Source organism: Phaethon aethereus, assembly GCF_964289735.1.
Source record: "Phaethon aethereus genome assembly, chromosome: 10".
In the NCBI taxonomy this organism is placed as follows: Eukaryota; Metazoa; Chordata; class Aves; order Phaethontiformes; family Phaethontidae; genus Phaethon; species Phaethon aethereus.
The window spans coordinates 2,819,463-2,891,358 of record NC_138586.1 but is presented as its reverse complement, the minus strand read 5'-3'; the positions used below and the strand labels follow the sequence as shown (position 1 = coordinate 2,891,358).

At 40.9% G+C, this 71,896-nt stretch overlaps 3 protein-coding genes across 3 annotated transcripts in view; 1 reads left to right on the top strand and 2 right to left on the bottom strand.

The window, feature by feature from the left end:
• UPRT (uracil phosphoribosyltransferase homolog) overlaps positions 1-1,526 on the bottom strand; it is a gene marked incomplete at both ends in the record, with an annotated part of 16,400 nt that extends 14,874 nt beyond the window's left edge. The window contains one exon of the mRNA XM_082003968.1: positions 1,234-1,526. Coding sequence (XP_081860094.1) covers positions 1,234-1,526 — 293 coding nt within the window. The remainder of the gene's footprint in view (positions 1-1,233) is intronic.
• Positions 1,527-1,748: 222 nt separating this feature from the next.
• On the bottom strand, positions 1,749-10,103 carry LOC309408356 (palmitoyltransferase ZDHHC15-like; the record flags this gene model as incomplete). Its single annotated transcript, XM_082004167.1, has 7 exons — positions 1,749-2,057; positions 3,437-3,557; positions 4,146-4,178; positions 4,490-4,559; positions 5,404-5,524; positions 6,920-7,014; positions 10,055-10,103. The coding sequence occupies 7 exons, from the start codon at positions 10,101-10,103 to the stop codon at positions 1,749-1,751; spliced, it is 798 nt and encodes a 265-aa protein (XP_081860293.1).
• Positions 10,104-11,986: 1,883 nt separating this feature from the next.
• Positions 11,987-55,651, top strand: ABCB7 (ATP binding cassette subfamily B member 7; the record flags this gene model as incomplete). Its single annotated transcript, XM_082004323.1, has 16 exons — positions 11,987-12,154; positions 20,723-20,800; positions 22,435-22,521; positions 29,083-29,202; positions 36,712-36,844; positions 37,587-37,855; positions 39,082-39,170; positions 39,254-39,341; positions 40,334-40,508; positions 41,934-42,091; positions 42,627-42,790; positions 42,961-43,090; positions 43,618-43,789; positions 49,352-49,455; positions 51,086-51,193; positions 55,433-55,651. The coding sequence occupies 16 exons, from the start codon at positions 11,987-11,989 to the stop codon at positions 55,649-55,651; spliced, it is 2,262 nt and encodes a 753-aa protein (XP_081860449.1).
• Between the last annotated feature and the right edge of the window lie 16,245 nt (positions 55,652-71,896).

The window sequence follows — 71,896 nt, the reverse complement described above, 5'->3', positions numbered from 1 at the left end:
AGATTTGTAAAACTGGAATAAGACCTTCGTGTCTCACCGGGCATGGTATGGCAGCAGGGAGCCTTGGTGACAGAAAGTGACAACAATGGAAAATAATGCCTTCAAAAAAGGCAGTCTCCTTTGCAGGTAATGTGCCCTAAATTAAACAAACTGTTCTCTCCTTGTCTCTCTCCCATTCCTCCCAGCCCACCATGGTCTAGTCTCCATGTTATCCCCAACTTTTTGTTCCAAAACTATTCTTTTTGCCTAATTTGTTCCATCCCCTGCTACTCAAACACCTGATTCCAAGCTCACTTGCATTTCAGCTAGTCCCACTTTTCTCCAATCTTTTTCTTATTTCTAGTTCTCTCAGGCTGCCCTTGTCATCGGTTTTCTCCTGGCCACCTCGTCCCAAGACCCTTAACACACCCCCGCACTAATACAGACTGCAAAGACTTGGCCCTTACATTTTCCTTAGCACGGTAGTCCCAGTCTTCAGCAAACTCGTGCGGTTTCCCTGGGATTTACTCCCAACCCTTGCCAACCTTTAAATCCAGTCTGGGCTCCTACACCCGCCTTGACCCACCGCACCCCGCGTGCAGTTTACGCTACCCTACAGCGGTAACGGGACCCAGCCCCAGCCGGGGCACCGCAGTGTGACAACCTACAGCCTCCACTCTCAAGGGTTTTACACTCCTTTGTACGGCAATGGTGATGTGGCAAGTAAGCTCTGAGCCTTCCCCGTACGCAAAAACCTCACACCGGGGAGCGCAGAAATCCGGAAGAGGTTTGGAAAAGCCTACGAATTAATAATGTCTCTGTCACCGACGGCCCCGAGGCGGAGCGAGCAAGCAAGGCCCGCCGGCAGCGGTGCCGGCCGCTGAGGAGAGGAGAGGCGAGGCGGCGGCGAGGGGCGGGCGCGGCGGCGGCGCACCCCGCCCTCCCGCCCTCCCCTGCGGCACTCGTCACCAGAAATGGCGGCAGCTCCCCGAAGCGCGGCGTTACGCCCGGCACGGGAGCGCGCCCCGCCGGGAGCCTAGGGGCAGCCGCCGCCGCATCCCTCCGGAGGCTGCGCTGAGGGCGGGAGCCGCCGCCGGAGGCCGGCCCAGAGCGGGCGCGGCGGGACTGCGAGTCCCTGCGGGACCGGCGGGCGGCGATCGCCCCTCGGGCCGCCCCGCCCCGGCTCCTCCTCAGGCCACGCTTCCCGGCGCCGCGCGGCCTCCCCCGGCGCTGCCCGCCCCGTCGCGCGCTCACTTGTCCCTGATGATCGTCTGGAGCTCCCGCAGCTGGTCGTTCATGGGCAGCAGCTTCAGCTGCGGCCCGATCGGCGGCGCGCCGCCCTCCCCCGCCGGGACCGGCGGTGCCGCCACGACCCCGTTACTGCTGCTGCTGCTGCTGTCTGGGCTGGGGCAGCCGCTGTCGTCGCCGGGCTCCGCGAAGCGGATTAGCCGCGAGCTGCCGCCCGCTGTCGTCGTCGTCGCCGCCGCCGGCGGCTCCTCCTGCGGCCGCGGGCCGAGCCGCTGATTCTGGCAGGGCATCGCCTCCATGCGCCGGGGCGCGGCCCCGTTCCCCCGCGCCGGCCCCGCCTGCGCCGCCGCCGCCGAGGGGGCGGAGGGAGCGCGCGGGTCCGTCCGCGCTCTATTGGTTGCCGGCGCCGCCACTCAAGTCCGTGGCGGGAGCGCAGGCACGCGGGGCGGGGCCGGGCGTGCCTGTCGGCTCCTCCCGGTGCGGTGACGTCTCGTCTCCGGCGCTTTCGCGCGCTTCCCGCCTCACTCTGCTCGCCGCGGAGCTCCGGGGCCGGCGGGCGCTAACGGCCTGTCAGGGACCGGCTGGCCGCCGCTGCCTCGCCGCCCGCGGCTGTCCGGCAGGCTGTCCACGGAGAGCCCCGTCAGCTGAAGGTCGCCTGGCCGCGCCGCACGGCAGAAAGGCTCTGCTGCAGGGGTGGCGGCTGCCCTGGTGCGGCTGGGCTCCGCGGGCCTTTCAAGATGGGGCAAAATGCCATAGACATAGGAGTAGTGCAGTTGAGAGGAGGAGCGGTAGGATTCAAGGCAGTCCGAATATGTAATTGTGAATTTCTCCTGAACAAAGATGCCCAGTCGTCAGATTGCTGCCAATGTACAGAGACATTCTGGAACGTTCTGACCTGCAGCATGGGCTCTCAGCCGTATGATACGTGTCCACCAGTGGATAAAAGAACCCTGAATTGTGGTGTTTGACATAGCTCTAATGCCTCTCCAGGGGAGAGTCACAGAACCACTCGACAAACGAGTATTGTCAAACCGCACAATACCATTCTCGGACAACTCTATTACCACAGTCCTGTCTCCGTTAAATACGGAGAGAAGAGCAGGTTCCGTGTGCCTGTGCGCTGCGTCAGTGATGAAACCTCTTACATACTTCCAGTAAGACCCGAAAATGGAAGATGGAAAGCATGCATTTGATCGTTCCGCTCACACTCTCTTTGGTACAGGCTAGCACTCATCTTTTGTCTAATACAGTTTTACGGTTCTGAAGCAAGCACCAACTGCATAAGACAGACAGACATTCCTCTCATGAAGTAGGAAGAGGAATGTTTAGTGCTCTGGTGGAATATTGACAGTGACGTTCTGTCGTTCATCTAGCGCTGAACAACCACATCGGCAGGCTGGTGGAGAGGAGGCGAATAATTTTGGAAAACGGATTGAAAGTGCTAAATGCCAGCAGCTTTGCTCACAGATAACCAAGGGGTGACTACAGCCCATGCTGTAAACATTTTACTGGAAGTAATGGGATGACATTAAATACAGGAAGGCTGAAGAGAAGTATCTGGCAAATAACTGTCATAATCGAAATGTGAACGGTTAGCTGGTATCCCCTCATTTAGGATATGAAGAATTAAAATGGCTAAGACATGAGAAAACTACCTGCACTGAAAAATCTGCCATTATATATGTAATTACAGATTATATATATATACACACACAATATCAAATAGCTATGTGGTATTTGATGGGAAAATTTATAATTAATAATTTTAATATCTGATTGTCATGAACTGAGCCAGAAATTAGCTTTAGAATAATGCATATAATTTTATTTTTCTACATTTTAAGGCTAATAAGGTACTTAAAATATCTGACAATACTTTCCCTGCAAACTTTTCCAGTTAATTTTCCATACATGGTATGCTTTCTAGCAACTTAACGCTGATGCACTTGTAGGTGTGGGAACTGCAAACACTTCAGGGCCATAAATAGCAGAAAAGCTAACTCTACAATTTGAAATTCCTGAAGTCTATTTGCTTCTCACATTGTGCATTTCAGACATGTAATGGGAGCTGTACTCAAAAAAGGGCTCAGGAAAATGCCTTCCGGAAGAAATGCAGACCCTCCATTGACTGAAAGCAAAGAAGTAACAGAGGGACTAAACCCCACCAGACTCACAGGATATGAAAAAGTAACCAGATTTCACAACTTACTGTCCAATACTTAATGAAATACTTGAAGACTGTTGCAGCAATATACAAGCAATACAACAAAGAATAGGCTAAGAACAGTAGAAAGAATTTGTAGTTAGAAAATCCAATGCAGTTATTCACCCTAGAGAACAAAAGCAAAGCTGAAATCAGGATATGTACAGTACACAGTTGTAACACAATGAGTACTACCAGGTTTTTTTTGGTTTTATTAAACCTCTTGATTATACAACACAATTTCGTCAAGAAATTGCTCCCCTCAGTGGCGAAGTGAAATATAACTAAAGTCTCTTTGCTTTTCACTTGAAGACTTCTTGCTATGCCAAGTAAAAGGACAGTTCATACTTTTGGAATCTGTTTTAAGGTTGGTACCACCGGTAAATTTGTCAGAGTCTACTGACTCATGTCTGTTTGTTGTCTGCAAAGATAATCGGGTCTGGGATTTCTGTGTTGCTTTATTCATTTGCAAAACTCAGGAGCCAGATTCACCACTACTTGTTTGTTTACAGATAAAACAAATAAAACCAAATATGATTTTAATTCTCCATGCCCAGGACAACTCTGGAAAGGAACAAGGGAATGAAGAAAAAAATAGTAGGTATTTCTTTCAAAACTCAGGTTTGAAAGAGGCGTACAGACACTATTCTGTTGAAGAAATGTATTTACACAGTCTCTCTTCTCAGAAAACTACAAAACAGTATCCAGGACATACCATGGACAGTGATGATCCATTTTTAGCACGCATCTGCAAAGGGACAAAAAACAAAAATGGAAGATCACTTGACGGCTAATGCAGTAATTTTCACTAGATGGCATGTTATCTAGCAACTTAACGCTGACACGCTTGTAGGTGTGGGAAATGCAAACACTTCAGGGCCACAAACAGCAGAAATGCAAATGCTAATGCTGCCAGGCACGAACGTATGCTGCTGGCTGCAGCTGGAACAGGGGCACTTGGGTACCTTTATGTGTAAAAAGGCGCCTGAAGGACCAGCCCATTCACATGACTTCGTGGTGACTATATGCGCTTCAGTGAAAAACAATCCAGTCACTTACATAGCACAAACGGAGCAATGGTGGCAACGATCAGGTTTTATTAGCTGGCATCTGTCACAGAATCGAACACCTGAAATTAAAGACACATTAACACCAAGTAACAGAAAAGAGTTCTCTTCCCAGGTGTTAGTTAGCATTCTGCTCATTGCCTAACAAGCCATGTTCTTTCCTCTGTCACTTCAAAAGATGCGCGCATTTGCAGCTGATTTTTGCTGCCGGGTCATCATCAGATAAGAATGCTCATAATTCTTCTGGACACTTGCAGATGCGGGGAACAATCCTCACCGCAAAGCATACAACCAGCTTAAAAGCGATAAAACGGTACGCCTCCCTCTGGCTTCCACATTTGCTCCGACTTTACACACACTCCATTTTGATAATTGCCTATACAGCAGTTCCTTACTTCAGAATTCTTTGGCTTGTCTGACAGACACGAACAGGTCAGAGCCTCCAATATCAACGCGGATTTCTTTGAAGCTTTGAAGGGAGTGCAGTGTGCATGTAATCACAGAACAAGGTCCAGAAATCTGTGCAGCCAGTTATGTCCCGCACCTCTACGCTAGCCTCCATTTTAAGTCAAAATGACTATGCGTCTTGTCATTCCATTACTCTTACTAAATGCAGACAGCACAAGTAGGCTTTTGAACTGTAAATACAAAGGGTAACACACTGCTTCTCAAAGGCAGCAGCAGCTACTCCACGGAAGGTGAACGGAAGCATTCAAGGCTTTTTTGTTTTCCCTAACATAAAACCTAAGAGAGGAGGCATGAGAATTACTCGCACAAGAGCTACTCGGTGCGGGCAGTGGCATTAGGAACGCCTTGTTGGACGGCAGGATCATCTGCATTGCCAGCATATGCTACTTTAGCGAGCTTGATTAGATTTAGAGAAACAAAGCACTCTGCTTAGCTGACCTCCATTCCCCGTTCTTGTGTACACCGGCAACTTCCTTGCAATTTCGGCGAGAATTTGCCTCTGCACCTCCGGCCTTTCTTCATTTTCATAGCGTTCTTTGTCAGCATAGGACATATGGTACTGGAAGCAGAAGTCATGAGGGGAGCAGTTACCCATGGCTCGCAGAGATAATACTTCAAATACAGGCAAGTTTGGAAACATTTTTGTCTCCCACTCCTTCTAATGAGATTAACCCAACGTGAAAATGTGTTTGCTAAGATGACAAAGAGAGATAGTAGGTGCTGGGCAGCCACAATACTATGCGATACATCAATAAGAGACGCAAAAGTGAAATAAAGACCACAAAACAACGTACTCCAGTTGCTACTCCTGCTGCCTTAGATTGCTATTTTCCGTGAATAACGTTCCTAACCATGACAGGCACTTCCTAACCTTGTGGCACTTCCCTCGTGGGCAAGACCCTGTCCCCAGCCATAGTTTTCAATTTCTAAAACTGGGATTAACGCTGTATTTATAAATTTACATTCTTGTAATTAGCATCAGATTATGGCCCTGTATATTTGGAGTGCCACACAAACGTCATCCTCATTCTATTGCTCCAAACACAGTGTTTTATTAGTATTTCATAAAGAGGTAGAGCAAAATGCAAAAAAAAATCCAGTGATCCCAGCAACAGGAAAAAGTAAATACTTGGTAGAAAAGGAATTGAAACACATATCTGCCTCTGACTGCCCTGTGCTCACACCACCAAATCATACACGTCCTAAAATAAACCACCTACGTTAAAAAAACCAATACCAAACCCTTAACTAACAGAATATTCATGAAACAACCTCAGTTTGTTGCAGTGAACCCCACTTTCTCTTTACCACAGCGTATTGTGACATTTCTCTTTCATGATGACCAGGGAAGTGCAAGGACTGGAGCTACCAGAGCTGCATGTACATCCAGCACCAAATTAAAAGCCACGTGCTGTGGACGGAGCCACGGTCCTCACTGCCACAGACACGCAACATCAGAATCTCAGCACGTTTGGAAGGAAAAGGGTTCTTCCATCCCTCACCATCAGAAGAAAGAGTCTGAGAAATAGAGCAAACTTGACCACTACAAGGAGGCCTCCTCCGGCTGGCAAAGGGCTCCCAGCAGAGCAGGCAGTGTTGGACTTTGGTGAGACACGGAATGTTCACGTACGCAAAATAAAAAACACTACAAATAAAGAAGTTAGTAATCATCAATCCTATTATTCTCAACATGAAAAATCTTATCGGCTCCCGGAACACCTGAAAAGGCAGCTTTAAAAGTTAACACCATCTCTGATTTAAACCATGCTCTTGGGGAGTTAAAGGATTCTCAGAACGGTAAATTACTCCGGTTTTATGGACAACACAAGGTCACTTTCCATCTCTTTAGGAAATCCAATCAGTTGTCCAGAGCAACTAGATGGAAGGATTTTTGAGCTCTCTTCAGCATCCCTGCTTTTGTTCTGCAATGAATGAAAAGTGCTTGGACTCTTACCTTTTTGCCTGGCTGCACCAGGAGAGTAAAAATAGACTTCCAATATGTCCACACAAAGAGCACAAAAAGAATATGGAATATTATAAGATAGGCCACTAAAAAAAGAAACAAAACCAAAACTCAAACAAAAAAAAACAAACCCAGAAGCAGAACAATGACTTCTTAAGCAAAAGTTTCATTCATGATGGGCATAATTCCACTCTTTCACAACAATGACAAAAAAAATAGGAGAAAGGACTCACCCTATCTCCTCCTTCTGTCCTTCCTTGCTTCCTAGGTCCTGATGTGCGATTCAACACTGGCTGTATGCTGTGGGAAATGATGCTGAGCCTGCACACAGTCATTCATTCTTACTGAGGCTGAAGCAATTCCTGAAAAAGAAACAGAGCTGGAATCATGAACTGCCACATACTGAATCTCTCCTTTCCTCTCTCTCTGTCACAGCTGGCAAGCCTTAGAGCTTTGTCAAAAAAAGGTCGAAAGCCTACCCGAAACAATTGTTCATTATGAACCCCACTGGTTGCAGAAAGACTCCCTCAACTCGCGTCTTTCTGCATCCCCTTCCAGTGCCCTGTCTAGGAGGAGCTGGAGAAACAGGGCTGCTATTTCTCCATGTCCCCCCACCTTCCTCTCAACATTTCAACTTCAAATTGTAAATCTTTGATTAAATTGTGCACTTCTCTTAACATGTTTCCATGGCCAAACACCTCATTATTGGTGGCTTCTGAACAGGAGGAAATAAAAGCTTACGTTTGTGCCTTGGCCAAGATGAATGCTCTGCGGACAGAAGGCTCTGTGTTCTCTCATTTCCTTGGCAGGACTAACAATCTTGGCCACTTTAGGGGAGGCTACTGTATTAGCAGGGGGAAAAAAGAAAGAAAAAAAGAAAGTCAACCAGCAACAACAAACAAGGCTGAAGAATGGTCTGGTGTGTTTGCAGCGAGCCAGAGCACAGGTTAGAGCAGAACCTGGAGAAGGCGTATGTCTTCAGGATATGTCAAGTAGAAAGCTGAGACGAAGGAAAGAAGGATGGATATGCTGAATGACAGCTTCTGGGACACCACTGCTGTCTCAAATCAAAGAATAGTTTATGGAAAACAAGGGCAGAGGGAACACCACTCTTTGGCAGCTTTAAGATTATACGCCCAAAACTTTATACCCTCTGTCTTATATTTTTATGTTAAAGTATTGTGGCAAATTACCATGTTTTTCATTATTATTTGTGGCACTAAATACTGCCGCGCACAGTGCCAGATGGCTAATATTCAGAATAAAAATAATGCAAAGCCAATCTTAGAAAGACGCAATGCAAATGTGACAGCATGTATTCTACAACCAATACAACACTAGGCAAAAACGCAAAGCACCAGAACAGACCGAGATGAAATAACCAGAATACGTGACAGCTCATTTAAGAAAAAAGGATAGAAAAAAGCCACCAAAATCCCACCCAAACCAAAACCAAAAAACACAGGAAACAAACCCTGAACTTGAAGTAGAGCTTTCGGGAGACATGGCGGGGCGGCATTTAGCCCCTCGCCAAGAAGGCCCTGGGGGTTTCTGGGGAAAACACTGCAAACCCTGTCTGTATGACGGCTACTCGCATCTCTCTTTTGATGCCATGTGCCTCTACCACTGCCGTCCGAGGAAGCATTTTCTGGGATCCCAGTGCTGTGCCAGCCCGGCCTAACCACTGTTGGAAGGAAAAGAGGTGACCTGGCTCGGATGCAGGGGACTTTGTCTGTGGTGGTCTTGAGACCTTCTAACGGGTGTAATTTTTCAAAAGATGTATGCTTAGCACAGTGTTAAAATCCAGCTCTTTTAAAGCATTTGAAGAAATAAAAATGGAAACACTCCAATACATTAGTCACTGGTAATTAGGGTGGCTTGTGGCTGTAATGGGAGAGGTTAAACAGCTTTTTCAGTGGCTGGCATTCTGGGTAGGATTTTGGACAATTTTGTAGCTCTGTGTTATCTGTAATGGAACTAGCTGACAGGGTAAGTTTTACATAATTTGTAAAACAGCTAACAGTATGTTCATATAACATGTAACCTGTTTGCCATTAACAAAACACAGGACAAGTCTTGCTTAGTGTTAGGATGGACAAAAACATGTTTTTTAAAGAAGAAAATCAAGGTGCCATTTTTGTAACATAATCAAACATTTTGGAATACAGTTCATTTGTGCTAATTATTTGACTATGAAATATAATTCACACTGCACCTCAAATGCATGTGTAGCTGCTCTGTCTTAAATGTAAGGTCAGGTCTGAGGATTAATAGTTCATAGTTTTCTAGAAATAAGTACAACAGTACCTATCTCCAAATCAGTACTGTGCCTTTTGGCACATATTCTACTTGCCAAAACTAACTTGATATCTCTGAGGGATTCAATCCCTTATTTGCAGGGAAAATATTTTCAGATATATTAAGTACCTTATTAGCCTTGAAATGTAGAAAAATAAAATTATATGCATTAGCATGAAAAAGAGAAATTCTAAAGCTGATTTCTAGCTCAGTTCATGACAATGAAATATTAAAATTATTAATTATAAATTTTCCCATCAAATCCCACATAGCCATTTGATATTGTAAGTGTATAATTATGTATATAAATATGTAATTACATATATAATGGCAGATTTTTCAGTGCAGGTAGTTTTCTCATGTCTTAGCCATTTTAATTCTAAATATCCTAAATGAGGGGATACCAGCTAACCGTTCACATTTCCATTATGACAGTTATTTGCCAGATATTTCTCTTCAGCCTTCCTGTATTTAATGTCATCCCATTACTTCCAGTACTCCTTCCTTCTGTCATCATTAATGATTTCTCCTCCTTCTTAAATGTTTACAGCATGGGCTGTAGTCACCCCTTGGTTATCTGTGAGCAAAGCTGCTGGCATTTAGCACTTTCAATCCCTTTTCCAAAATTATTCGCCTCCTCTCCACCAGCCTGCCGATGTGGTTGTTCAGCGCTAGATGAACGACAGAACGTCACTGTCAATATTCCACCAGAGCACTAAACATTCCTCTTCCTACTTCATGAGAGGAATGTCTGTCTGTCTTATGCAGTTGGTGCTTGCTTCAGAACCGTAAAACTCTATTAGACAAAAGATGAGTGCTAGCCTGTACCAAAGAGAGTGTGAGCGGAACGATCAAATGCATGCTTTCCATCTTCCATTTTCGGGTCTTACTGGAAGTATGTAAGAGGTTTCATCACTGACGCAGCGCACAGGCACACGGAACCTGCTCTTCTCTCCGTATTTAACGGAGACAGGACTGTGGTAATAGAGTTGTCCGAGAATGGTATTGTGCGGTTTGACAATACTCGTTTGTCGAGTGGTTTTGTGACTCTCCACTGGAGAGGCATTAGAGCTATGTCAAACACCACAATTCAGGGTTCTTTTATCCACACACAGGATATTGCGTGTAGCACATGTCCAAAGCGCTTGATACGGTGGAAATACTGGACTTGTATCATATGGCTGAGAGCCCGTGCTGCCGGTCGGATCTATCCAGAATGCACTGTATCTGCATACGTAACTGCATGTATGAAGGCTATCTCAGCAATGCACGTGGAAACGTTGCAGAAACATGTGAAATCATTCAAACGATGCTGCAGTGTTGTCCAGCCTGTCTGTCCAGGCTATCCCAGACAAAGAATCACAATTACCATGGTTTGCCTGGTCAAACTTCCATGCTGAAAAGAGTATACTGAAGGAAGCAATGTATGGAAGCCATAAGCCTAGAATTTCTGTTTATTTTTCCGAATAATGCCACAGGGCGGCACTGTTCAGGCCAAGCTCCGCGGAAGGCAATTATGATGAAGAATTAGATTAGAGACAGAGAAATATCGCCTCTGTCGTTTAAAGTGAATCCTGGTCAGAAGCAAAGTTGCGTATCAAAGCGCAGGCTAGAGAGAGCCTGCCTCATTAAAAATCAGCTTTAAGCCATTTGTCCTCTTCCTCTCCGTCTGTCTGTCTGTCTTTCCCCTCTGTAAATGAGCTTACAACTCCCTTTCGAGGCAAGAGCGTCAGTAGTCAAGCTCTAGTAGCTTTGAAGAAATCTTTATGTGATTAAAAATACCACATAGAGTTACAGCTTCCTCATGGCTTTGTATGCCAATCAGATGAAAGTACACAGGCCATTGTTAACGTAATCCATGGCATATCTCTATCGTCCTAAATTAGCGTTTAATTAGGAACCACACTAATGCTGCGTTATTCTGGTCTCAAAGGAGCTATGGCTGAGCTGCGAGCTGCGTTGGCCGAAGGAGTTCTCCGAGGGAGAAGCTTCACTCGGGGAAGGGCTTGGAACACAGAACTAGGTCTGTGCGGAGACGTGCCGTGCCGCGTGCCGCCTGGATGACACCTTCCCCTCCGGCTGCGCTTCCCTCCGGGCTCTGCAGGCCGAGGCCTGCCTGCGCCCCGGCCGAGGAAGCTGATGGGGTCCCCGACGTCTGCTCAGAGGGACGCCTGCCAGCTCAGGCCCCTCTCCTCGTCTGATAGCAACGTCGGTGTCTGGCTGCACGTGGAGAAAGCGTGAGAGCACTAACGGGCAGTTTGGAAGACTCACCCTGCTGACTTGATGAAGTACTACTGTATTAATGGAGCTGCTGGCCAACAAGCGATGCTTGCAGTTGCGTGGTTTGGGCGTGAAGACACCCTTATGTCAACAGTCCAGTGTCACAAAAGGGATGCCTTTATCTGCACAGTCAGAACAAAAATCCAGTTGAGGAGGTGACAGCCCGGGAAGGGCTTGGCCACTCCCCAGCTCGGCAGGGAAGAGCCAGCCCCCTCGGGGAGCCACGGCAGGGCTGCGGGCAGCGCTCCCGCCTCACCGCTGCCCACGGGCCAAACACAAGGGCCCCGCCGGCTGGGCGCTCAAGCCGCCATGCGGCGACCATCGCCGCAGGGAGCGACGGGCGCGGAGCAGGGGACCACCATGGCGACGTGCCCCGCCTCCTCCTCCGGGCGGCCGGGCAGGGGGAGGGGCTCCGCCCCACCGCCCCTCCCCGTGAGTCCGCCGGCGTCCCACAATCCTCTCCTCTCCTGCCCTCGCAAGATGGCGCTGCTGGGGGCGCCGCGGAGCCTGGTGGCAGCCGCCTCTCGGAAGCGGCGGTTGCTCGCCCTCGTACTGCTGCGGCCTCCGGCGGCCGCCGCCGCCTGCGCGCACGGCTCGTTTGCGGGGAGCGGGCGGCAGCGGGCCCACGCGGCCCCGGCGAGCGGCCAGGTGCGTGGAGGGCGCCGGCCCCGGCCGAGGGCGGGCGGTGAGGGGCTGAGGAAGGGCGGCGGGCCCCGCGGTGCTGCCCCTGCGAGGACGGCCTGTTTCGTCCTTGCCTTGCCCTGTTGTCAGCGCTCGCCGCCCGGTGGGGGGGGGGGGCGGACCGGGAGGGGCATGCCGTGGCGTGGGGTGCCGTGGCGTGGGGTGCCGTGGCGTGGGGTGCCGTGGCGTGGGGTGCCGTGGCGTGGAGTGCCGTGGCGTGGGGTGCCGTAGCGCGGCGCTCCCTTGGCGGCGTGCGCGGAGGGTGGTTTGGCCCTGACTGATGAAGTCTTGGGCAAGTTTGGGCCCGGGCAACTTCAGGCTGGACCTCTCCGTTGTGGTCGTGTTCAGGTGACCGTTCTGTCTGTTAACGGTGCGCTCGAGGTTTGATAGCCTTTCTGTGGACAGGCATTAAAAAAAATGTCTTTGAACGGATGCTAAACATTTGTATAGAGAATAACGTATGCTGGCAGCTAATTTTGCCGTTATGTAGGGAAAAGAAATTGGAATTGGAATTCTTTCTGTCAGCAGTGGAAGGCTGTAACATGTTCCAGTGAATGATTTTTTTGTTACAAGTAAAGAATTGAGTACGAATCTTAAATTGAATGAGTCCAGCTTTCAATAATTCATATGCATTTTTCAAAGTGAGTGAAGGAAGTGTATTTCAAAGATGGAGTGAATGAACTTTCCGTAAGCTCTCAGGTAGCTATTATTTCTGTTTGATAATCACCTTTTCTTTTTTTTTTTCCTCCTCTCCCCCCGGAGTATCACTGTTTATGACTAGCTCCTCATTGTCACCTGCCTTGATTAGTTGCCCCTGACAGGCAGAATTCTGTCATGGACTACAGTCAAGTTCATATTACTTAGTAGATGAAATAGACAGGACTGAAATAGTAAATTTTGAGGGGTTCTAGTTTTGAAACTTGTGCAGACAAGAAGCTGAGAGTTGAAGTTGATGCAGACCAAATATTTTTCCCATGTATTTGGATACTTTAAAATATATCTGGGTACTCAGTATTGTCCAGTGTTCCTGGAAACTTATTTCAGACGTCAGTGAATTAACAACAATGTTATCATGGTGATGTATAGACGTATTATAATCCTGTCTTCCTTTTGAATGTTTTTATTTTCATGTGAGAAATGCCAGTCCTTGCTGTTAAGTTTTAATTGCTACATGTTGCTAAATGTTGATTTGCACTAGACTTTCTGAACCAGAAAGCTAAGATCATGTCTGTGGTTTATATATATGTATTCATCTCTTAGGACTTCTATGTCTAGATGTTTCTAGGAGTTTCTGTGTTAAAAAGTAGTCAGTTATGCATTTATTTTTTTACAGTCTAGTGTTTAATTTTTATTTCACTTCTGCATCAAGCTCTATTTGGATGAAAATGTGAATTCATTAAATGCATGAACAAGATCTTACATTTTGTTAAATAAAAACTTTGTACCACATTATGACAAATAGGCAACACATTTTATGTGTGTTGTTGAAAATTATTTGATTATTATCTAGCAGGAGGCTCAAACTTAGTGTTCTGGAGTTTTTGGTTATAATGTCCTTCAGTGTTTTGGGACTAGTTGATGTGAATTTGTTTAACATTTAATTAAATTTGCTGACAGAGGAAAATGCACTGTCTTCTGACTTCAGTTTCTTTTTTTTTTTTTTCCTTCCTCTCATTTTTCAGCTAGTTCAAGAAATATTGTGCCCTCATCAACAAAAATGAATGTCAGAAGTTGGTTAGGCACTTCAGCAGCTTGTATTTCAGAGTGATTAGCCATTGATTTTTATAAATTAGGTAATTCAGCATTTAAAAAAATCTTCTGAGAGCAAGTATGTGCATCCTGGTTTAGTTTCAGTTATTATTTTGCTATGTTTATACATTAATGAGGACTGTAAGTATTTTTAATGGGCTTATTCTGAAAGCTTTTCTATATATTGAAAAATTGAAGAAACACACCTGGTTTTGCCTTTAAAACAACTTAAACTGGTTTGCCATGGTCCTAAGCTGCATGCTTCACCATCACCTGGGAATAAGGTTTAATGAAAGTAGTGTTTTATAGCATATGTTCTCATGAAAGCCTCCAGGCTACTGTGTGATGACACATCTTAGTATATATACTTTAGTGTGTAGGAAAGCTCTTATATTACCTTTATTGCTATATTCTAGATATCAGATATGGGTTAGATTTTGCACTAGCTTGTTGAATATAACCAAGGACAGTAAATGGGAAATAAATGCCCGTGATGCAGCCTCCTAATTTCACATGGCCTGGGAAACTGGCAGGACCCAACCACTTGTGAAATCCAGGTAGTTGGCTTTAATGGCACGTCTTCCCCAAAGTGTTCCAAAATATAGTAATGGCCTTTTTGGGAGGGTGCGCCTAATGTGACGTGGTTATACCAGCAACACAGTGCCTCTCACTGCTGTAGTAAAATCACTTTTGTGAGTAAAATGAACTGTACAACCACAGTTCTGCTTTTATTGATACAACTGTACAATAGCAGAGGTTTTTTGACAGCATAGCCTTTTACAGCTCAGACTGGTAAGCAGTATAGCCATTGCTTAACTCGTGAGAAAAAATGTGATTAAGGAAGGAAAAAGCTCTGGTGAAATATGACCGTAAAAGCAAAGTTAATAACCATTTTTTTTAAAAAAGATGACTTCAAACACTTGCCTGTCATCCTTCTACTCTACTTTCCATCTGTGCAGTACTTGATCCCCCTCCGTCTTCATTGTTTCATGTCGGTTGTAAGCTTTATTTAAGCTTACAATTAATTGTGAGCTTAATTGTATTGTAACACAATATATGTCTTTTCTGTGGCGCTTAGTACAATGAGATTCAAATATAGTAGAGTTGTTTGGGTGCTGTTACATTACAGATCCATGTCCTTTCTTCCCTCACACATTTTTCAGTAGGTTAGATTAGAGTCTTGCTTTTCTGAGTAATAAGACATGTAACATTCATATCCTGCAGAGGAAAATAGCTAAATTTATGGAGGAGAAAAACAGATGTCATAAATATTGTGGAACTGTGATCAGACTCCATTTTTTGATATTGAGATCAGTTTGTATTTCTGTAAACATAGCTCCTTCGGTTCACCCTCCTGTGGTTGGACTGGACAGGGGTTCATCGTATCAAAACTCGTGTTTTGAATTTAGGATCTCTGCTGAGATCATAATAGAGGGAATGTTGGATGTGACCTGCTTGGTAAGCTTTGAAAAGTAACCAAAGACTGTATTTTTTTTTTTCTAGGAAGCTTAGGGTGTTTTGGGTTTTTTTTGTAGAACAGTTTGCCTGCATCCAAAATAAAAACAATGGCAAATTCTATTTGAGCTAAAACTTAAATGGAAGGAAGATAGCATTTGACTGAAAAGGTCCAACAGCCTTTAACTAAGGATAATTACTTTACTAGGAATCTGTATAAGTCAAGAAATACATGGAGGAGTTCCTTACAGAGAGGACTTTGGCAGTTGTAGAAAGTGGGGCTTTGTAACAGTAAAAAATAGAAGAGACTTTTTTTTTTTTCCCCCTTGCATTATCTTGCCTTTCCAGCTGCCACATGACATGTGATAAAGAGCGTGTTCTTCTGCATAATTTAATAATATCCCTTGCTCTGGAAGTGGTTGTAAGAGAAGTTTCAGGTATTTTTGTTACATTTATTTATATTTTGCTTTTTTTTTTTACCTGAAGCCTGGTCTGTTCTATAAAATTGTACTAATGTTTATTGTCCAGACATCATTTCACATGTCCTTGTGTATAGCTAGATTCTCTTCTCTAGACTTTGATGGCATAGTTGAACAGCTTCATCCATGGGAACTATTAATCAACAGTCTCCACTAGTCAACAGTCTTTACTGACAGATACATGCTTTGTAATGGAGTATTTGAAATTCCTTGAATTTTCAACATCCCTTTGTAGAGGGGATTTTGAGTAGATCAGCAATCTCATATGTCTGCCTATAAAAATGGACATCTAATAACACTGAAAGTTGTTGCAAGGAAGGATATATAATTAAGTAGAACATATGGAAATACAGGAACTTGATCTGAAAGTCACTTTGGGGATATGGGGGTGCATAGGGTAAGCAACACTCCCTGTAGTAGGGGGTACAGTGGTGTACATTGGGTTGCCTGCTGTGATGCTGTGTGGGTTTTCCGTTCTGCCATTGAGATGTGTTTTACCAAAACAAGCCAAATGTGAGGGTATATTAGGAAGATGTTACGGGGAAACTCCTTAAAGTATCTTTTTGTTAACCTTCTTGGTTTCATTTGCTCTGTGTATGTGTACAGAGCAATGGCATGTTGGCCATTGTTAAACATAACGCCAGTTAAGTCTATATTGTTCATATTGGTGACAATTTAATCTATATTTATACCAGAATATTTTCACCATTTCACCTCTGCTCTTGCCTATTCATCTTTTTCTTTTCTTGCTTTGCAAACTCAGCAAAATTAACGGTGGGACTTGAATATTGCACAGGTTACTGTTAGTTTAAAAAAAAAATCCCCGTTAGATTAGTGCAGGATGTCTGGAACAGTATGTAACATACTCCAGAAAGAAGCTTCTAAATGTGTGTTTGACCTTGTGCAAATGTGTTTAATCCCTGTTGTTTGTTTGCATTTATAGTATTTAAACTACTACCAACAGTCGTGACACTTTAGCAAATATGACTTTTATGTGCAATCAGTACTAGACATCTGTTTCATCCTTTAGAGTATGTAGAATCATATCCAAAAATACATTAGAAGAACATAATGGTGCAGAGTCACGCATTCAAAAGTTAGGAAATGCCAGAATTAAAGTTCCCTGCATAATTTCTTAAATTCAGAAATAAGCAATAACCTGCTACTTTGATCTGTTGCAGTAAGGTTCAAGTATGCCTTTCCTTTGTAGTCTTAAATCTATAGGGAAAGAGTTGTAGCGAGGGAAAGTGGAGTCCCAAGTCTGCCTGCAGGATGTGCAGAGAGTGACAGGTTTAAGCCTCAGTCCCACTCATTTGGCCAGTTTTGCCAATAATACTATGATGGCTGGGGGACTTATCAGTGAAGTAAATTGTTCACCTTGCTTAATTCTTTATTTCTTTGCTGAGACTTGGCTTCTAGCAGGAGCTTGGGAGAGGATTGAAACCTCCGGTCTTCCAGGCTCAAGACTGAAAATAAGAACTTAAGTTTTCCTGCGTACCTTGTGCAAATCGTTTAATCTCTTTGCTGTATTCATCTCTTAACCCCATGACAGTTTATAGCTTCAGACAAGTAAGGAGGCTACCTAGTGCAGTAATTGAGCCCAGATCTGCTGGTGTTTCAATAGAAGTTGTTTCTGTGATGTTGTTTGTCTCATACGTCAGTCAGAAGGGAACTTTGCGAACTTTGGGGTCAAAGGATATGAATTATTAGTAAAATATGTTTATGATGTCCCATGAGTACACTCTAGAAGAATAGTAATTGGCTTCTTTCCAATAGCTTGCTGGAGCATCATTTGTCTACTGTCATGTGCTAGGAATATACAACAACAAAAAAATTCAGAGTTAAATACCTGAATTTCAATTCTTACAGTACTCAAGATATTTTTTTTTTTTTCTGGCAAGGCCAAGCAGGAAAGAATGGTACTCAGAAGAGGTTCCAGCTGTGTTGTCTTAAGCCAAAGCATAGTTGTGAGCAGTGTTTCATCAGCCCCTAAACTTCTCTTTGGCATGGTGTCTTGGTAGTCTTTTATCAGCATCATATGCTTGAAGAAGTATAAATGCTGGCATAAAGATGCTGAGGGTTTCTTCATAAAGGTGTGCTGGCTGCAGTCTGGGCTGTAGGAGGCAGGAACTCAGTCTCATTGGTGTGAATGTAGGACTTGTTGGTATTAAGCCTCTCACTCTGGATCATGTCTCAGCTATAAAGTCTAAATTGTCAGTTTAATCCGTACTTCTGAACGGCCTCTGACTGGTGAAGCACGTGGAGTTGTACTGATGTAACTGCCTTTGAATTAGAGAACACTGCTGCCTTTTGTATTAGTTGTACAATTTAATTTGGTGTTGGATTCTAGGTACTCCCAGATGCTGCAGTAGTCGTTACCGCTAGGAGTGCTTACTCCTCCTCTTGCATGTTGGTGGGAACTTTTATCCAAAATAACCATGCCCTTGTAATGATTACATTAATTTACAGTAACTTGAGATGTGCTGAGGCATCTTGCGGTCCTTCTCTTTTTCCACTATATTTTCTGTTTATGAAACTGTCACTGTTTGTATGAAGAGCATATTAGTTTAGATGGAATCTTCTGTGCTGACATGAAACTGTAAAGTTAATGCGTGTACCCACAACGAAGTGCCTTATAAATGCAGCTCCTTCATTTAACCCAGGTCTTGGAAGCATCGGAGCAGTTCAGCCAGGCCAGTTAGCTCTGCTAAGTGCAAAATGTGTAATCATAATGTTTACTCTTTCTCTGTAGTGTCATATAATGGAAATAGTAGAAATAAGTCACCCATGTGGTGTCTTGCAGGAAAATGATCTTCATTTTCTTAAAAATGACTAAATTATAACTTATGGTATGTGTCTTAGGACAAGAGCAAAGGAGTGGTTAAGAAAAGGTATAAAATATATGACAGTGCTGCTGTTTGTCAAGGTTAAAAATACCCTTTTTTATGATCAAGTTTGTTGGTTTTTTTTTTCCTTTTTGACATCAGCCTTGGGCTGATGAGCAGTTCTTCTGCTATTTTGCTCTGTGGTAGTGATTTTTATATAGTGTGAGGTGTGTGGTTAATATTGCAACAGAGCAGTAAAAGATTTAATATTGAATGTGTCAAAGATGATGTGGCACCATCATTGCTAACCAAAAGCGAGGTCCCTGTTTTGCCACAGGGGAGGCACTGCCAGCTAGTCTATCTAAGGAAAATAAATGATCCTCTGAAACTCTTACAGAAGATTAATTGCTTTCAGTGTAACATGTAAAGCATGCTACAGTTGGTGCCTAGCAGTATATTTCTTAAAGATGCATTGACACATGGATGTGTGAATATTGGGTATCTTGTGTCCCACCTAACTAAAACTTGCAGTCAGCCGTGCTCTAATTTCCTATCGTCCTAGTGCTTCCCAGTCAAGAGCTGTAGCTGTGATTAGCCTCGTAGTCTATAAGACAAGCATGGAATGAGCTGAGCGAAAAGTGATAGGAAAAGCAGAGGAAATTTCTTTTAATAACTGAATGCACCAAAGAAAAAAGAAGTAGTTGTAAAATTATATATTGACTTAGTTTTCTGTCTGAGGCTTGCAAACTAAATCATCAGTTTTCAAACTGTTTCAGACAGAATTTGTTGATAGGCTATAGAGAAAAGATCTTCACAAGAGTGCTGTCCCTTTAATTTTTAGTCTCTAATACACTTTAAAAGGGTTCAGAAAATATTAATTACCCACCTAAATAATTGGCTGAAAAGTTACAATACATACCACAGGTAGAACTGAACATGGTATCAATACAGCCCTGCCAAAAAGGACTTGGGGGCACTAGGGGATGAAAAGCTGGCCATGACCCGGCCGTGTGCGCTCGTAGCCCAGGAAGCCAACCGTGTCCTGGGCTGCCCCCAAAGCCACATGGCCAGCAGGGCGAGGGAGGGGATTCTGCCCCTCTGCCCCGCTCTGGGGAGACCCCCCTGCAGGGCTGCGTCCAGCTCTGGAGCCCTCGGCACAGGAGAGACACGGACCTGCTGGAGCGGGGCCAGAGGAGGCCCCAGCAACGCTCCGAGGGCTGGAACAGCTCTGCTGGGAGCACAGGCTGGGAGAGCTGGGGGGTTCAGCCTGGAGCAGAGAAGGCTCCGGGGAGACCTTAGAGCAGCTGCCAGGGCTGAGAGGGAGCTTAGAAGAAAGATGAGGACAGACTTTTTAGCAGGGCCTGCTGCAACAGGACAAGCGGTAGCCGTTTTAAACTACAAGAGGGCAGATTTAGACTAGATAGAAGGAAGAAATATCTTACAATGAGGGTGGTGAAATCCTGGCCCAAGTTGCCCAGAGAGGTGGTAGATGCCCCATCTGTGGCAACATTCAAGGTCAGGTTGGAGGGGGCTCTGAGCAACCTACTCTTGTGGAAGATGTCCCTGCTTATGGCGGGGGGGTGGACTAAATGGCCTTTACAGGAACCCTCCAACCGAGCTATTCTGTGGCAGAACCTATAAACATAAGAATAACAATTCATAATAAAAAACAGAACAAAAGAATATTTGAAAGAAGTCAGAAGACAACCTGGGAGAAAATTAAATTGAGAGGAAAGGGAAAACTCTGGGCTTTCATGGTACAAAAGAAAGGAAGTCTGATGGGAGTGGGGATTCAGGGAAGGGAAAAAATTGATTATTACTTAGCATTTTTAATGGTTGAATGTAATTTATTTTACAGCTGCTCCCCACCAGTTTTCTTTTTCTGTGGTCAGTTGTTAAAAAACAAAGCCATCTGCCTTGTTTTCATGTTATGCTTGTTTACATAAACTAGATGAATATTCTCTGAATGTGAAGTGCATGTTCTGCATGACTCCATTTTCACTTCCCCCCCCGCTTCTATTCTGTAGATTCTACCCATCTGCAAGCAAAGATCATGGCACAGTCTGGGGGGAGATTATTCAAGGCAGTTATTAGAGGCTTCAGAGGTAGGTATAAATTATTCTTTTTCCTGCTTGCAGGTCAGAGGAAACTCAAGCCCTTGCAGCATCTTTCAGTACAGTTTTCTGTTTTGTTTTGTTTTTTTTTAATTTCACTGTTTACAATTTTGAAGTGCAGCAAGTTAAATGGCAAGTTAGTTTCTGCCTGTAGAAAATGAGATGACTTTGCTTAGAAGCTTCAGACTGTTGCACTTTCCTCAAGAAATCTTTTTGAATTGCTAGAAACTACTGATAATACAGTAACTTATGAAGAAGAGTTCTTAAAAATGTAGGTTTTGTGTGTTGATACTTAGTTTCATATTGTCAGGCATAGAAAATACCAATGCATGGATAGCTGTGAGTTTTCCTTGAGTATGTAGGGCTTTATTACTTCAAAATTCACCTTAGGTTGTGGAATATCAAGAAACCATGGAAATGTATTCTCATCGTTCTGAGTGCCAGGATGTCAGGCTGTTATTCCCATGAAGTCTACTTGCCTTAACACTATTATAAGCATAAGGGAGATGCAATTTCTACTGTTCATGGAACAATTATGACACATTTCTAAGTTACACACTTTGCTTGAATGAAGCTAGGAAATGTATTTGTCTTGTTTTTTGTTTCTTTTATTATAAAAAAACCCCACTCATAGAACTGACAAGCAGCTAAAAATCTTTTGAGGGTCATTGGGACTTCAAAGCATGAAATCTGCTTCGTTTGTTTTTTATGATGTTTTTCTTCAGAATGTGAAAATTGAAATTTTGAGTTGGGAAACCCCGAGGTCTGGTATCAAACCATACACATAAAATGAGATTCATAAGAGCTTTTACATAACTTGAACCTGGAAATTGTCAACATGGAGCAAATCTTTTAAACAAAATGCACATTCTTTTTGAAAAGCTTTAACATGTCCATTGTTTGTGGCAGGCACTTTGAAATTGAATTTGGAGAGACTCCTCATGATAGTTATTTTTAGTACATCTACGTGCATTAATAAATCCAGAAATTATCTCCATATTTGTTTAGCAGGGAATCTTGGCCACGTGCTAAGATAAGTGAGCCTTTCTTTTTAAAAAGCAGGTTCTTTTCCTAAGGGCACCTGTACATGCTGATATGGATTACAGCAGGGGCTCTGGGCTGGGTTAACTTGTACCTGTCATATGGCACTAGTAGGCTGTTCTCATCCTGATAGGAAAGAGAAGTGTGAAGTAGATTTATTTTACCCCCAAGTAAAGTTACTCTTTATGTGCATGGAAAGAGTATTATTGCTTCAGTATGTTCCACTTTTTTTATTAATGTACCTGAGTACGGTTGTCCTCCAACGCTTTAATTTCTTTTCTATGTTCTTTAGTCCACTTTTGAGCTTTTAGGTGTCCTTTTAGCTGAAATATTTAAGGCTTTCTTATCTTTACCTCCTAGCTGCTTGGAACATGCTCCTTACTGCTGGATTTATAGTCCTTTTCTTACTATTGTTTCCTTAAGCAAGGCAGGGTTTTTTAAAGCGAAGTAATATCTTTTATTAAAGCGAGCTGATTGAGTTGGAGGAGGAGAGAGGGAAAACAGGGCAGTAGTTCTTCTTTCTGTTGGCTTTTACATGCATGTTTCCTGAGGTTCTTGCAAATTGACTTTTCATTTTCACACAGATCCTCCCGAGGTGGCGACTGATAGAAAAGAGGATGTGTTGGCACGGTCATGCAGGTGGAGGGCTTCACACAGATCCAAAGGAAGGGGTAAAAAATGCTTAATTTGTATTGCTTTTTAAATAAAAAATATGGTGAACTTCCCCCTCCTCCAAAAAAGGGGGGGGGGAAAGCTGAAGGAAGACCCCAAGCAACAATTTGTGAAAAACTGTATTGATAAATCTGTGAATACTGTAGTGGAGTAGATACTGCTTAACTGTCAGTGTAGACTTACTAGCTCTTAAATCACCAAATTTTGGTAATAGCTGTGCTGAAGGGCTTCAATTGTTTTATTAAAAATACAGTCTTAGTGTCACACACTCCTTTGAAATTGGTCTGCGTTATGTTAAATTTTTTTCATGGAAAGTATGTAATTTATTGTGGTTTGTTATTCTTGTTTGTGACTGATATTTCCCTGTGACTTGACATTCAGGGTAGTGGAAATCAGCTTGTGGGTACAAGTTAGTGCATTGGTTGGTAAAATTGCGCTTGAAGGGGGGGCAGGGAGGAGAAGCAAAAATATATGCAGTTTAATTACTTGGACTTAATGTTAATGCATCTGATATATTTTGACTCTCTTTATATTCAGGAAGCACATGTTTAATTATGATAGATGTGTAAGGAGAAGCAGTATCTTTTATTAGACCAAATGATTACAGTTAGAAAATGAGGCAAGCTTTTGGTTAAAACAACATGATGTAAACTTTGCGTGATTAAAATTGCAAAATCAAAGGTCTTGAGTTTATGTAACTTTAATTTTCTTACTTCTTGTGCAAACTTATTTCTGATACTTTGTGTATTTGCAGAATGATTCAGTGTGATGATTATAACTTGTTCAAACTTTGGTGGGATCTTGCTGAAACTAGTGAAGACCGTGTTGATGACAAACTGAAATTTCAGTGCAGAATCCAGGTCTTTCAGGGCTGTCTCAGGGGTTAACTGTTCTGACGATGTATTTCCTACAGCCTCATTTGTAAAGAAACTTCAAAGAGTTAAACGTAGGATTTCCTCTTAAATTTTGATCTGAGAGTTACCACTTTGTTGAATCCAAACCTGTTTGTGCTACAGGCAGAAGTCAGGAGACATGGTACCAAAATTTATGCTTTGGTCGTAAGAGGGAATTTCATAATCTAAAGTATATTCAGCTTGTTTTAACAAACATCTGTGATCTACATAAGGCACAGGGGGAAACCCAATAATCAGACCTCCTCAGTCAGTAGTACTACTGGTTCTGCATGTAACACTAACTTTAGAGTAATTTTAAGACCTTCCTTGCAACAGATATAGGCTCTTTCAAAGATTTCCTAGGTAAAACAGACTTCAAAGCTAGCAGACTATCCTTCTCCATATTTACGCTAATTATATATGTTATGGAACATAATTATTATGGATTATATTTCTCCTATAAGTGGGAGGAGAGTATTATCTCCTGTGTTGTCACTCTGGTGGTCACGCATCTGTTGGGCTTAATTATTTGTTCTTGCAGATTTTTTCCTACTAGAATTTCTGTTTGCCTGGGTATGTTGATTGGCTGAACGTTTCCTGTTTGCTGTCATAACTTCATTTTTCACAGCTCCATGGAAGAGATTTTTTTGTATATACATAGAACAATGTCACCTTCATATGATTTGGTTGCAAATCTATTTCACAGACTAAGCTTCTAACTGACCTATCTTCAAAAAAAAAAACCACAAGGGGCTGTTTATTCTGTCTTTAAAAAGACAAAATGCAGACGTTTCTCAACTGAACACCTTCACATGTGATGGGCAACTTCCAGGACAAATCTATTTAATCATTATAGGTATTACATGTTTAATCATCATGGGTTTTTTTGGAGTTACTGCTTTTCAAAGGTCTACAGTTTGGCATAATTCAAAAATTTAAATTCCAGGGTTTTCTCTGGTCAGAAAGGAAGAGGAAGGTTCTGTTTGCCAAAACACTAGTAATGTTACAGAATGGTGGATGTTCCATAACATTAAAACTCAGCAGGAGTATGTTATCCAGGCATTTTGATGCCAGCTGATTTTTTTTTTTTGGTCTGCTAGGCAGTGTAAATATTCCAGCGGCATTCTCTGTTCATCCATTACTTACAGCTATTCCTGAATAAGCCAATCCCCTGACTTTTTTATTCCAATAAATGGTGCTATAATATAGTTAATGTAGGACACTGTCAGTTAAGGCTGTTGTCTAACTAAACAAATATGAGCTGTTAAGGATCATCCAGAAGAAAGCAGCAAGAACTAGCTGTAGATGAGGTGAAATGCATGAAGAGAGGAAAAACCAAGTAACTTTGGGTGCAAAAGCCAAGAGGTTCTCAGCAAAAATGAAGGGAAGGAAATCTGATGTTGCAAGTGCAGTTCTTGCACTTGTGTATACACGCACTTGTATTCAGTGCATAAAAGTACTGGCATCCAATTTACCACATGATAATTTTTTTCTCCAAGGATTATGCTTTTAGGAAAACTGCAGGTGATATACATGTCAGCTATACTATACCTTTCTCTCATCCAAAATTTTTTTGACAACCAGCCTGTTCATTCTGGAAACTGACTTTGGGACTGATGTTTTAAGTTGCCCCTTTTCTAGCAGCTTCAGGGGATACAGAGCTGAATACTAAGGATAAACACAGAGTATGAAGGGTGTATCTTCATCTCACAAGTAACTAGGAGAGAAGCTTATGCATCTGTTTTGTTATAAAATAATTTACTTGAAGCGGTGGCTGATGTGCTGAATACTGAAACTGAAAATAGTATTGTCCTTCACCACCTTTGGGGTTTTTTATGTGTGTTAGTCTTTTGTACACAGAAGTGACAGGAATAAAAACTGTGGTCCCTGACTTGTTGCTAAGCAGACATGTATTACTTATGGAAAGACTGATAGTCACAATGGAGCCCTGATAATTAGCCTTCCCCTACCACCATTTCACTGAGCTGCTATTTAGTTTTCTGGTCATTGCTTGCCTTCTGTGGAGGGATGGATAGTACTAAGACAGAAGATTAATTACTTTTTTTCCCCCAAAGTTTGGAAGGAAGATGCAAGCCCTAGTTTGACATTTGTTTAAGGTGATAAGGCAACTGAAAAAAGAATCCTACCTCCTTCCTAACCTTGGTGTTTTGCTATGTAAGACACTGTATGGTCAGATGGTGAGGTGGTTTGAAGCGATCTAGCTGAAAAATAATGTGTCCATATGCTTGGGAACACCCCTTCCCAAAAAAACTGCTACTGCTTCATTCACAGCAGGTTGCGTATCATGGGCTGAAACAATCTAAATGCCTCCTGCTACTGGGGGGGGGAAGGAAGTTTTGTTCTCAGCCATGTTTTTTCTCATGCTACTGAATTTGGAGGTTTATCTGACTCTCTTTAGTGAGAGGGAACCCTGCAACAAACACTGAAGAGTTTTCTGCCAGTTTCGTAAAATGAATCAGGCCGTTAAGGTGTTTCATGAGCTCCAGAGCTGGTGTGAGAACTGGGCTGGGACTGTACAATCCAGTGCTGCGAAGAGAGGAAAAACAGGGGAGGAAGCAACCTGTTAGTGGTTTGCAGGATAACTTTGTGCAGATACAAAACAGCTTGTGCTAGTACAATAAAGAAGATGATACAGCTTTGTGAAGGAGTAGCCAGGGAGCCAGAGCTGGGTTTTTTTTCCCTTCATCAGCAATGACAGCTTAAATGCAAGTCAAACCACCGTTTCCTGCCATCATGCTTCTTGATAGCTCATCATCCTGGCATAGACTGTGTCCATAAAGTCAACAGGGTCAACCCAGTGAATGCTTTGCAATACTCAGTAATCTTGGAGGTTGTGAAGAGGAATAATGTCTGTCATCTTTCCTTCTTTAGGTATTTTAAAAGGTTCAGAACCTGGATAGGATGGGTCGGGGGAGCAGGAAGATGGTCAATGCTTATTCCTTTGCAAATAGTCTTCAGTATTTGGTAGTGTGTTTGAAATGCTGCATTCAAAAAGAAAAGGCTTTTCTTCTTTGCTCCCTTCTATATTAGATTTATAATACTTTTCTTTACATTCCTTCCATTTCTGTAGAAATACACCTTGGAAGAAAATATAAAATATTACTGCCACTTAAAAGGAGGTAAAATCAATTCATCTCTTAACCTTTTTATATACCACAGAGAATCAAAAAAGGGCCTGAGTCCCTTAAACAGATTGCTCATTTTAATTCTTAATGTTGCCACTTGCATATTTAAACCATTTTCAACTCGTTTTCTGTACAACAGTAACATTTATTTCATGGTAAACTTTGATGTAATGTGTGTGCATTTTGCATCTCCTTTGATATTTCTTCTCGTTCCTTTGCAAGGCCTTTGGCAAATGACTGGCTGCCTTCTGACTTTTTTTCTGAACGAACTTACTTCTGTTACCATTCAGAGCCATGAAGAAATGGAAATAGATTCCTTGTTTGCAGCCAATGTATTTCATTCTTTTTAATAGCTTTTCTGTGCAAAGTCTGACTAGCCAATAGCAACATATAATTAGAACTCCTCTGATTGCACTAGTATCTTTTGTGTTAATGTGATACCATTTTTTTTAACTTCCTTTTAACCTGTAAGTGGTGATCAAAGATACTTTCCAAATGTTTGAACTGCTATTTATGCATATCCTTGGCTCAAATGGAAAGATTCATGTATATGCTGCAGCAGATACCTCTATCTCTTGAATGGGTAGGACACAACAGAAACAGTTTTGCATCCTCTCTTCACTTACAAATCTTCCACATATCCATTTTTTAGAAGTCGTGTGAAATGTGCTTATAATGTGTAATCCTCTGATACATTTGCAATTGTTGACAAAATGCAATATCTCTTACCCTTTGGTTTTCTTTGAAGCTTTGACTAGAAACACTGAGATGACTGTTACGGTGCTTTTAAAAGCTTACATTTATAGGATTGGCTTCCCTCGTTGCCTCAGCAATCTCACCTTTGGACAGAACTCGCCTTTCTTGCTCATTCACACTGGACCTTAACAGAGAATTTCTATTCTAATTTGTTTTAACCTCAAAGTCAAGGAGGGAGCATTTAAAGTACACAATCTAGAGGGGGAAACATTGAAATATATTGTAAAACTCCCGCTTTCTACTGACTTCTGTAATGAAGAGTCGTCTTTAAAAGGTGTGGACTAAGTTTTTGTTTCTCCCCTCCTCCTGGCTACAAAATATTGCCTGAAATGGAGAGATTAGCTGCTACATGCTGCCCTCCCTTCAGCTTTAGGTAACCATTGTGTCTTTCAAGTTAATCTCAGGGTAGCCAGCACAGAAAAACAAGTTGTTCTTGTGCTGTATATTACTGCATGTGCTGTTATTCTTGATTGGGTAGCATGGTTTAGGCTTCAGATAATATATTTAGCTTGGGAGTTTAGTGGAATATATATCAAGTGTGACACAGACATCTATCCATCTGCAAAATAATCTATATTTCTGTAAAAAATAAAACAATCAAAACCACCACAAACAACAAAATTCCAAAACACCACCCCCCACCCCCCCAAAAAAAAAAACAAAAAAAACAAAAAAAAAACCCCAACAAAATAAAACCCATAATATTTCTCGGGAAGACCTGTTAACTGAACTGTGGTCTTGTTTAGACCAAAATTTGAGGTTTGGAGAAGGAGAACCTATTTGAAGAATTTATTAAAAATTGACATGATCACAAGCTAACGTGGCCATGTACATCTTCTGCCTCCTGAAGCCTGATTACCCAGCTTCAGAGGCCATTCTGTTAAATGAAGTAGTGACCATGGAAGCTGCATTAAGACCACTAGAATAGTTTTCTTGCCGGTAGTCATAACTTTGTTGGGCACCTGTCGAAGGACTACCCTTTGGCTTCCTGAAAATATGCCCTAAAAGACAGGGGCAGAGTAAGAGTATTTCTCACTTCTCTGCAAAGGTTCTAAGATGACCAGAAAACTCTGAAAGTGATTGTTGGAAATGCTTACATTGGTAGTAATGTGACCAAATCATCTGAGCTGAAATTTATTTTGAGTTCAGTTTATGTATCAGCATAAGTGTTCTGTTTCAGAGATTTGTTTGATTTGCTATAATGCTAGCAATTTTTTTAATGCTGTGTTCTATTGTGACTCACAGAATGTTCTCCAAACTACTTACGTTTATTGTAGACCTTTCAGACTTCCTTCTTGCCTTAGTTTTTTGTTACTTTATTAATTTTTTTTTTTTGCATTTTCCCTCCTGTTGTTTGTATGCTACATTAAAACAACTTCCAAAGAAGAAATACAAAGCCCTTGCATTTTGTACAGAAATCTTGAGAAGATAAAAAAGAAGGATTATTTGTTTGTTCTGTGAAGTATTTCAGCTATGGTGAATTGTGTCTTTCTCTGTGGCTTACAGCTGGCCATACTTGCACTCTTGAGGACATGTGAATTAAGAACAATCCATCTGTTTTAACAGCGTGTCATCGATATAAACCTAAAAACTTACAACTTTAAATTTTCATATGCAGTCCTAGTCTCAAACATTGCAGAAGTGTCTGTTGCCTATCAAAATACAGAAGTGATCGAAATGTATAAAATTAATTCTTATTTATACTGTTATTTTGTTTCCTGGAGTCTCTTTATAATGCGATGCCCTTGTTTGTTCTTTCCAATAGCTGAAAGAGATAGATGCCAAAAAGATTATCAGAGCAATGTTGTCGTATGTGTGGCCCAAAGACAGACCAGACCTGCGTGCCAGAGTAGCCATATCTCTGGGTTTTTTAGCAAGTGCAAAGGTAAGAACAGATACTTCATTGTGCTGTGACAGTTACTATTCATCTGGGGTTTGTACAAGGAATAATTTTCTTTCTTATTATTTAAGAGCCTTTACAATCTTAAAAAGTCTGTTTCCTGTATAAGGAGCATATACTTACACCCGTGTCTGCAACAAAATTAGTGTTTATTTGTTCTTCGAAAGAAATAGGCATGTAAAAGCTTTCCACAGATTAATGCAGGTTATAATGCAAATTTTGTGCAAACCTTGTAGAAATAGTTCAGAAGAGCAAATGTTAACTTTGCAAAAAATCTTTTGCTTTTGGAAAGAAAGAAATATTTGATTGCAAAATATTGGGAGTAAATTTTGTAAATTCCATTGAGACATATGGCTCAACTGGGTTGCTTCTAAGTATGGCAGTTTTTACCAAACATAAAGCTAATACCAGTATCTTCCTGGGAAATGCTGAAGTAGGTGCTACTTAACAGTGAGTTTTAGCACCTAAGCTTAGCTGCACTAGCAACTTACTCGCATTCAGCAATATTGACATGTTATGAAAGGAGAGAAGAAACAAATTTCAGCTATGTAGGTGATAAAAGAAGAGTACTTGGAAGAGAAATGTGCTCATTCATTTGAGCTGGAGAGGCCAATCTTTTGGTTTACAGCCCTTTCTCATGAGCAATCTGTCAGGTGCTAGCTGGTACTGCCTACAATAGATATTTTGGTTCGTGCTGCTGTTCAGGATGTTGCTGATAATGCAGGTGACAATACGCAGAATATGGCATGTCTGTACAAGTAAACTTCCACCCTTTTTGTATGCCTGTGCAAAACGTACAGCAATGCTTTAGATTACACTTAAGAACTGTCTGGGAAACTATCTGCTCAAAATGCAAATGCTAGGACCATTTTGCTTTGTATACTGTGCGGTTGCCCTCACAATAATATTTAACTTATTACATGCTTGGTTTGTTGAGGTTTTGTGGTGTATATTTAAGAATACCCCATTTACCAGATAGATATGAAAATTCTTCTAACGCACTTTCTTTTTAAAGCCTCTTATTAGTAATGTTAATAATAATCCGAAGGCAATTTTGAAATAAGTTTGAAGTATTTTTTTCTTTTTCTCTTCTGTTCTTCTCCCCACGATCCTAATTTGTAGGGTTATGTGAATATGGTGGAGAATGTGAATCCAGAATCTAATCCTGCATGTGGCAGCATTGTACCTTGCTTTTAGGAAATCTATTAATGTTTCGGTCTGCTTTCTGGGGTGTAATGAAAACCAAATTGATGGTCAGGATGCCTGACTCCTGCAAATAACTCTGTATTTTGTATAATACAGAGCTATTATACTTCTACCAGGAAGAGAGCTGTTTCCCCCTGTCAGAAAATCAGACACTTAATTGCTCTTTGGGGAAGTAACTGGATATTTGGATCTCTCTTAAGTGTTCTCTTAAATTTCGTACTTCAGATTTTGTACAAAGTAGCCTGGAAGCCCTGATGTCCAGAGCAGATTCCTAGAAGCAGAGAAGAAAACCTGTTCAATTTTGCCCAGGTTTCAGGAGATGGCTGTTAAAGCAGAAGTGTTTCGTGAAAATGTTTGTTTTGGCAAACAAGGATTTTATTGGAAAAATACACAGCAAGCTCTCTACAGAATATATATTATAACTGCCTGGGGTGAAAAATTTCACAGATGTCTTCTAGCTGTCCTTTGCTGATGTTCTTTGTTCTGTTTCTGTCATAAGCTGTGTTAGAACTCAAACATTTTTGAAGAACTTTAAAATTTAACAACTAATTGTTAATTTAACTGTTAATTTAACACGTTTAATGTTTAAATTTAATGTTAAATTTGCAATTTAACCAAGTTACCTCTCATCACCTGAGCTATGTCCACTCTTCCTTTGTGGGATAAATTTTCTAAAATTGCTTCACACTTTGCATGTGCTAAGTATGCATGTAGTTATTGTGGCATAACTGACATGCAGTAGTTTTGTTACAGAGCTGTAGTAAGTCTGTTATATCTTGGAGCCCTGAACATCTGCTTTTCTTCTGGAGCAAACTAAAGGTCTCTTTGTCATAGAGAAAATTAAATACAAAGTAATTTACCTGTGGCTTGCCTGGACCATGTATAATCCTGTGCAGTTTCCTCATTATCCCTTTTGGGAGCCCTTTGTTCTGATTGCTTGTGAGGTTAATTACAATGTACTTGATAGACCACACAAGCAGTTTGTTAAAGTTTCTCTGCTGTATGGTTGTGTCAGCACAAGAATGCCAGTGTATCTTTCTCCTTGCTGCAGTCCTGGCCTGATTTCTTTGTTCACTGTGAACTTGCCTGCACCTGATGGAATTACATCTTTATTCTGAATTTTGTGTAACGGCTGCTCATTTTTAGGAGTTATGCATAGAGAACTATGTGATCATGATGCCTGCTTCTTCCCCAATAAGAAACACTTTTGTAAGCCTTTTGGCCAATTTCTTCTGAGTTTGACAAAAGAGTTCGGTGACGTTTTATACCTCTATATTTATAAAATTAAATGTCCAGTTAGAAGAAAAGATTCAAATGGTGACTCTCTGAGACAGAGGCTGTAGGGTGGCTTCAGTTTTATTCTAAGAAAACTCCAGAGGTACTGCAGAGGAGAGGTAGGTTATGAAATCCTCAGCCACAGGAAAAAAATGAGTTCACACCCAGTGTGATTGGGCTTACTTACACACAAAACACAAAAAAGCTGGAGATTGTACTTCCTTGTCCTGCTGCTTGAGGAAGAATTTGTCTCTAAATCTTCAGGTTCAGTAAAATTCAGTTTCAAAACAAAAGCCAGTTTGTGTGCAGCTACTGAAGAGCCTGCAGTTAAAATCTGTCTTAACTCCTTTTGTGGGGCCCAGGTGCCTGTCATTGAACAAATTATTGTGATTTTTGGTTCCTTTTTCTCTACACATAACCTCTAGTAGTATTGTTAGCCTTCAAAGTGAGCTGTTTGTATGGCTTTTTATGACTGGGAGCTGACAGGATGGAGTCTGCTCTAGGGCTAGTAAGGTCTTTTTTTCCTTGGAAGTTTTGTTGTATTATGACATGCTTTAAATTTTTATCTTAAATATTTATAGCCTATCTAGACATGTGTGATCTGAAAGATGCAAGGAGAGATAGGTGAGAGGAGTACACAAGGCATTATCTATGTTTTCAGACACATAGATTAGCCTGGTTCTATGTATCTGTTTTTTCTTCTTCCACGTTCCTTCTCCCATTTTTTGTCATCTCTACTGGGGCATGTGTAATAAATGCTTCTTTATTTTTCTGTTTCTTCCCTTTTTCTTCTGTGGCACGAGAAGAAAAAGTGCTCAGGCTTCTGAGAAGCTGGGTTTAAACACATGAATGTGACAAAATCGCCTGTCACCTCTGTCAGCCTGTAGTGGTTTTTGGCCTCTTGGTCACAGACCAAGCATGTGTTATTCATGAGCCAGAGAAATCTTTCAAACTATCTGCATTTCTACTGACTGCTAATCCTCTAAGTTTCAGGAGAAGAAATTATTTGGCTAAGGAGGCAAGACACAAGTGGTGTATTGTAAATTTTATCTGCGTGCAAATATAATGATATCTATCTGATTGGTTAAGTATGCATGTATGATCTTGGTGTTTGAGCCCTTTTTGTGGGCTCAGATGGAGTTAGATAATTACAATAAACTGTTAGAAACTGTTACTTTTTTGAGAAGTTTCAGGAGAAAAGTAGTATTTTTTTTTTTTCCCCTCTCTTACTGGAAAAAGTATGTTTCAGGTCATCATTACATTTGAAGAAGGCATGAAGCCGGGTGCTGCTTCTGTCTTTTGGAGCACATTTTGTAGTTCCTTTAGTAGCCTTACCTCTATAGGGATGGAGTTTTCTGTTTAGATTTCCACAAATGCATCTGGACGACACTCTTAGTCATACGGTTTAGTTTTAGGTAGTCCCGTGAGGAGCAGGCAGTTGGACTTAGTGATCCTTATGGGTCCCTTCCAGCTTGAGATATTCTATGAATCTATGATAAATGGAGTTGCTGGATGTGTACGTTTATATTGGTCCAGAGATAAATTCAGTCATCTACATGTCAACGTTTCTCATTGAATTATTGGCAAAAGAGGAGTTCACTGTAGACCACTTTTACCATGCTGGGGCTGAGGCAGTCACTAATTCATCATCTTTATTAAACAAGAAATACTGGGAAGAGCAAAATGAAAGATAAGACTGTATTAAAAGTAGTGTAGTCCCAGAAGGGAATAGAGATGATGATGCGTTGTCAGCATAAAACAGTGCAGTCATTTAAAAAAACGGTTAAATTCATTTAAGCATGATGCATTATAGTATAACATGCTGTTAAATGTGAGCCATTGAGTTGGGATGACTTCATGGATGCTATATTTGCTTTCCAATAAATTCAGGCAGGGATAAGGTATTAATTCAAAATTATAAATAGAAAATGTACAAATTTATATTAAAGGGTCTTTTAAATGGGAATTGTTACCATGCTTTCAGGCATTAGGAAGAGGAGGGAAACCCATATAGATATATTGCCGAAGACAATTGTTTTGCATGGTAGGTTTTCATAGCGTACCTAGGTGTGCTTAAAGCCTTCTGTTCTGTGCCAGCAAATTTCGGCTACTAAAGAGATAGCTGTGAGTTTATGTAGAAGGCTGAAATTTTGTTTCCACTAATGTGAACATGATCTCATTGGCATAATAAATTGAGTACAAAAGGCCTATTTCTAACAATGGCCTCTCATTTGTCTTGCTATAAACTTTGTAAGATTATCCTTTTTTTTTTTTTAAATTACTGGAAAGCAGACTGTCTTGATTGCTAATGAAAGACAATACGATGCCACCTTGTTCTTATTCAAGCTTTACCCCCCAGGAGTCAGAACAACTATAACCTGAGACCAGGCTTTAAATTTAATTTAAAACTCTATTGTGTAGAATATTATTGATGTAAAAGAAGACACTTCTGCAAAATTGTAGGCTGTTACCGGTTAAATTAATTGTGAGTGGAGAAATGCAATTTAAAGGATACATCTCTTTTCTTTAAATGGACTTTCAAATATATCTGTAGTTCTATTTCTAAACTACCTGTAGTGTAACACAGTCTGCTGAAAAGTAAAATCCCTGCAGAGGGATTTGTGAGAATCTGCAGCAAATCAAGACAATCTGCATTACAATACTCTTATTTTCTACTGAATAGTCTCTCCCAGGAAAACCTGCAGTTTGTAGTGTTGGTCATCACTGTAACACACATGGTAGTATATTTGTCTTTATTAAGAAAAAAATGCCACCCAAAAATTGAGTTTCAGTTACTCTGAATGGAAGGTAGGGGTTTTTGATTATACTGGAGAAGGGGGGAGGGATTTGAATTTCAATATTGTAAAGATTCAAAATCTCTGTTAATGTATCCTCAGTTCTTTTGGGGGCTTTATGCTTAAGGTTTAAGCACGTAAAGGCAGTAACCTGTTTGTCTGCTGTGTATAATTGAAGTTACCAGACATTATTGTATGCTGCTGCTTTCATGGTATTTCTTGGTTTTCTGCAGATAATGCTAACCTCGGGTCTTTTTTTTTTTTTCAATGGAGATTTCCACAATTCCAATCTATTAAAAGGGGAGCTGTTGCTGAACAGCTCTCAGGCTTGCACTGGGTAAATTTCAGAAGAATGTATTTGAAGTAGGACCTGATCTTTCAGCTCTTTTGTTTTTTCAGTCACAAACCAGCCTGTAGTAATCTCACCTAGATGCTCTCAGATCTGATCTGTCTCCTCTCAGGAGTTGTCTAGATTATGCTGTATTGAGGATTTGGTAGTCTTTTTTTTTTTCTTTTTTATTTTGCTTGCTTAGTGTATTTCATAGGGGAGACACAGGAGGGAAGAGAAAAAAATGGATTCCTTCCTCATTTGCATTTAAAACTTTTGCCTAAAACAGTGTTTAAAAAAAAAAAAGCAGAACTTAAATTTTTTTCTTTAATCCTATAGTTAAAAGAAGTTGTTTCAAAACTCCAGTTTCCTTTCTTGGTGAAGTACCTGTCTTACACTACTTCCAGTAATTAGTAACACTGGAAATATTTGATACTGGGGTAGTTATAATTACTAAAATCCTGTCTTGCGGCTTGAATTTGGACTGAAGTTATGAAAGACTTCACCACTGTTTTTGCTTGAAACCTAGTTTTATCCAGTTAATTAACATTTTTTTCCACTGGGCTTTCAGCTCTGACAGACATCCCTAAATACAATTGAGATCTAAGTGAGTACACAAAACATTTGGTGGAGAGAGCTGAAATATCTTTGTCAATCTGTTTTAGTTTTTTGTTTCTTCTCATGTAAAATAATTTGTCATCTACCCACAATTTTTTTCCAAGTACTGAAAAAAAACAACCAACTTTAAGCAAAGTCAGCTCACTCTAAAGTATTTTAATATCTGCCATGATTATAAGATTGTAGGTCTTACCATACTTGTTCAACTGCTAAAAAAACTTGTATACCTTATTTTCAAATCTCCACAGTTAGAAGCAGTTTGAATTAATTAATTCTATTAATTATATGAAGTTTGTCAGCAACTCTCTTCCTTGTTGGTACGAATGAATGATGTAACAACAGAACATTAACAAGACTTAAGAATTTTATGTTCAAGAGTTTGAGTATTTTCTCATGCTGCAATTGTGCAAATAAAAAATACTAAAGTCGGTCTGTTTACGTGTCTAGCTGTCTTGCTTTTTGCATGTAGAGGAGACATCACTTACAGGAGATGCATTTGGGTTTCGGGGCTCTTGCAAAAATATCTAGTGACATGCAATATGTTAGGTTGTGGATATGACTTTGGTATTTTGTTTGAAATTTCATATTGTGAAAGTAATTTGTAGTGTCTTGTAGATCATATGGAGAGTCTTTTGTGCTGCTGTGCCAAATGCTAAGGTTAATGGAGGTATTAGGTTAATAATAGTGATGTTGCAAATGGAAAGCATTATTTAAATATTAAGGTAGTACTGACAGTCAGAAGAGACAAAGGATAGGTTAACTGCTTTTGACTTCACTAGAGCTTTGGTTTAATACATCTTGATTGACCCAGTGTTAGCAATATGTGGGGGAGTTGTTTCTTTTGTAGTAGTAGTTCTTCACACTGCACATTGCCAGGATCACGAAGAGCAAACAACCTATAATGACGACATGATTTAGTAGCATTGTGAGTATGTGTCATGCCGTGTCTGCTACTTGATTCATTTCCCAGTCTTGCCATTGCTGTACTGAATGCTCAGTCTCAGTTTAAGTGCCTTTGCAGTGTACGGTTTGTTTAGGATAGATACTGATATTGAAAAGGAGCCAGTGAGAGAGACAAACTAACCCTGCAGTCCCAGGAGTAAAGACTTAATAGTATGGAGAGTATTGTGCTTGAAATCAAGAGAGCCATCTCACCCACACTAAGTGGTTAAGAACTAAATGTAACAGTACAGCAAGTTCAGAAAAAATAGTCATGCTACATAGATACATGTTTTAATGCATGTGGACTAAGTGGTGTTCTTATGCTTTTAGGCCATGAATATATTGGTTCCCTTCATGTTTAAATATGCAGTAGACAACCTCAACCAGGTATCTGGAAACGTACTCAACCTCGGTGATGCACCAAATACCGTGGCAACTGTGGCAACTGCTGTTCTCATTGGCTGTAAGTGGTATTCCCAAATCTGTTGACAAGTGTTAATGTTATTCAGTCAAGGGAGCAGGCTAACAGAACTTCTGACCTTTGCCTCTAAGATGGTTATTTCATAGTTACTTCTGTGTTGATGTGTGTTTACAATGTTCTGTGACCTTGCTTCTGGTATTCCAACTAAAAAAAAATGAAATAATGCTTATAGAAATTATACTTGATTATAAATCCTACCCTTTCTTATAACCAGCTGTGAAAGAAACTGAATTAAAATGTCTGTGCAAGGGTTTATAAATGAAAAATGGAATAAAGTTTTGGACCAATTAATTATAAATTACCTTTGAACTAAAAATGCTGAAAATACATAAAGAATGAGAAAGATGGGGAGAGACTTTTTAGCAGGGCCTGTTGCGATGGGACAAGGGGCAATGGTTTTAAACTAAGAGAGGGCAGATTTAGACTAGATATAAGGAAGAAATTTTTCACAATGAGGGTGCAGAGAACAGAGGAAGAGGTTGCCCAGAGAGGTGGTAGATGCCCCATCCCTGGAAACTTTCAAGGTCAGGTTGGATGGGGCTCTGAGCAACCTGCTGTCATGGAAGATGTCCCTGCTCACTGCAGGGGGTTGGACTAGATGACCTTTAAAGGTCCTTTCCAACCCAAAGATTCTATGATTCTATGAGTCTAATGTAATTTCATGCATGAAGAGAAGTTTTTTAAATATTATTTTAATTTTGTAACCTTTTTCCTCTCTTTTTAGATGGTATCTCAAGAGCTGGGGCAGCATTATTTAATGAAGCTAGAAATGCAGTATTTGGTAAAGTAGCTCAAAATTCCATCAGAAGGATAGCAAAGAATGTTTTTCTGCACCTTCATAACCTGGATTTGGCGTTCCATCTAAGTAGGCAGACTGGAGCTCTGTCAAAAACCATCGACAGAGGAACGAGGGGCATCAGTTTTGTTCTTAGTGCTTTAGTATTTAATCTGGGACCTACGATGTTTGAAGTGGCACTAGTCAGTGGAATTCTGGTAAGTGTTGTTTATTCCGGAGTTGGAGTTACCTCATTTAGGAATAATACATTGATTTTCTTTCACTGGAGTCTACTGAGTGTTAATAATAATTAAATTTATAAGGTGGTTGTGAAAGCAACTACTATAAAGGAGAGCAGTCCATAATTTTCAAATATTAGTTACTTTGAATCTGCTTATTTGAAATTATTTTCACATTTAATGCCAGTGTTCGGCCAGCAATATTTATGTGGATAGTTTTCAATGATGTTCTTCAGAATTGTTGAGAAAATGAAATTAGAAAAGTAAACTGTGCACACGAGTGTCAAATATGTCTAAGTAAATGTTGAAGAAGCAGAATAAAAATATCCAGTAATGTTGTGTCTTAGTGTGGTGAGGATAGAGGAGGGAGTGATTATCGGCTCTCTTCTGAATACTGGTCTTTCCTTATCCAGAACTTAAAATTGAAAATTATCTTTAGGAAGATAGTTTTCTTCTTCTTGCAGGTTTTAAGCTTGATAAGCTCAATTTTAAGCTTTTCCTTTATAAATCACACTTACTGTCTTAGAAATCAGGATCTTTGGATGTTTATATGCTAAAATATAAACCTTGATTATGTAGCTTAGACTAAATTAAAAGCAAGAATCTTGTTTTGTTTATTCCCCTTCTTTTTAGAAGGACTTAACTCGTTGTTACATTCAAATTTGATGAAAACCCCTGTTGATATTGAGTTAAATTTTATAACCTTTGGAAGTTGCAAATCAAGCTGGCTTTCGGCCAGCCTGCCAGGATGCTTTAATTTTTCTTCTTACGGCTTTTTTCTCCTGTTGTCCCCTGAAGTAGAGACAACGCTTCATAAATTGTTTTGCAAGGCCATGTATTTCTTGTTCTGCAGTCTTCAGCTTTCTTTCAAAATCCACACAAAAAGCACGTAAGCAAATACTTAGTTGTGCTAACAGCACAAACATCAGCAACATTTGTGTTTTATAATGACAAAAATAACTTGCCAGTATTACGTTATACACTAGTTCTTGGTTATCTCCTCGTACCTTTTTATCCATACTCTTCTTGCTACTTTCCTTTTGAGTTTATGCCTGTATTTAGTCTTAAACTGTTCAGAGCAGGGAGTGTGTTGGGAGGGACCTTCAGAGTTCTTGTCTTATGCTAAGCTGTCATTATTTTGAGACAACAGTGAAGTTTTGAAAATTAGTGTGACTTTTCTTTTTATTTTATTTTAAATATTCTAGTATTACAAATGTGGTGCAGAATTTGCTTTAGTAACCCTGGGGACGCTAGGAGCCTATGCAGCATTCACAATAGGAATTACACAGTGGAGGTAAGGCCCGCCCTCAGATTCATCAGGATACTTAGCGTTGTCTCAGCCTGAACTCTTGACTGTATTAAGCCTTCATTTTACAGGACTAAGTTTCGAATAGAAATGAACAAAGCAGATAATGATGCGGGTAATGCTGCAATTGACTCGCTACTAAATTATGAGACTGTGAAGGTAAGACCAATCTTTACTACTTGGCTCTTTGTCTTCTGTCAGCCTAGGGAAAGTGAGTCATAAGATCCAACTTTTATAGGGCTACATATTTGGAGCAATAGCATATTTTTAAAACATTCATTTGATGAGTATTACATGATAACTAACGGAGTAGCCTGAAAGTTGTTAGTGGGGCTTGGAAAAAAGCTATTTGCTAATAAAGAGTGAGAAGTTTCTTTCATGAATGAATTGCCTTGACATCAGTTTCTGCAAAATGTTAACTTAGAGTCTTGAAGAAGCTTCTCTTCGCTTGTTTGCAAAATTGACTTCTGAATGTCAGCCTGCAACATACTGTCTTCTCAAATGACCATGTGTACTGTTTGCATTGCCTGTTGTGGTTTGTAGCACTCCATTGCAATGTTTGCATGAAAAAACAGGCCTCTATTGGTTCTTCTACTGCCACTATGAAAAAATCTGGTGGACAGCTTTGGAATTGTCCAGGCTTATGCTTATTTTAAGCTGCTTTTAATTGGAGAGCTAGAACTGGAAAGATAAGCAGTGGAGTTATCTGTGAAGAAGGACCCAGAAGTAGACATCATGTGAGAAGTACTGTTCTAGAGAATTGGTCATCATCACAGTGACAAGGATGTTCTAGTACATAGAGGACAGTAACTTTTCCTTCTTTTTAGTATCTAGTGGCAGCTGGGTAATTGGGTATTGACGTTAATTGGGTAGAAGTTCTGTAAGACAAACACTCAGTGTTACTAGAATATGAGTATGGTAGGGATCTCCATAATGTCTCCCTTCCCAGTACAGAACGTGCTGGGGTTTGCTCATGGTTTTTGTCTTCACACACTAATTTTTTAATCTTCTTTGCTCTCTAGTTGTTAGAAGTGTTGAAGGGGGGTTATGTGTGTATCTGTGCATGTAGTATGTTTATACTGAACTTTATAACTAGTTAAATATACAATCTAGTTTGTTTGTGACATTTATTATTTTTGTGCATATTGTAGTATTTCAATAACGAAAAATATGAAGCCCAACGGTATGATGAATTCTTGAAGACATATGAAAATGCCTCCCTGAAGACTACCTCTACTTTAGCTCTCCTGAACTTTGGACAGAGTGCTATATTTAGCATTGGCTTAACAGCCATCATGGTGCTTGCTAGCCAGGGCATTGTTGCAGGTAACTCATCTGTCTGTAAGCTAAAAATGGCTCTACCTTAGTTCATCCACAATAGAAGTGTTAATTTTAATTAACTTATGGTTGATGTGATAGTTAATTTTTAAGAGTTTTTGCTTGAGAGTTTTGAGTATTTCTGCTTCTTGGAGTATTATTAATTCTATTATATGTATATATAGCAGTAACTAGTATGATTTTATTAGAAACATTTTAAACGTTTAGCAGTTAGAGAAGATCCTCAGAAAATGGAACTTTGGGAAGTTTCTGTTGAAGGATTGTGAAAGACACTTCTGTAAATACAAGTACTTCTGCAAAAGTGCTTTCTTTTTACCCTTCTTCCTTACCATGTTGGCAAGATTCAGAACTTTCTCCCAATGTGTATATACTCATATGCTTTGTCTCCAGCAGTTTTATTACCAGTGTCGTTCACTTTCCTTGGATTAATAAGGGCACATTATTAAAAGAATTGTTTCCATATGTCAGTTTTTAATCTATTTTTATCTAATTTACTACATAAAGTAAAGCCTGCTTGTTCAGGAAGACACAATACGAGCTTCAAATACAGTAGATGAATGCAGTATCAGGATGAGGCTCAGCTAAAGGAAGGTGGGTTTAGAGTAGAAATAATGATGCTTTAAATGCTGTTAGCATCCAGATGTGTTTGAAGGGTAGACCTTTATATCATGTTGTCTTTCTTGCATCTGCTTTGCTCTTCTTAAGAGATGCCGGGACAGGGAAGAGTTACACTGTGAATGGCTAAGTCAGTAGGTGCAGTTTATGGCGGTCCTTAAGAAAATTGAGAATAGCCTTTAAGCAGGATGGTAGAATATATGGCTTTCTGGACCTGTTTCAGCTGAACTGATCCGGCGCTTACCTTTAGCTAGTATGTCATCCCTTCATCAGCATATTTGATATTAAGTTGCCCAGTGGTTCTCACTGTATGTTTTACCAGCTCTGTTGTATATAGTATGACAAGTCCTCTCTCTTGATCATGACAAATTCTATCATCTGGATTTGTCTGTAGTTGTACTTAAGATTACCTTTCCTGATTCCTGTTCTCATATTGTAGTTCTTCCCTTTCTAACTTTAGGCCCCTTTATGTTTCTTGCTGTGGAATTTACTTTACAATTTGATGTTTTCCATGAGTTTTGTGATATGCTGCTTGTCTTACTTTCCAGGTGCTATTATATCTTTTTTTCTAAGTGAAATCCACACAAACATTGCCATTCTTTCCAGGCACCTTCCTATATAAAATCTGATCTTCTGGGAATGCATTTTGTTTACTATTTAAAGATCTGGTTTTAGAAATGGGATAAAAGAAATTAGACTGGATTGACTTGATTTTTTTTTTTTTTTAAATCTTCTGGTGCTTCCTAACAAAACAACCCCTCAAGTCTCCTTATTCTCTCACATCCATTTTGTCTTAAGGCAGCCTTTCTGTTGGAGATCTAGTAATGGTGAATGGATTGCTGTTCCAGCTTTCTCTTCCCCTAAACTTCCTGGGAACAGTATACAGAGAGACAAGACAAGCACTTATAGATATGAATACCTTGTTTACACTTCTCAGTGTAGATACCAAAATTAAAGTAAGTAGTAGCTTATTTTCCTAAAGTATCTGGGTATTTAATAGGGTTGTTTTCTGGCAATGCCATCATCTCACCCTGTTTATTACTTTCCAGGTTTAATTTCTATTCAAGAAAGAGATGCTGTGTCAGGATGCTGTTCTGCCTCCTCTTTAAGTGCAGTTAGTGCAATAGGAGCTGCTTTTTTCTTGCAGAACCTTTTAGTGACAGCGGAAGTTGCTTCACAGAAGCTGTGTTTGTATTGAGATTTTTTTAAGTATTCATGCCTTGTGTTTAATTTTTATTTGTAATTAATGATGCAGAATTTATTACTGCAAAAGAAATTGTGAAGCAGAGCGTTTACAGCAGGAATTTTTACTTTCTTTGGGGAAAAGGAGGAACAAACCAATTTCACTTGTGTGGCGGATTGTAATTATTTTCAATATATCCAAGCTGGAGTGTCTGCCTCTTTTTGAGCTAGGAAATGGACCGTTCAGCTTGTTGAACTGCTTGAGGTACTTTCTGGGCAGCATATAAAGTGGCACTCTTCTTTTAATAGGACAAAGAGCTGGCTCCACCCCTGCAGATCACACCGCAGACTGCTGCCATCGCCTTTGATAATGTGCATTTTGAATACATCGAAGGGCAGAAAGTACTTGCCGGAGTGTCTTTTGAAGTCCCTGCAGGAAAGAAAGTGGCCATTGTAGGAGGTAGTGGGTCAGGGTGGGTAAATGGACTAAATACACCAATCAATGATGCAGAATTTTTTTTTTAAATGCGTTTGTTCTTGTGTTTCACTTTTTATTATTTTTGTTTGTGACATTAGTTCAGTTTAGAGACTGTAAATGGCAAACCAGGAATGTAACATTAGCTTCAATTCTTTTCAATTTCAGGAAAAGCACAATTGTGAGATTATTATTTCGTTTCTATGAACCTCAGAAAGGAAATATTTATGTTGCTGGACAGAACATACAAGATGTCAGTTTGGAAAGTCTGAGAAAGGCAATAGGAGTTGTACCTCAGGTATACTGTGTTTCATTCTTCCCAAATAGTACATCCTAATAGTAATTCTCAGTGTTCTGATGCTGTGGTTTAAATGAAGGCCGATCCTAATGCAGTGGTATTGTCTAGTTCCTTTGGAAGTCACGATGCTTTTTTTTTTTCTTTTCCCCTCCCAGGAAGTATTATGTTTGTATGTGCATCATCATATAGATCCCATTTCTGAAATGTGTTTAAGCCTCTTCATGAGTAACTGCCTCCAGCTTTAAGTGATTTAGCTTTATAGTTGATTACCACCCGTAATGAGTTAGCAAAGGGGTAAAAGTGTGCGTGAAATACACATTTAGGACACAAAAAGTATTAATCCCATTTTTGGGAAAAGAAATTTCCCCAAATATTTTTACCTTCAGGCTTTGTAGAAAAATATAAGCTATTCTGTATTGATTTCTTTCATGGACTCGGGACAGTTTCTTGTTTAACATATGTTAAACATGGTTTCTTGTTTAACATGTCATGGTCTCTTGTTTAACATACTCTTTTCATAAACATAGGATGCTGTTCTCTTCCATAATACTATCTATTACAATCTGCTGTATGGCAGTATCGGTGCAAGACAAGAAGAGGTGTATGCAGTAGCAAAATTGGCAGGAATCCACGATGCTATTCTTCGAATGCCGAATGGTTACAACACGCAGGTTGGTGAACGAGGACTCAAGCTCTCAGGTAGGTTCTTAAGTGCGTGAGTTCTTTGTATCCCTTTTGGTACCTCAAAGTTCAATACATAGTTTATCCCTCAGTCAGACTTGCTTTTAGCTTATTTAGGTTATAACATAATTGTAAGGCTAAATATTAATACGAAGATTTGTAGTTTAAGGTAACTGTCATCTACAAGATATTTAAAGGAATGTATTTTCAGAGCGTAGCGTTAAGTGAGTTGATGCGTAAGCATGTAGATACATCTGAGTAAAAATAATCTTTCTCGTAATTATTTGGGTAGTGGAATGCATGTGAATAGAATTAGGAATTTCTGTACATGTGCTTTGCATGTAGAGTGTGATATGCCTATATATATGCACTGACCTGCCAGACTTGAGTTCTTAAATCTGAACTTGTAACAGACAAAAGTTAGGTGGTGTTTTGTTCTTGCTGTTGATAGTGAGTAAGGCAATGGGATATGTTGTTGCAGCCTAGTCATTTGGGACCCTGTTCATGATGAAAGGGCCTTCATGTCTTATGTGCTTCTTACCCATGAATTGTGTAAGAAACAACATGAAAATGGTGTCTGCATATCTGCAAGCTATGGATTTGTATCACACAACCTTGGTACCGACACAAAAATAAGCATAAGTTTAGGTTCTCAAAGTCCCCGCCGTATTTGGATATGCACTCTATAAAACAGTGTAACTGTCCTGGACTAGAAAGATTGTATCATGGCATTAGCCAGGCTTTGCTAGGCGTGCCAGCCTCTCAGGGCCACTCTTGCAAAAAATTCACTGCTACTTCTTCTCTATCAAAATTACATACACTTGTTCGTAGGGAAGATGATGCTTGAAAGCAAACATTCTTCCTAGGGCAGAGTTAAGAGAGTGATAATGTAAGATGAGGGATCCCATGGAAACTGGGAAATGTCTAAATCATTTCCCATGTCCTTTTTCTGTTTTTTACTCTGGGGACATGGGATTTTAAAAATACAGAGTTTAAGTATAACTTTTTAGGTAGTAGCTGGATTCCACCGGAATACTTCAATCTCAAATCTCTTAGGTTGAAGTTGCATTGAGACAAAGCTAATGATGATGTCTGTCACGTAAGTGTAACAGTTACTAAATGTGCATTGGATGAAATAAAAATGGAATTTCTGTTTTGGTTGAAGGATATATTATTATTAGGTTATTTTATTATATTTTAAGTAAGTCTTTATCTTCTTATAGCTCTTAGAGTTTTCTAATATACATTTGATGCAAGATGAAATGGGATGCTCATTTCGTGAGGTTTCCCCATTTAATTCACTGATGGGTTTTGTTCCCCTCTTTGGTGGATATTATGAGAAGTAGAAGAGGCATTTGCAAAGTTCATTAAAACCACCTCCTGTGGTCTTGCTTTGAAAAAGCAAAACACAATATAGTTTTGCTTAAAATAACTAGCCAACGTGCGCAGTGGTGGGCCATGGTTTTTTTCATATTGGTTTGGTATCTTTTTCTAATAGAATCCTAAAGGTGTTTAGGTAAGTGTAAGGGCATTGAAAATATTTGGAAAGATTTTGACAAGGTAGGTAGCATAATGCTGAACTGCATGCAGAGACTTGTAGTGGAGAAACTGCAGTACATGCACAGCTTAACAACTGCCCTGCCTGAGGAGAGGCCATATCACGTAAGGCCCACAGTAAGGGCCTTACTGTTTGGCAAACTCTAAACACGTGTGGCAGAGCTTAACTTTCTCCCACTCTGACTCCTTGTACAAGACACCATTTATTGGTAGACTAAAGAACAGGTCAGCTGTTTTCATTTGCGTGTAGGATGGAGCGCTGCAGGGCAGACTGATCTACTCTGTTGGGAATCGCTATGGGCCTACAGGAGAGAGAAACTTATCTCGATGAGTTTGGAAATTTCAAGGTACTGAGGTTGCTTGAGAATGGTGCTGAGATGTATGGATTTTCAGGGGATGTGGGGCTGGTGGAGGTCCAGAGGCAGGAGCACAGGAATGTCTATTCAGGTAGAAATGTTGTCTGTTGCAAAGGCAGGAAGCTATAGGAGGTTTTTCTTACTATGCAGCTGCTGAAGTCAGGAGTCCTGGTCTCCTTGAAACAGAGGATCAGAGGTTACATTCTGTATCCAGAATGTATGTGCGGGTGTAGAAAACCAGCTCTATCCTGGCTGAAACCAGGACAGTGGGAGAAAGCATGCACATTTGCAGAAGGGGAATACAGAGAAGGTTAGAAGGGAAATAAAATACATGAAGCACAAATCTAGGTGAATGAGTAGAAGATACAAAATAGGTACTGGCAGAACTGTAGAGAACTGTGATAATGATGAAAGATTCCTCTTGTCCTGCCTGTCTCCCCAAACTAGTAATTTCTAGAAAGAGGACTTGACTAACAATAGGTTTGAAATGTCTTGGCATTTTTAGAAGCGTAGAATGGTTTGGGTGGGAAGGGACCTTCTAAAGATCATCTAGACCAATGCCCATGCTGTAAGCAGGGGCATCTGTCACTAGATCAGGTTGCTCAAAGCCTTAGCCTTATGTTGAGGTTTAGACTGGATGTTAGGAAGAATTTCTTCACCAAAAGGGTTATCAAGCACTGAAACAGGCTGCCCAGGAACAGCTGAGTCACCATCCCTGGAGGTGCTTAAAAGATACGTAGTTGTGACACTTAGGGCCATGGTTTAGTGTTTAACTTGGCAGTGTTAGGTTTACGGTTGGACTCGGTGATGTTAAAGGGCTTTTCCAGCCTAAATTATTCTATGTCCCATTCTAAATCTGGAGAAGTGTGTGCGGGCGTGTTGGAGTTTCCTTCAGACCTCAAGGCTCCTTTAACGGAGCCTTTCTGAAAATGGCTTATGCCTTTACCCCATCCTTCATTCGGTGCTACCACTGTGATGGTCATTCAGCACCCATCTAACAGTGCTTTAACAAAAGTGGTGTTTAGAAAGTGAAGTGTGTTCTTTTCCTGTTTTGTTTGTATTTAAAGAAAAAAGAGTATGTGAAATACTGCTCCGGAGAAAAGCAGTGGGTTTCTGAGATGATAGAAAAAGAGCTCAGAGTGGGCATCTGCCATTGAAGTAGCAGCTTCAGGTTCTTATTTTCAACAAATTAGATGAGTGTGGGCAAACGATAGCAATGAACAAGCTCCAGTAATGTTTACAGTCAGGGTACAGGAGTCTTAGGCTAATGCTCTCAAATATCTGCTCATCTTGGCCTTCCTCGAATTGTGCGTTGAACTGATCTTAAATGCAGTTGTGTGCTGGGCTCTTGGGGGATTTGATTCAGTGTGCTTTTGCTTGCAGGTGCCAGTTTGTAATTTTAGGCTGGAATGTGGAACTAATGTGTCCGGTGTATCCCATGTGCTTTTGTTAGATCAATATTTTCATTGATAATGAGAGTTGTAATGGCCAGAAATGGTTTAGTTGTTCGATGGATTGGAGATGTCAAATGCATATCTTTGAGTTCCTTCAGTAGCTCTGTAAAAATATGGCATCTGTTATGTTGAACCTCAGTAGTTTTCTAAATAGTAGAATGGCTTCCCAAATTGTTAGAAAGGTATATAGTAGATTCATTTCTGAATCTGTTTAATTTTTTTTTTTTAAGTTGGGTGAGGCTTCTTCTAGTCTAAGAAAAACAAAAAGTCCTGACTTGTTTTATCTTTTCTAAATAATATTTTGTGGGAGAAATGGGGGGAGTGAAAGCTCTGTGAATTTAAGTGTTCTCTTTGAAATCCGGGCGTTTTATATGCGTGATGGAAAAAAACGAGGTTTCGGGAACCACTGACATGGTGGGTGTTTCTCAGTGAAAGGCACAATAGCAGTTGTGGGTCTGGGATGCGTGAACAGTGGTAGTAACATGTGGGGCCGGCAAAGGCTGTGATCTTCATCTGGGACCCTGGTTCTGCAAATAGCTAAATCTGAGTGCAGCAAATGATTCGTTTGAAAAATAAGTAGTAAATTGGATTCTCCCTGTATGCAAAAACTTGGTATATTATGGATTCCTTTCTTCCAGTAAATGAACGGTTTACTTCTTTGAGGACTGACATTGGAAAACTGCATCTTAGAAGTGCTGTCTTGATACTTTAAAACTGATGGATTTTTTTTTTTTTTCTATAATTAGCGAGAACCTTGATACAAACAAGACTCCCTAATGGCAGTACAGTAGCACGGATAACGAACCTCAGTATCTGAGTATCTCTGCCCTAGTGTGGTTTTCCTTGCTTGTGTGTGTGGTACGAAAATAGGCGTAAGGAAGTCTTAATTGCAATGGGAACTTTTAAATGGCGAAGTAAGCATTTAGTGCAGTTTTTACTGGTCTCAGTGACTGATTCGTCAAGAACAAATAATGAAAACAAGCTGGTTTGGCTTTTTCCAGTAGAATCCATTTCAGCGTTTTCTAGATGTGTAATAGAGCTATAACAGCCCCAAACCCTGACTTTGTGAACAAAACGGTTAACATTCCACATGAATGGGGAAGAACATGAAACAAGTTGATATGCTATAAATGTAACGAAAGACCTTGGATTTTCTTATTGTAGTATGTCTTTCAAACATGGATATCGTCAAGCTGTGAATTTTGAACATGCTTTATAGGAGAGAGAGAGAGAGTATATTAAGATAGACCGACTAAATTGTACAATTCTAATTGCTACTGAGCTCTGCCAAAGACAGTTTAAAATTTGAACTGCAGCATTATTACCAGCCTTTTAAGTGGTTTGTTAAATCATGTTCTCTCCTGGAACATTAACGAGAATATAATGGCATTAAATGGAATGTTTTGAAGTCTTGAATAAAACAAAGGAGGACAAGTGCACAAATGTGAAATGTTCGCATTGCATACCGAATGTTCAGCAGGATTTAAGTTCTCAAATGCACCTGTTTTCCTGTCTGTAAAAGTTGTCGTAAGATATTCTTGGGCAGATGTTGGCTGTAAGAATTGTGAAGGAAGGAAACTAGTCTGAAACTTGGTTACATCAGAAACCAACAGGCAGTGGACTGCATAATGAAGGTGGTTTTCAGTACTGTATTAATTGTGTTCTTTAACAAAATTTGCTCATTAAAGCTGTTAAGTATGGACACTTTAAAGCTGGGCCATTATGGAGTGGAAAGTTAGATGAATTTCAAGGAGAGACCTGAAAGAAAAAGTGTGTGTGCAAGATGCATGAAATCAAATACAGCAGGCATGGACAGAGTGTTCTTTATTTGCGAGAGGAAACAGGATGCATGTATGTGAAGTCACTGTATGGGGCATAGCTTAGACCAGGTAAATGAGCTCATACTCCCTGGTGTATAGAGTGAGTAACTGTACGTTGTTGTTAGTTACCTGCTCTTGCCTTGTAGCTTGTACAAAATAGTTCTCTGTCCTTTTCTAAAAGGATAAACAATCTTGAATCCCTTTGGATTTACCAGAGAGCAGGAACTTGTGTGATACCGTATGTAACATGTACAGACCTCTATCAGTGGCAATTGCCATGTATATTAAAAAAAAAATCCCAACCCCCAAAGCAGTCATGTCTGCTGTTGAATTTAGAATATCACAATTGTAACTTAATCTTTTTTCTTTCCCTCTCCCCACCCCCCCATTCAGGAGGAGAAAAGCAAAGAGTTGCAATTGCTAGAGCAATGTTAAAGGAACCACTTATTTTTCTCTACGATGAAGCCACATCATCTTTGGACTCAATTACGGAAGAGGTAAATGGGGATAAAAAAATAGAAAACTTAAGTGGTGTAATGATGTCTGATTCTGATGCTTTTTCCTTTTCCTCTCAGAAAGAATTCTGTTCTTTTTGCCAGATTGCTATCATGTGTTTTCCTGTTACTATTCTTAAAAGATGCTATGGCTAAGCCCTTTACCTAAAGGCCAGAGCAGAGATATTGAGTCTCTTGTCTACCTTGAGACGTAGTGAAGAATATCTACTCTGTCTCTGGGTATGTTGTTCTGTTTTACACTCTTGACGTCCCATTCACCATTAAACATTAATCTCTTGAATCTGTTGCAAATAACGTCACGTGGCCTTGAAGTGTGAAGCTTTCCAGTCCGCTTTAAAAGGTGTTTAGATGACATCTAGCATTCATTAAAAATATCTTATAAATAACTGTGACGTAATGCAGAACAGAAAACCTCGTTTGTTGTGCAGCATCTTTCCGAGATGCAAATCAGGTAGGTGTAACCTGCAGTGCTGGTATTAATTTGTATTCATTTCACAGGAAGGACTGTGAAACATTGGAGCGTTGTGACACAGATGTCATGACACTACCACAGTAACTGCATCAGGCTTCATAACTACATCTCTTGCTTAAAGACAAAACTCTCAGCACCAGCGGTAATTTCACAAACTAGTGTCATCAAAAACTAGAGCCAGAGCTATGTTTGTGTTCACTTATGCAGATTATTGAGCGAATTTATTGACCTGTAATCACTAAATTACTTTCATTTTCCAGATACAAAGAAATCAGGGTACAAACTGTACATCTATATAGTACAGCATTCAAATATAGTACAGCTTCCTCACTGGACCAGAAATGTTCATAACACACGCAATTCTACAGAACACTACTTGGATTCTTTCTCTTTTGTTTTGCTGTATTTATTGCAACAATCGTAATCAAAGCTGAAAGTTTCACAGCAGAACTGCACTTCAAAGACAGCAAATGAAAATGAGTCCATTCCACAAAAGTAGGTCTGGTAATCAAAATGTTTACTGACAAAGGCAAACATTTTCCAGGAAAATAAAGTGGACAATTCACTTACTGTAGTGAGGGCACAAATTCCCAAGTAGCGCTGCTTGCATCTGAATGCAGTTTGGGAAAGTGGAAGACAGCTCATAAAGGAAGCGATAGATAGATAGATAATTCCCAGGAGTGCTTTAGCTTTATTTTCCACATTGGCATGATATTGAGAGGGATTTTTGTCTTTAACTTTCGTTGATTGGCAAATATTAGTATAATTATTATGATTTATTATTTTCACGTGCCTTTACTGCTGTTTATGTTGCTTTTGTAGCATGGCTGCACAGGGAAGTTTTTCCTGAAATCAAGTAACGCTTCTCTTCCTTTGTTCCTTGGGACAGCTGCATTATTCTATTAATAAAGATGGTTTTGCAGTTTGAGGACTTTATCAGAGCCACAGATATTTCATGCTTAGGATTCTTCTGTTTCTTCTGTAGGTATTCGTAGCTGTTTCTTACTGTGAAGCTGTAGCAGTACTGCAGAAGTTTCTCAAAACTTATTTACAGTAATTTGCATATTTCCAGACAGCATTTTATTTCTCTTCCTACCATCTAGGAGCGTGTAAGAGCTTGTCTCTATTTTAATCTTGCAGAATATTCTCAGTGCCATGAGGGACATGGTGAAACACCGAACGTCCATTTTCATTGCTCACAGGTTGTCAACAGTGGTCGATGCAGATGAAATCATTGTGCTGGATCAGGTGAGGTGATCACCCTGTGATGTGTAATTTTCACATAATGTCAGTGTGTGTTTTGGAGAGTCTGTGGATCCATTTTGAAATATTATACTCCCAGCAAGCTACTGAAAGTTCTTTCTTTGGAAATGAACCGTGTTAGAAAATTCTAGCCCAAACTTTGCTTTTGATATATTCCTTTGCTTCGCAACTAACGGTTTATCAGTTGCAGAAACTTGCGTGTGTGACTCTCTTCTATGTTGTGTACTTACTTAATTTGCATAATTCATTTAATTACATGTTCTTTATATGGATTATGACAAATTTTGCTTGATGCTCTGGGACTGGCTTCATGTTGTACGTTTTTAATCTAATTTATTGCATGCTTCTGTCAGATTAGGTTTCCTAATGTGTTCCACCAATTTATGCTTCATTCTCATCACTCAGTGAGTGTCTATTTTTCACATATATCCATTGTTATTTTTTTCTTTCAATGGAAGGAGAGAGGACAGCATGTTCTGTTTCCATGCAGATAAAACTGTTGTAGGGTTGTTCAATCTAATTATGTTATAAATCTGAGCACCATTCTCTCCTGTACCTGTAGAAAAGTGTGATTATTCCCTTTCTGTATGCTTCCCTTATAAGGGTGGGGGGAAGAAAGAAAAGTTTCAACGTTTGATTTACTAATATCACTATTAAGCTGTTACCTCATATTCAGTCTGTCCTAAGGCCATTTTCTTCTGTTACCCACATCTGCCTATAGATTTAAAATACACAAATGTCCTTATTGTAACTTCATAGTTACTCTTTTAACTGATAGTGCTGAAAATATAATGCTCTAATCTGCTGATAATAGATGTTAAATTTATCTCTGCGTTCAATTTTTCAGTTGCTTTTTATATGTTTGTGATCATAGGTGTATGTAGTGACTAAAATATGCGTATCTAAAAGAAAATAAATTATTCCTACAGTAAGTTAAATTATTTCATGGGGAATTGGAACAAGATCTTATGAAATGGTGACACTCATGACTACCTTTGCTATAGAAATCTCAGCTTCATATGAATCTTAAAATGAAGTAGTGGAATGAATCGCTCATACTGCTCTGTAGAGTTTTTATTTGGGTTTGATCTGCTTGTTTTTTCAGCTTTTGCTGAAAAATAATTTCCTAAGGTGTATCCTTTATGTAACTGCATGTTAAAATATCTTGCAAATGGTTTTTTTAACGTTTTATAAGGCAATCTGCGACTTTTTTGTTTTCGACGCAAGTTTTTACAGCTTACTAAGAGTGTGTTTTGTGTTAAAGTCTAACTGTTAAATTAAAAATAAAAGCACAACCTAAAACTGTAGAACAGCTAGGGTGCTCACTTTCATGAATGGTGTTAGTGTAATAAAGATTGTGAATGAGTAAGGCAGCGTGGTGCATCACTTTTAGTGCCCAGCTGCTTCATGAGGCAACATTGACATTTGCTCAGCAGAAAGTTGCCTCTTCTCATCCCAGTGTGATTGATGAGCACGGCGTTAGCAACCAGATAAATAAGGCTCCGTAGTGGAGGTGAGACAAGTTGATTGCGACTGGCTTTGCTTAGCAATGGAAATACGGCATCACAATTTCAGCACCTTTGCCTAGGTAAAATCAGAACACTTCTAGAGTGAATAAACAAACATTGTGTTAATGATCTTGATCTTAATGCTGTGAGGCTGAACAGAGCAGTTACATTTTTTTATGATTGTTTAAGTGTTATTAAAAAAGCCATAATTTGAAAGCCTAGACTCTACTGCAATGAACTTTCAAAATTAACCACTTGAAGTTTTTAAATAAATTCTGCAGTTATGTTGGTCAAATGTGTATTTGTTCAGATTTCTCCAGCACAAATAGTCCATAAAGCGCAGGAGCTCTTGATCTCCAGGTGTAACAAATCAGGAAAGGAAGGCAGGGAAGGAGATGCATGGGCACTGGAAGCAGGGACAGGGATCCTGGGAAGAGCACGGGGACACCGCCTGGTTGTGTAGGGATGGGAGCAGGAAGGCCAAGGCACAGCTGGAGCTGAACTTGGCAAGGGACGCAAAGAATAACAAGAAGGGCTTCGACAGGTATGTCGGCCAGAAAAGGACGGTCAAAGAAAGCATATCCCCCCGATGAGCAAGACTGGCAGACTGGTAACAACGGACAAGGAGAAGGCTGAGGTACTCAACAACTTCTTGGCCTCAGTCTTCACTGGCAGGCTCTCTTCTCACTCCTCTCGAGTGGATGGACTGCAGGAGGGGAACTGGAGGAGCAAAGTCCCTCCCACGGGAAGAGAAGATCAGGTTCATGACCACCTGAGCCACCTGAACATGCACAAGTCTACGGAACCTGACGAGATGCATCCCAGTGTCCTGAGGGAACTGGCTGATGCGGTTGCCAAGCCCCTCTCCAGGATATTTGAAAAGTCCTGGCAGTCAGGTCAAGTCCCTGGAGACTGACTGGAAAAAGGGAAACATTGCACCCACTTTTAAAAAGGGACCAAGGAGGACCCTGGGAACTACCGACTCCTCAGCCTCACCTCTGTGCCTGGGAAGATCATGGAGCAGATCCTCCTAGAAGCTCTGCTAAGGCACAGGGAGGACAGGGAGGGGATTCGAGGCAGCCAGCATGGCTTCACCATATTGGGACCAGCACTGTTTAGTATCTTCATCAATGACATCAACAGTGGGATCGAGTGCACCCTCAGCGAGTTTGCAGATGACACCAAGCTGAGTGGTGCAGTTGACATGCCTGAGGGTTGGGATGCCATCCAGAGGGACCTGGACAAGCTCGAGGAATGGGCCCGTGTGAACCTCATGAGGTGGAACAAGGCCAAGTGCAGGGTCCTGCACGTGGGTCGAGGCAACCCCCGGTACCAGCAGAGGCTGGGGGATGAAGGGATGGAGAGCAGCCCTGCCCAGAAGGACTCGGGGGCCCTGGTGAATGAAAAGCTGGACATGAGCCGGCAATGTGAGCTTGCAGCCCAGAAGGCCAACTGTGTCCTGACCCGCATCAAAAGAAGCGTGGCCAGCTGGTCAAGATTTAGACTAGGTGTAAGGAAGAAATTTTTTCACAATGAGGGTGGTGAAACCCTGGCACGGGTTGCCCAGAGAGGTGGTAGATGCCCCGTCCCTGGCAACATTCAAGGTCAGGTTGGACGGGGTTCTGAGCAACCTGGTTGAGTTGAAGACGTCCCTGCTCATGGCAGGGGGTTGGACTAGATGACCTTTAAAGGTCGCTTCCGACCCAAACTGTTCTATGATTCTAATAGAAGTGACAAGACCCAATTTTTCTCCCAGCATGTTCATCAGCAGCTGTCACAAGGAGATAGATTTAATTGTAGATCAGAATTTAGAACTCGTATAAAATCCATGTAGTTGTCCGTATAATGCTGTCTTTTCCCAAAAGAAAGAATAGCTGGAGAATGAATACATTATTTTAATTTGAAGTCACTGAATGTAAATGTGTATCTCAAAGTAAAAAGATGAGTCTGGTTTTTTGAAGAGTAGTGTTGTTTCACTCTCTGTAGGATTTGAGTTCTCCAGTCCAACTCTTCCTTCCCGTTTCCACAATGGTAGTAAATAAATCATCTTTGCTCTTGAGAATAGCACAGAGGAACTGAACTGCTCGCTCTGTTTTCATGACAGCAATTGCAATGACAAGTTACTGAGCACCCATCTAAAGGCACAATTTACACTAATTGTTTTTAGGATTTGATTTTAAATGTGTTTTGCTTATCTAGTACAAATCCCTCTCTGTATGCTCTTTTCTTTTAGCTGCTTATTGTAAGCGTGTTTGTTATCAAGCAACAACTACGTGTTTGTATTGGTACGTTCTTGTGACTTTTGCAGTAGTAGTTTAACACCTTGCTCCTCATACAGAGGTCTACATTTATGTTGAAAGCTCTTTCAGTTTAGATGGTAAAACTTTCCATGTTGGTGGGCTTTAAAGTTTGTCCAGAAGGAAAAAAGGCATCTACGTTCCCATTTATGTAAGATTGAGAACACAGCTCCTTGTTTTCCGCTTGCAGTGTAACATGTAATTCAGTGCACCACGTATTCAGTCCTTCACTGCTGTCCCAAGCTCCTTCTCACCAATAATTGCTCTAATCTATACTCTAAAGCTGCAGCCCGTATTATTTTATATATTCGTATATAAATATATAAATTTACATGTAATAAATTTATTTATTATAATAGCGTTTCTATTACTAAGGATCTGGTAATATCGATTACTGACTTGGCCCCCTTGTTTTCCAGGGTAAAGTTGTGGAACGTGGCAGACATGCAGACCTCCTTGCAAGTCCTAACAACCTCTATTATGAAATGTGGCACACACAGAGCAGCAAAGTACTAAACAGTCATAACAATCCAAACTGGGAAGAGAGGAATAATCAGATCTCCAAAGAGGAGGAAAGGAAGAAACTAGAAGAAGAAATTATCAACAGTGTGAAAGGCTGTGGAAACTGTTCGTGCTAAGCGTGATCCTGGATTCATCTTCTAGAACAGGTTAAAAATGCACAAGATTACAATGAAGTGCAGCTCTTGTTTCGAAGTCAGCGTTCAAAAACTTCCTGGGTTTTGCAGTTTTGGGGTTTTACAGTTTCTCAGAGGGACATAATTTCAACCAAAGGAGTTCTATTTTTACATCTTTAGGAATCTCTAATATTCCATGGCATCTGCAAGAGCTGAGCTTTTTCAAAAACTTTTAAAATTCTCAACCCGGAGTGTAATTTATGGCAATTTTTAGGCATTGGTAAATTCTCCTAGTAGTCACTTGAGGTGGATTATTAAATTGTAAACAGACTTGTCCTTGATTTATATTATTTCTCATCATTAATGGTCGATAAAGGTGTCATGTTTTAATTGTAATTGGGCTAATTTGAACTCATTTGCTAGTGAGGAAGATGCAATTTAAATTCTTTAGTGCTGTTCTGGTTTAAAATGTTCTTCCTTGTAAAGAATAAGAAAAGCCTCAACAAAATACTAGAGGCTTCTAGTAGCAAACTAAATATTGGAATTACCCACCTGACCCTTCAGAAACACTTTTCATACTGGACTATCAGGAAATGTATCAGTATTATTCTAAAAGAAAACTAACAGTATTTTTAAGAGCTGGCAAAAATCTGGAATTGACAAAATATTGTGTGGCTTTATAGGAAACCTACAAAATGTTGTATGTAAATATGAAGAATTGGAAGTTTCCCTTTCAATGGAAAAAAAAAAAATATCCAAGTTCAGCATTCTGTATCCTCAACATCTGCTGTAGTAGTCAAAGCAGAATGCAGTCACATTTTCTATTTCAGTCATGGTTTTAGGGAGCAATTAAGATTCAATAAAGACTTCCATAAATTTCTATTATGTCATTAATGTATGAGAAAATGACCTGGATAATGCTGAAAGCATTTCTGTAATAATCTCCTCATTTCAACAGTCAAAACTTCTTCAGTGTCAAGAAACCTCAGTCTTTGTGATTTGCAGGACACTGCAGGTGTATCGGGTTCACATGGCCAGGGTTCGGCAGCGGCGACCGCAGGGGCGGCTTCTGTGAGAAGCTGCCAGAAGCTTCCACCATGGCCGACAGAGCCAGTGCCGGCCGGCTCCGAGACGGACCCGCCGCTGGCCAAGGCTGAGCCCATCAGCGACGGTGGCCGCGCCTCCGGGGAACAGAGTGAAGAAGGGGAAAAGTTGCTGCACAACAGCAGCCGGAGAGAGGAGCGAGAAGATGAGAGGAGCAGCCCCGCAGCCCCCAGCTCGGGGCAGGAGGGCTCCAGGCACTGGAGCAGAGGGTCCCCAGCAGCCCCCGGGGAGGCCGGCTGTGCCCCTGCGGCCATGGAGCTCCACGGGGGAGCAGATCTGCACCCGCACCCCGGGAGGGTCCCACGCCGGAGCAGGGGGATGCCCAAAGGAGGCTGTGACCCCATGGGCAGCCCGTGCTGGAGCAGGGGCGGAGTATGAGGAGTCCTCCCGCTGAGGAGGAAGGAGCGGCAGAGACCAGGTGTGATGAACTGACCCCAGCCCCCATTCCCCGTCCCCCTGCACCGCTCGGGGGGAGGAGGGAGAGAATTGGGGGTGAAGTGGAGCCTGGGAAGAAGAGGGGTTGGGGGACAGTGTTTTAAGATTTGCTTTTATTTTCTCATTACCCTACTCTGACTTATAATTAGCAATAAATAAAATTAATTTTCCCTGAGTGGAGTCTGCTTTGCCCGTGACAGTGCGTGGTGCGTGATCTCTCCCCGTCCTTATCTCCACCCACGAGCCTTTCGTTATATTTTCTCTCCCCGTCCAGCTGAGGAGGGGAGTGAGAGCACGGCTTGGTGGGCACCGGCGTCCAGCCAGGGTCAACCCACCACGACAGGATTGTACTTTTAGGCCTTATCTCTTCAGGGAGAGTTACCGTATCTATCTATCGCTAGCTATTCCGGTATAATTCTTCGTGTTGAATTTAAAAATAAAAATCTTGGGTGTTGAAAAGTAACTTTTTTCTTTTCCCTGGGCAATTACACCAGTATAATTACACTGATATAACTACGTTTGTAAATCAGATGCAAGATTTCTCAGTGTGAGCACTAGTGAAGCACTGAATTTGAAGCTTCTGGAAATTTACTTGCAAATAGTGTTTATTTTTTTGTTATATCCTCCCCTGAAACTAAATATAGGGTCAGTGCGTTAAAGGGAGTGAAACCCTTGCTGTCTTTTCTGCTAGTCACTCATTTTCTCTCTAATAAAATGATGAATGAAAAAAAAAAACACAAAACAACCTGGCATCAATCTCCAGTTAAAAATTATTTTAAAGTCTATCAAATGCAAGGACTTTTATTTTCATCCTTGGAGTGCAGAAGCAAAGTGAAGCCTTGTTAATGCAGTGGCAGTTCAGAATTCTTCTAGCTTACAATCTTCCTTTTATTTTTCACTAATTGTCTCCTTTTTTAGTTTCTGACAGCAGTAAGGTTGACTATAAAGGTGCAGTTATCTCTGAACTGCCAGAAACAGTTAGCAAAGGTTTAATAAAAAGTCTTTTATGAGGCATCTCCCTTTCCGGTATCGTGGCTAATACGGAACCCAAACAATGTGTCGTCCCTCTCCAATCCCTGCCCACCCCGCAAGAGCTAGTTTTTGGAATTAAATAACCTGTCTGCTGTCACATGCAGCGGGTAATGTGCAATGGCTGTAAATAGTAGCATTTTAATCCTGAAGATTGGGGGTTTTTTCCCTGTGGCACAAGTATTAGAAATGTCACTGGTCTGAAAGATGGAGGAAAAGGGGTTTTTTCTCAGCTTTCTGTATTGCAGGACTTCGACATCCTAGTAATTGCATACAGAGAGCACAGAAGCTAACACGATCTTTTAAATAGTCTGAAACCAAAAGCCATTTTAATGCCAAATTTGACTGCGTTTGTGAAGAGAAGTTTTTAGGTGAACAAGTGATTGTACAGAGCTGGTGCGTTTTATCACTGGGGGTGGACTTTGCAAGTACTCTAAGAGTCTTGGGCATCATAGGTTTGGAACAAGGACCCTTTTCAGCAAGTGGATACCAGAAATGATGAGTGTTTGAATCTGTAAAGGGTTTGGTATAGCTGTAAGGCTGGTATCTAGCTCTGCCGCCATTTTTGATGCCAATGAATGTGCTGCAGCTTTGTCCAACTTTAAGCAAACTGAATGCCGGGAGGTAACTCTTAACAAAGGCATTTCCTAAAAAAAAGGCCAGTTATACAGTAGGATATTTGTTTTAAAGAATTGCAGTGAGTTTCTGGAGGTGACCGACAACTTCCAGTGTCAGGGAGTCAGTAGGTAAAACATTCCTGACTTGTTTGTGACTTTATTTGAATGAATCCTTTCTGTGCTTCTCTATCTGCTGCTTAGACACAGGTTACAAAACACACTTTACCATTGTAAATTTAGCAGCTACACACAAGAAATGGGGGGGGGGAGGGGGGAGGAATCTGTACTAATGAGAGCAAAAAGGTTTCTCTCCCCCCACTTTGGAAAAACTTCCTAGAAAAGCAGACAAAGTCAGCACGGAGCTGAAGCGCTGTAAATGAGCAGGACCCTCCGCTGCCGCAGCCTCGCACCGTTCCGTCAAACAGACGCAAGAGCAAACTGCTGAGTGTTGGGTTCTGCTTGTGAGCAGGCATCTCAGAGAAGCAGTAGCAATAGTTGGTGATTCTCCTGTCTGCTAGAAAGCAAAACTTCTGCTCGTTTGGTTTGGTTTGGGTTTTTATTATTTTAATTTTTATTCATACACTACGATTCCAAAGTGTCACCACTTGAAGCAGATGTTTAAAACGCTGAACGGGAGAGTGACGGCTTTGGAGAGGCTGGCTGCAGTACACTGACTCTTAAGACAGTCCACACGGCATCTCTTCACAAAGCCTTCGTTTCTTACAGAAAATGGGCTTACTTTGGAGTTCTTCCACAGCCTCTGTGGAGCTTGGTGGTTCTGCTTCTCCCTAATCCGGAACATCACTTTTGTAAACAGCAGCTTTTCATGTTCTGGACTTTCAGCTGGTTGTTTTTCAAGTTCAAGTCATCTACTACCATTGTAAAAGTCTTTGTCTGCAATTTTAGAGTGGAAAAGGCCATTTAATCTTTTTCCCCATCTTTCGTTCTCTCTTTTGAAAGGAAATGTGTTTGTGAAAAATGGGCGTTTTTTTGTGAAAAAGGGGCTGCTCCTTGCAGTGTATGGTCATCTGTTAACTGTGAACTTACAGAACTTCATTTTAATTCCCGTGTGAAAACTTACCAGGCACAGGATATGAAGACACACACAGCACACAAAATTTTGGCTATTCTAACCTCCAAGTTAGAAATCTTAATTAGTGGTTGGTGGGGAGGTTGTTTTGCTTTTTACAAATGGATCTTCATCATTTGCTGCTTGCAGGTGATTCCTCGGTTTACGCTGGGCACTTCTGTTAGACGGATCAGTGGTTACCTGCATCTCGTATCGTGGAGCTTTTAACTTACCTTCAAGTTTCTTTTCGGAACGGAAATGTAAAATCTGCATTGCACAGTGAGATATGAGATGTTTGAGAACCACAAAAAAAGCAAGTTGAAGATCATACTGTGTAAACGTTCTGCTGGAAGACTTCTTACCCTGACTCCTGTTCATCCGTGTCTAGGTGATTGTCGCTAAATAAAGGATTTATCTTCGGGAATAGAAATGGGTGTCCTGTCAAAATGGCTCTTCCAGCTTTGCAGCAATTTCCAGAGGAAACAGTCGATCAGTGGTGTGGAACATGACGAGCAGTGGTTTTGGTGGCGGCGGGGGGAGCACAGGTCTCCCACTCGGGAAGGGAAGCTCTGAATTGGCCTTTTTTAGCAAAAGCGGTTGTTTGCAGTGCTCAGTGATGGCAGTGAAGGTGGTAATGAAGGGGGGGTGGGCGTTAGCATACGGCAAGCAAGTTCCAGAGGATGGCTCAGAAAGGTAAGTTTTCACATCCCCTTGATTTTCAGTGTACAGGGCGGCAAAGACACGTGAAGAGCACTCATCTTGGATGTATCGCGCTGAGAATGAAAATTCTTGTTAAAAGCTTGACTGTTTCTTACTTTAAAATACTGTATTTTTATAAATGTCACTCAACTTGTGAACAACAAAAGTTTTAAGAATTTGCTTGAGCCCTTGACATGACATTGTGTGTAGTTACTGACTGGGTTTCTTTTTTGCGCAGCTGTAACTCTGGTTTCTCATTATCGAATGAGAAAGCAGGAACTCTTTTTTTTTTTTAATATCCACATAATTTTGATAGTTCTTCTAACACACTTGCACCATATTGAGCTGAGCTGCAGTAGCCACTGCTCCTGTCAGTCTGTCTCAAAGCCATCGTCACTGAGCTCTGCACGGTCTGGAATGCACGGATGGGAGATCCTGGAGCAGGCTGGGGTGCGGCGGCAGGTATGACCGGATGAACTTCCAGATGTTCTTTCAAAAGGTTCATCTGCTGTATCTTTAAATCTTACAACGGTGATGTGCAGAAGTCCTCCGCCAACGTTTACTGACAAAAAAGTCATTAATTTTTGAGGGGAAAGAGCTGTAATAGGAGTATGGGGGGTTTTTTCTTCATGCGTACATATAACTTCTATTAGTGCTAATTTGAGTTGCATGTGTGCATCAAGGAAAACAGTAATTACAAATCCAGCATTTTATAATCTTCACATAAATTAGGAATCATTTTGAGGTTACCATGCTCATTTAACATCCCATCTGTGTTCAAACAATGCTTGCAGAAGTGACAATTTAGTATTCTATCGATTATCTGCTGCATCGCAGTGAAAAATTTCCAATTATGTTTATTTTGGTTAGTTAAGCATCTAAACAGTCTTGCCTACCTTTAGTCCTGACGTCTACTGGAAATTTATAGTTTCAGCCTGTGGATAGGACGGGAGATTTGATGGCAACCGGGTGCTTCCTTAACTGCGTGCTGGGGAGTTTGTTATGTTTCTTGGAAGGAGCCAGTGCATTTTTCTAAAAGAATAATTATCTTTTTAAAAAAGCGTTGTGATGTGGCAGTACTGTGATGTATAGTTGTCTTATTAATGAAATGGTGATGTCATTGATGAAATAGGGAGGTAAATTGTAGCTATCTGAGCATCCTGTAGGATGAATATTCTAGAATTCAGCTGCTTTTTGACTTTATTGTAGAAATCTGATTTTAAGAAAATCCTGAAATGGTTAGTCCCTGAAAAATACCTTTTAAATTCCTGTTACGTGACTTTTGATCAGTTTCTGCAGACGTCGTGACTAAACTCGGGGAAAAAACGTGAGCTTTTTGCAGCCTGGAAAACCAACAGAAACGTTGAGGGGTCAATCCCGCAGAGGAAGGTCCGCCGGCCGGGGTTGTTCCGGTCCCCTTGGCTCCCACCGGGACGCTGCCAGTGGCACCGAAAGTAAGAAACGCTCTTCTACGGCCAGGCCTCGGCCGGCCCTGTAAAGCGCCGGCCAAACGCCTGAAGCATTGCTGTGTGTTGCTATACAGAGGGAACTACTGCTGTGCGTTGTCCTGTGGGTGCTTAAGAAAAGAGCCTAGAAAACCGGTGGACGGTATCCGTCGCGAAGCGCTCCGCGAGGCGGACGTTTGGTCAGCCCCGTCACGAGCCTCTGTAGGTGAAGTATTGCTGGGTACGCTGGCGAGCCGCACGCCCGGCGAAAGGTAGCTTCCTAAACAGGCTTCAAGGCACGTCCCGTGAGAGTAAACGATGATTAACTTTCCCAGCGAAAGCAGGGCTCACGGAATACGCGTTCCGTGCATAATTACATGCACGAATTCACAGAGCTGCTGTGCAAGTTTCCTACAGCTGCAATGTAGCCATGACCGTAGTCGCCTTAGTGTTTCCGTGCAGGATCTCTCCCAGGTGACAAGTGTCAATTGTACTAAGTTGCACAGTGCCTTTATTAATTTGAACAAAAGAAAAAAAATGCGGTTTTGCTGGTGTTTCAGGGCAGAATTTAAAACAGCATCCCCAAAGTTGAAAGACTAACGTGACATCTCAGCTCCCTCACATTTCATTTCCAGTTTTCAAAGCTTTGTAGCCCTTTATAAAATTGCCAAGTAAAGCATTTATGTCACACCAACTTAAAATGTGTCTTGTAAAGCCATCAACCTTATTCTGGAGAGGAGAGAGGGAAAAGGAGGGGAGTTTTTCCCCTCTGTTGTGGAGAGGAAGAAACGGGCTGAAATATGGTCTATTAGCTTGTGTTGCATCCTTCGAATTTATCGTAAAGTCCTCTGCAAGCGTCATCTGAAGATTTTGCTAGCCTTGTGCATACACCAACAAATATTTCGAAAAGGGAGGTTGAAAAGATGAAAAGTTTCCATTTTACGCTAGTTAGAGAAAAGGGAATGTGAAGGACAGTCTGTAGTCTGGAATGAACATTCATTGCTGCATGAATTATGAAATGGGCTATGCAGCTTTTAAAAAAATGGAAATACATGTTCATGTATTTTCACACGGGGTGTACAAATCTTTATTTCTCCAGTGATGTGAAAAACTTCCTGGCGTTTGAAGAACACAGATAAAAGCTGGAGCGTATTTACGATCGAAACCAGGGACTGTTTTCTGGGAAAACTAGTGTTTGCAGAATTTTTAAAAGGTAATGAGTGACACCGCTTGTTGATACTGCTACTTGTTACGTGATTCGAGTAATCCAGGATGTTTGGCAGGATACGAGGGAGGGGGAAGAGCACGAGGCAAAAGTATTTTAGGCTGGAGTTGTTACTTCTGCCTTGTACAAACTTCACATCGGTTTCTTTCAAAGCCTGTGCAAGGACTGTGCTGATAATGGGTTTCGCCTGTTTGGACCTGGGATCATAAGACATCGCCAAAAAAATACGCACCAGGTCAAGTCTTACGACGGTCCTACAGCCTTTGCTAGAAGGAAGCTCTAAGGAACAGCTGCTTAAATGTTAGGGAGTTAAGCAAAAGGGCTAAAATGCTAAGGAGTAATACAGTACCGCTAACGTGGGGAAGCTGGTGTATGAAGTAGATGAATCTCGAGTCTATTTGGCCAGGTTCCCACAGGTTGTGTAGTAGGCGTTGCAGATATCTGTAGCATTAAAAGGAGAAGGTTTTTTGGGCAGACTTTAGACTTTTGAACGGTTGAATCCAGACTTCTGTGCACGTATAAAGTGCATGTACGTATCTGAGAATTGTTTAAAGTGGGAGACTGGAAGGAATTTGAAAAAATTAGTAATCTGAAAAACTGTATCGTGGAACACCTGAAGTTCATCTTTGAGGGTTTGGAGGGAATCGATTCATGTTTAGTGGTGTGTGATGTGTGTAGACCGTAGAGTGACTATAAGTGGATGTTACTGAAAATGTCATTTGCCTGAGCAAACAGTGTTTCCTAAGTTTCTAGGGTAAGAATAAATTAATGACCTTAAGTTGTACAATACAGTGACTTTTTTTTTACAGTATTTTATGGTATTTAAATATAAATGTCAGAGGAAGAGAAATGCCGAGAGGTGAACTTGGCTTAGTGGCGGGAGGAAGATTTTCTACATTCAATCCCTTAATTGCAAACTTGGAATGCTAATCTTGGCCTTGCGTAACAGCGGCAGCTTGCAGGAGTTTTCCTCGTAGCTTCACATGCAAGCAGATAGCTTCTCTGTAAGCATTACCTTACTTTGCTCTGTTGCCTCTTCCTCTTCCCCTTCCTCTCTCCCCATATCTGGGCTCTAATTCTCCCTAAAATATTTCCTGTCTATCAACTCAAAGAAACGCGGAGAGCTTCTGTCTTAGGGCAGGGCTTTTTCCCCTCGCGTGCTGCGGAGGAGGGCTGCCCCTCAAAGCACTGCAGCGGGACGGGACGCTGCACGCCGCAGGCCCTGGTGCTACCTTGGGGCCTCTCATGTAGCGGCTCTGCTGGGGGGAGAGGTTTGCTCTGCGCAATGCTGCTCGGGAAGCTCTGCCGCAGCGTCTGCTTTGTCCAGTTTGGGCAGGCAAGTAGCCTGAAAAATAAGAGGAAGCTGATAGCAACAGCCTGCTCGGTGCTGTCTTTTGTCCACTGTGGCTTATGTATTATTCGGGTTGTACAGGCACCTGGTTTTCAGTAGCATCTCTGCGTGGGATGATGTTACGTTGCAGCGCTTCCAAAATGGCCAGAGATGGCTTTGCGGGGAGCGGTAGACGCACACAATTCTCGCAGCGTGGGAAGAAAGATTTTGCACGCCGTGTCCCCCGAAAATGAGCGTTTACCAGAACCTTGCATTTCTGCTTAGTGCTGCTGCAAAGAGCACACTTGTCTGTTGAAATGTGTGTTTGGGTGCCGTATGGCTGTAATACGTGGAGGCAATTGGCTTCTGTCCCCATTAGCCTTATGCTTTCTTACCAGTCCCCTGGACTTTTTGAAGTTAGAAATCTCCAGCTGACCACAGAAACCTTCCTTCTCCGAATGTAGAACTCCGCGGCTAAAATTTTACCTCCTGAATCTCAGCATGGGCAAGATTTAGCTGTGACTAAACACGAGGTGTCCTGTACATGCTAGCAGCATGCAGAACAAGATTGGGATGGGTTTTTGTAAAAGCAGTTGCTGTTGCCTGAGCCGTGCTCCCAGCAAAATTGGTGGTTGGAATTTCTGTCAGGTATTAGTTTCTCAAGTCACAAAAATTTTTGTACCAAAAAGTGGCTGTGAGTTGCTTAAAGATTTCTGAGACTTCCTTTGTGCATTTTGTTGTCATAGGTTTCTACGTTAGTTACCGTAATTGCATCAGGCATGGATAATTCGATGATGTAACGGCTCTCAGCCACAATCTGGAAAGTATTTATCCGCACAACAGCCTGTCGCGCATGCCTTGTGTGCAATATGCACTGCAGTGGTGTGTTTAAAACACCTTATATCTTCTCGTAGATGTGTATGTAATTCACAAGTAACACTCTCAGCTCCTAATTCATACAGATAAAGCTGTTGTGCCACAGCATCAAGCCCTGAGTACACATATTGGTACTAAATAGAAACACAGAGACCAAGGTTAATAGAAGGAGGAACCGATATTAAGTTACCTAATACAAATAGCATAGGAGTAATTGACAGCAAGTCAACTGCAAATAACACTTGTGAAAACAAAAGGGACATACAGAAAACCACTTTACAATATATGATCAGGTCCAGAAGCTGACAGTGTTTTCTGCTGATTATTTTGTGGGGTTTGTTTTATCTTAATTTAAGGCCCAAAACTTTCTAGCTGTTACTTAGTCTACTGGAAAGTAGTCAAGTTCTAGCAAATAAATGTCCAAGTGATTCTAACAGGTGTCTAGAAAAGCAAATCCTACAAAGTCTCTGCGGAAGTTCATTCAGTGGGAATATAAGCTCATGTCTAATGGCAGTCTCTGATTTAGACCAAAGCTGCTTTACAGACAATTTGAGCTGTCCTATGGAGAGCCTGTTCTAACTAGAAAACTGTACAGACTTTCAAAGACTTTACATTCCACTGAATATATCTCTTAAGTACTTATCTAACATTCAAAAGAATGTTAAGCTCTTATACTAAATCTGCAAATTATAGCTATTTGACATCTTTGATTTTACAGTCTGGCAGCTCACGTCATCAGTTGGAACATGAGGAGCAGAGGAAGGGGCTGCATCACTTGCTGGTGACTTACAGGAATCTTGTAATAACAATCAACTAGAAAATGTTGGAAAGCTGTGACAATCTGGAAACTGTGACATCTGTTAAACACGCTTGCTTTTGTTCCTATTGACTGTAGCGAGATGCGAGTGGTATTTCATGGAAATGGAGTGCTTGTGCTCCAAAGTGGGAGCCAAAAGCCTTCCTCAAGGACCCATGTTGTCATTCAGGTGAACTTCTATATAAATGACCACGACACATTCTTAACACTTGAACCAGATTAAAAAGAAGTTACTCAACAGATTTATTTCTCTCTGACTGCAGGAGGTAATGAAGTGAAAATAGTTAGCTGATGAGCTTTGCAGGGCACAGGGAAGTGGATGAGAGGAACCTCATGAAGTCCTTGCTGTTGGGTGCTTTGACATGACCATGTCTACATGGGAAGTGAACACAGGCTAATGGCTTTATGGTTCACAGCAACTCAGCGACAATTTAAAATTAAATGGACAGTGTTAGAAGAGGGGTAAACTCACAGGTGCACGTATGTCATCTAGGTGTAGAAGGCCTTGAACGTGCAAGATGCCTAAGTGTAACCGATCAAGTAGAAGACCTGTGTCTTTCTACTGTGTCTTTCTTCAAGAAAAGATTCCTTGCTAGTTTGTTAAGCCCTGTGACCAAAGTATATGGTTCCTCGCAGTGCAACAAAGTCTTCTCTAGAAGGTATTTCGTAGGCAACATCTACTTGTTTTAATACACACTTGTCCTGAAGTCCTCATTGCTGAACCTGCTTAAAGACCTGTTAGAATGGCTGCACAGAAACTGAAGAAAACATCGGTTTACCAGATAGCGGTAACGCAGCCAACTAAATTCAGCCAGTGCTCTTCTTTAAAATAGGTGCAAAAAAGAACGTGGCCATAGAAAAAAATGTACTTGCTGAGTCACCCAACTGTTGCCAACAGGGTTTTTGAATCACAAATCGTGTAACAGGGGTGGGCAACAGCTATGAGTATGGTAACAAATATGTGAAGGGAAGCCCTTGGCACTGTCTAAGCCTCCTCTTGCTATTCAGACAGATGTTTATCTAGAACTGAAGAAAAGCTGCTATCGGCCTGGTTGTGGCTGACTAATGCGTTTCTTCGCCCATTGACTAGCTAGCCATAAACAGAGGAAACGAACTCATTATTGAAAAAACCCAAACCCACCTAGGTGATAAATCTCAACTTTTCATTTTTTCCAAGAGCGTCTCCAGCATTTTGTGGTTCTTTCCAAAGGCTCCATACCTTCTCACCAGCCTTGGGTCAAGTTGGCACAGAGCACCTCTGGTCCTACCGCTGAGTGACCTTGAAGCTGCTCCCCAGTGCAGACTGGAAAGTGATCTTTGTGGATCAATCTGCAGCATATTACACCGTTTGATGTGGTGGTCTGTTCTGAAAGTGTCAAAAATATTACGGCTCTGTAAGGATCAGCTGAAACGTCTTAGAATGGTTCTAGAGCGGAGCCCAACCTGGTGCCAAGGTACAACACCACCATCATCTACAAACTAGCTAGGACTAATTAGGGAAAAGTTTGATGTGAGCAGAGTGTAGTTACCTAAACCCTGGTGTTTTCGTCAGACAAAAACTGAATGTTGTATGACCGGGTAGTGTGTACATGAATCTTTTCAATGTGACCGAAGCTTTCTGTGAGAGTTGCCTTGAGTGCAAAGTCAACACCTGCAGCCAGACTCTTCGGTCATACACATCTTGACACCGTCTGTTTCAAGAGAAGCAGCGACGATGTAAGAAAATTATCACACAACTGAGAATATATATTTGTCCTATAAAGACAATCTCTAAAACCTTCCAAATGTCTAGACTTCAGTCTACATTAATGTCTGTGGACCTCAAAATCGTGGGACTGTCATCACAAAAGACACTATAAAAAGGTTGGAAATTGAGACCTTGCCGTAAGTCCTGTAGATAATTGCCTGGCTCACTTATGCCGTGTGAGGTAAGGTTACTTCACACAGGCAGTGCAATTACCTACTATAGAAATGGAAAATGAAATTGCAACTTCGTGTGCAATTGTCAAGAAGACACCCAAACTACAGGCTATCTAGCAGAAGTGCTGCCCTCTCCTTTGAAAGAAAAACTTGCATTATTCTCTCCTGGAAACAATAGATTCGAAGATGTTAATCTTTTTAAATGTGGCCTTTCAAGGTGTCCTGTGAAAGATGATGATCTACTAAGTGTTTACACTGGTTTCTGCAGCTTTCAATCTAACAGGTAGAGAAATCTCATCACCTGAGACCTCCTAGGGCTTTAGTGTGAAGCTAAAATTCAGACTGAGTTTAAACAGAGACCAGGCTGACAGCAGATACAAGGTTTAAATATAGGTTATGTGATGCATTGGAGAACGAATTGAATGGTCCTATGCTGTTAGGATGGACTTACAACTGAATAAGAGTTTTTCCCCTTTTTGACTATTCTTATTCAAATTAGGGGCAAGAAAGAAAAAAAGTAAGCATACCAGTGCTGTATTCCCTGGATGGGGAGTGTATAGGTTACAGTGGAGACACAGGAGGAGGTCCTTTCCTGTTGCAGTCTGAGGCTAATTGGCAGCGTATCTGTCAATATGTCTTCTGGAAAGTAAAAAAAAATAACAGTAATTGAGAGATTATGAATTACAAATTTTTAAAAAAAGCTCTGTTTATAATCACTCACCATAAAAATGTCCTTTAATTTTATCTTTAGTCTTAATTTTGGGGAAGAGCATGAGGGATGCAGGAAGTACATTTAATCTGTACTTACTGTTGTGTTTGTTTGCTTTTTTGAAAGTAAACATCTTGCGTTAAGAACCAACCTAAATTGGTTTGCACAGGTGTAAAGATTTCCTTTATTAATATTTAAATAAATCGGGGACTGTATTTTTTTAATCAGTCTTTGTTGGACTGGAAAACATTTATTCTGTTAGGAGGCTGTAAAACAAATCCTTTATCCTTAAAATAAATTAATAAAAATCACTTGTGAAAATGCTGAAACTAAATGGAATGTTCCCAGAAAAAATCAAGTATTATTATGATTTTGTAAAAGTGTGTGTAAAATAATCCTGTCTTCCAAAAAGATGCTTGAAGTTGTTTGGATAGAGTTGGCATCTGCCAGAGTACAGTCACACATAAGATAACATGATTGACCATTTTTGGCATAGGATGGTCTAAATTGGCTCATCTGTTGGCTGTCAGTCTCCTCTGAATTAGATCCAACTCTTTGTAGGCACGTTTCCATCTGGTTAAGTTTAGGACTCAAGCTGTTTATATATTAAAAAAAAAAAAAGGTATAACAGTTTCTGGAAAAAGGTTTTTACTTAAGTTCCTAATGCATTTTGAAACTATTTGATTTTTTTTACTCGTCAAACTAACCTTCTAAAGAGTGAAGGAAGATGTGCCCATGTATTATGTTAAGACCCTTGAAACATGCAAATAAAATGGAAAGAGTTTACAATTTTCATACATACATATCTAAATATATGTACATATGCACGCATATCATTCTGTAATGTTCTATTCTTCTAAATTGGAAAACCAGATTTTAAGTCTGCTAATATTTTAACTGTGTGCATTGGGAAAGTAGGATGAATACATGCTGTTACATTCGCATTGAGTCTTTCTAAGATTGGCCTTGCATTATTTTTATTCTGAATATTAGCCATCTGGCACTGTGTGCGGCAGTATTTAGTGCCACAAATAATAATGAAAAATATGGTCATATCTGTGATACTTTAACATAAAAATATAAGACAGAGGGTATAAAGCTTTGGGCGTATAATCTTAAAGCTGCCAAAGAGTGGTGTTCCCTCTGCCCTTGTTTTCCATAAATGATTCTTTGATTGGAGACAGCAGTGGTAATAGGAAAGTTATTGGTTAATGCACATTAATGAAACTGCATTTCTTGTAGTTAATGAACTACAGTCCTGAAGAAAAATGGGTAGGAAAAACTCCAAGATTTATACTTTTCTGTTCAGGTAGATGTGGGTATGTCCAAGACACACGAGAAAAAGATACCTGACTTCAGGTATACCGGAGAGCGCTCTGTCTTTTCCACATCCGTCATGCCCGGTAGAAATGCTTGAACTTTCAACAGAATAGCCCTTTCCTTCTGTTTCCCCACATCAAAATATGATGATGAGGCTGTTGCATATTCAGTAAAACTGTTGTTCTCGAGGTAGTTAGGTTGCATAATTAGATGGGGCTTAAAAGAGATGAGAGCTAAACTTTAGTGATTCTGTAGGCCAATGCAGAGATGAATTGCAAGCTACCACACAGAGCTTACCAAGCTTTCAGTGCTTCATGAAAATAGTTCAACGATGTTTAGGTTCAAAGGAAGTGAGCATTTTCATGAACATTCATTTAAGAGAACACTTCTGCTGGCAAGATGAATTTGCCTTTACATATTTCTGTAAGGTTGGATTTCTTTTTGAAGATCGGCCAAGCAGCAATTGTGATGGCAAGACCTATGTGGCCATGTTACATCGCTGCCCTGTCTGCATTAAAAACAACCATTTTCATCAGCTCTGCCCTCTGTAACCTCTGTTCACTCCTGGAGCATCCTCGATACTTGAAGCAAGAGCGTAAAGCATAAGGTGCCTCCAGGCACAAGGAGCTTAATGTTTCCCAAAGAAATGAAATAATGTATTAGAACTCCATGAGCAATAAACAGGACTTAACTTTCTTCTGTTTTCATGCAGCCTGCCCCAAAAAGAGACAATGTGAAAGATGGAGCTGTTGGAGCAGGTCCAGAGGAGGCCACAAAAATGCTCCGAGGGCTGGAACAGCTCTGCTGTGAGGACAGGCTGGGAGAGTTGGGGTTGTTCAGCCTGGAGAAGAGAAGGCTCCGGGGAGACCTTACTGCAGCCTGCCAGGACTTAAAGGGAGCTTAGAAGAAAGATGGGGAAAGACTTTTAGCAGGGCCTGCTGCGATAGGACAAGGGTTAATAGTTTTAAACTAGAAGAAGTTGAGATTTCGACTAGATATAAGGAAGAAATTTTTGACAATGAGGGTGGTGAAACCCTGGCCCAGGTTGCCCAGAGAGGTGGTAGATGCCCCATCCCTGGCAACATTCAAGGTCAGGTTGGACAGGGCTCTGAGCAACCTGATCTAGCTGGAGATGTCCCTGCTCACTGCAGGGGGGTGGACTAGATGACCTTTAAAGGTCCCTTCCAACCCAAGCTATTCTATGATTCTATTCTATGAAAGATGGCAATGCTAAACAAAATTTGAATTTCCACCTCTTAAACAAGAGTCCTTGCCAGCTCTTTTGATTCTGCCACCTTCATCCAGGAGTTTTAGATGCCAGCCAGTTTGGCCAAAGCAGCAATTAGGTTTGGACTATGAGATATCCAGAAACATCTACTGCATCTCTGCAGTTCATTAGTCTAGTGCATGTAGCAGAGGCGTCCAACCTCCTCTAGGTCACTAGATTTATTGCCTGTGAGTAGATCAAATCTATAATGACTCCACAGCAGGTCTGACTTTTCCAGGCATGTGGTGGACCAAGGATCAATGCCTGAGCAGTAAATGGGGTGCGTACTGGCTGTGTGGGGCTCACTGCTCACGTGCCGAAACTGTTCAGAAATGCAGGAACCTTCAACCGTGGGAGTTGTCACTATCTGCCTGTTCTATTTCACA